Source organism: Notothenia rossii (genome assembly GCF_949606895.1).
Source record: "Notothenia rossii genome assembly, chromosome: 3".
Classification (NCBI taxonomy): domain Eukaryota; kingdom Metazoa; phylum Chordata; class Actinopteri; order Perciformes; family Nototheniidae; genus Notothenia; species Notothenia rossii.
The window spans coordinates 93,006,878-93,073,674 of record NC_136901.1 but is presented as its reverse complement, the minus strand read 5'-3'; the positions used below and the strand labels follow the sequence as shown (position 1 = coordinate 93,073,674).

General features: G+C 41.1%; 6 protein-coding genes across 10 annotated transcripts in view; 3 read left to right on the top strand and 3 right to left on the bottom strand.

Annotated features, from left to right (window-relative positions):
* Positions 1-163, top strand: part of LOC307032043 (uncharacterized protein) — a 2,304-nt gene extending 2,141 nt beyond the window's left edge. Inside the window, exon 3 of the mRNA XM_079669740.1 lies at positions 1-163. This exon is cut by the window's left edge and continues 268 nt beyond it. The gene's annotated coding sequence lies outside the window, so the exon portion shown is untranslated.
* Positions 164-187: 24 nt separating this feature from the next.
* On the bottom strand, positions 188-5,182 carry LOC307032042 (G2/M phase-specific E3 ubiquitin-protein ligase-like). Of its 3 annotated transcripts, none has more exons than XM_079669738.1 (13): positions 4,669-5,182; positions 4,317-4,432; positions 3,932-4,238; positions 3,752-3,831; positions 3,478-3,536; positions 3,189-3,228; positions 3,041-3,108; positions 2,862-2,951; positions 2,413-2,726; positions 2,054-2,232; positions 1,461-1,633; positions 957-1,171; positions 188-880 (listed from the first exon to the last, which is right to left on the bottom strand). In XM_079669738.1, exons 1-13 carry the CDS (start codon positions 4,841-4,843, stop codon positions 645-647), a joined length of 2,052 nt encoding a protein of 683 aa, XP_079525864.1. In that variant the 5' UTR covers positions 4,844-5,182; the 3' UTR covers positions 188-644. The 3 variants fall into 3 exon arrangements, with proteins under 3 accessions (XP_079525864.1, XP_079525863.1, XP_079525865.1); XM_079669737.1 differs by having other exon boundaries at positions 4,317-4,435; positions 4,669-5,181; XM_079669739.1 differs by lacking the exons at positions 3,932-4,238; positions 4,317-4,432 and having other exon boundaries at positions 4,669-5,178.
* Positions 5,183-6,392: 1,210 nt separating this feature from the next.
* On the top strand, positions 6,393-21,357 carry LOC307033888 (uncharacterized protein). The gene is made up of 2 exons (XM_079672523.1): positions 6,393-7,149; positions 19,200-21,357. Exons 1-2 carry the CDS (start codon positions 6,891-6,893, stop codon positions 20,429-20,431), a joined length of 1,491 nt encoding a protein of 496 aa, XP_079528649.1. The 5' UTR covers positions 6,393-6,890; the 3' UTR covers positions 20,432-21,357.
* A 4,454-nt stretch (positions 21,358-25,811) lies between these two features.
* On the bottom strand, positions 25,812-39,936 carry LOC307033080 (uncharacterized protein; the record flags this gene model as incomplete). Its single annotated transcript, XM_079671349.1, has 3 exons — positions 25,812-27,978; positions 39,083-39,118; positions 39,759-39,936. 3 exons carry the CDS (start codon positions 39,934-39,936, stop codon positions 26,264-26,266), a joined length of 1,929 nt encoding a protein of 642 aa, XP_079527475.1. The 3' UTR covers positions 25,812-26,263.
* Positions 39,937-46,323: 6,387 nt separating this feature from the next.
* thoc3 (THO complex 3) lies at positions 46,324-52,862 on the top strand. Its single transcript, XM_079668569.1, has 6 exons — positions 46,324-46,557; positions 47,816-47,972; positions 48,852-49,056; positions 50,370-50,531; positions 51,469-51,569; positions 52,492-52,862. The coding sequence occupies exons 1-6, from the start codon at positions 46,378-46,380 to the stop codon at positions 52,653-52,655; spliced, it is 969 nt and encodes a 322-aa protein (XP_079524695.1). The 5' UTR covers positions 46,324-46,377; the 3' UTR covers positions 52,656-52,862.
* A 10,341-nt stretch (positions 52,863-63,203) lies between these two features.
* The window catches only part of LOC307034148 (uncharacterized protein), a 5,908-nt gene continuing 2,314 nt past the window's right edge, over positions 63,204-66,797 (bottom strand). For all 3 annotated transcript variants that reach the window (XM_079672909.1, XM_079672910.1, XM_079672911.1), the window contains 2 exons: positions 65,600-66,797; positions 63,204-65,494 (listed from right to left, as the gene is read on the bottom strand). The exon at positions 65,600-66,797 is cut by the window's right edge and continues 552 nt beyond it. In XM_079672909.1, coding sequence (XP_079529035.1) covers positions 63,270-65,494; positions 65,600-66,797 — 3,423 coding nt within the window. In that variant the 3' untranslated portion in view covers positions 63,204-63,269. The remainder of the gene's footprint in view (positions 65,495-65,599) is intronic.

Below are 66,797 nucleotides of genomic sequence, written 5' to 3'. Positions count from 1 at the left end.
CAGGGCTCAACAATGCTTGGTTTCATGGTTTGTCAGACTGCATTTACTCTTTCCCCTGTGACGTATCCAAATGATTATGGTACCTGTTCATCCGAAGACTGGTCCTATTTAGAAAAAAGATATTCCCATACATTTTTAAATAAAAACAGCATTTTGAAATGAACATTGTTTCCAGCCAATCACCATATTTGTTTCAATGTCATTTATACAGCACCAAATCACAGCATAAATATCTTAATCATTATAAAATATAACCGGAATAACAACAAACAACGCTCCAATTAGCAAGCACAAACAAGGTTATGTTGTGTGTGTAATTGTGTGCAGAAAGAACATTTCTGTATAAGTCTTATTTCAACCATGTGGACTCACTGGAAACCTGAGAATGAATGACTGATTTACAACAAAGAAGCTATGGGTGGCAATGTGAAATATGTATAGCAAAGTTCAGAGTATTTATAAAAATTGTATAGGTATAGAACAATACTTTGATTTTGTCCCAAACTAAATGGACAACATGAGCTGTAAGAAGAAAAAAAAACACGTTCACATCCAACAACAACTATGAACAACCTTTATAGAGTGTTTACTCTATGAAAAACCTTCATAGAGTCTGTACTCTATGGGTCATCCAGTCACATGACTTAAAAACAGCCAAATCCTGGAGAATTTTGCATTCCAAAGTCCATTTGGGACTTAAACACATTGTATGCGTCAAGGAGAGGTAGTTTTAATGTGTTGGAACATGTGTTTGCCATTGGGAATGGAGAATCATCAAGGAACTCTATTCCTGGCGATGGTTCAAATCCAGATGGGGGAAGTGAAGTCAGCCCAGTCGCAAACATCAAAACATCTTCCAAAGACACAGCAGTCTGGCTTTCTGCAAAGAAAACATGTTCAGATACATTTTGGCAATGTGTTTCCTGAAATAGTTATAAAAACAGCGATTTACAAACCTTCACAATCGAGGAGATAGTCTGCCCAGTAGCCCAAAGTTTGACTTTCCCTAAGCCTCCTGTTACTCCCTGGTGGACTGAGGTCAGGCTTGAAGAGTCGCTCAAGTTCCAGAGCAGTAAGTCGCTTTTCAGAGTGGCACAGGACCGGGGCCAGCAGAGTAGGGTGCTGCTGTAGTGCGTTTAAAAACTGAAGGGCTGAAAGACCCTCCTTGAATCTGAAGAGTGAACAAAAAAAATATTTCATCACAAAGTCACATTTAAATAACCTAATACCTAAAACAAGGGGGGGGTGGCATGAGCACTTAAAGATTGGCACAAGACAGGCAGGGAAAGGAGAGACGGACGTCCCATATCAGTTATACTACACAGGCACACATTTTGACACTGACTAATTGCTAACAGATAAACATAGAATAAACCAAAGAGGGGGACCATGAGGAATTTTAAACAAAAAATTCTTACATACATTAAAAAAAAATCATATGAATACAAATATGATCTTACCTCTCAATTACAGAGGAGTTTCGGCCAATAATGTACCACTGGAGGTAGTCTGACACAATATCATTCTTTCCTTCAACAGAAGCCACATGTCTCAGACAACCTGCTGTCTGTAACATTGTGCTGTGTCTCATGGTCATTTCTCGCAAGGCATCCACTGAGGCAGCATTCTCAATCTGAAGATTATAAAATGGATATAAACAATCCAGTCAATAACTGCATGTACTGTATATTCTTGCCATTTTTTTTCCATTGCAAGATTTATATATTACTATTACTACTATCCTTGTACAATATATACCTGGCTGCTAAATCCTCTATTACAGGATGTGTTTTTTGTAAATTGTGTTTGTGTATCTTTACTAGTTTTTTATCATTCTTCTTAGGTAACATTAAGTTGTCTTTGGCTCTATTCTGCTCCAACAATGTAAATGTCCCCTCTGTGGGACTAATAAGGGTATTCTGATTCTGATCACAAAACAAAAAATGAAGCCAATTCGGTGTATGTGATAAAGGTAAAGTAAAGATGTCTCAAAACACTGCAGGAACTACATAATAATCCACCCTACCACACTGTTGCTGTATGCAATTCTCACCTCTTGTAAAGCTTTCCCTACTTCTTCATCATTTATTAAATCAACTGTTGCTTTGAATGAAGGCTGGCCTGCAAGATAATGTACAAGATCTTCTGACAGAAAATGTGGCCCTGGACCTCCATGCACAACTGACACTGCAATCATCTTTCCTGCCAAGTAGTATTCATCCTCCCTAACAGCTGTGAATAAAGGTATTCATATTGCAAAATTAAAACTTTATTTAGTATATACTTTAATGTACTGTAATGAAACTCAACGTTTTGGAAAAAATTGTTCAAGCAACAAATCATATGTCATGTGATATATATGGTTAATGATCATTAACAATTGTATTAGTACACTTCTAACCGTATGCATACCATTTGCATTGTAGACCAAGAAGCGGCGTCCGTCTGGCCCATCAAAAATGGGCCGGTCTTTCAGATTCTTCATCAGTAGAGATAACAACTCTCTCCTGGGACCACCTGAGTCAATTCCTTCTTCGAAAACACCAACATCATCAGTGAATTTTACCAGCATGTCACAGTTTTCTGAATACGATGTACGCTTGAAACCTCTGACTGCTCCATCCCAAACATTAGCCCTTGAAATGTTGAACCGGCTGACTCTTCCATGATCAATAGGCTGTGAGAGGTTAGCAATAATGGCAGGTAATGTAATGTTCATCTCCTCCCTGTAAAGGAAAAAAAGTGACCTTATTAGTGGATATTCCAGAGAGTGCACAAACAGTTAAAAAAAAAAAATGTTGTACCAGAAATATTGTACAGAGAAAAAAAATGTAATGTCACTGTAATAGCTGTCCGTTTACATTTCAGTGTCCAATAAACTCGTCATGTTGACTGCAACCAGCTCTTCGTCCTCTTCTTCAACACATGGTGCATACAGGTCTGTGTATGTACTGTTAGGAAGTGATCATTCCCATGTTAAAACATCTTACAAACAAAAATGTCTTTCTCGTGTAAGTGAGTTACTAACATTTGTACTTACCTGTAGCAAGTAGTCTTGTCTGTATTTGTTTTGGGTGGACCCATATCCTCAGTATCAGATATTACTATCTGAAATACAAATACAAATTTCTGTAACAAAACAACACTGAACATTAGAAACATCAGGCTTCCACAATCTGCCTCAATACCTGTCCAGGCTGAGTTGTGGATGAATGTCCAAGTGCCTTCCTGAAACATGATAAAATTGATAAAATTATTAACTTCATGATACAGGGTATAGTTGAGTTTTAAGTAACATTTAGAGGTAGGAGGAACCATAAGATTTATAAATAACAGATTATTTTTGTTTGAAATTAGATTAAACATGACATGTATGGTATTTTTGTATCCATGTTCACCAGAGAAAATGCTGTGGCCTATTCTTATCATCCACTTAAAGATAAATTACTTATTTTGTAAAAATAAGTACAAACTTACCCTTCATTTTCCGGTTTGTGTTTTGGAGTACTTTTGTTTCGTGGTTCAAATTCAAATACCTGAGAGTAAAAGTGTACAATTATCAACAGCTTCCATTATTGTTCCCTTACCACATATGTCTATCAACAGTGAAACATTGTGAGTGTTTCTGATAGTAATTGTAACTGCCAAGTTGGTTCTTCTAAAATATTTACCAGAATATAGATTTCCTGCTTAAAATCAAATGTATATGAAAAATAAATAAATGAACATTAAAATAAAATCATTTACGCACCACAGTGTCAGCCTGATTGAATTCAGCTGTGCTCCTAGATGTGATGACAATATCCGAATCAGAGTCTGAGGTATCATCCCCTGTAGTAAAAGCAAAACGTTCAACACATTATTATGTATGCTGCAGTAGAGGATGTTAACATGTAAACAATTAAAATATTGAATAATAACATCCACAAACCTCCTCTAAAATGTTTCTCAAGGCAAATGAAAAGGGTGATCCTGGCATATGCCTTTCCTAAATCGTTTTTATATTCTGCCAATGTGAATGGCTTTTCTGAACCAGGCACATTGACAACCTCTGAGCAGTCTGGATACAAAAGGACGTACGGTCCTTCATCCATGTCCTTGTTAAAGGCTTTCATTTTCTGGACAGCTCGTTCCAGTATAGCAGGTGCTGCTACCTCCGGGTCTGTAAACAACGGGAGTGTTTTCCCTCTCCGAGGCTTTAAATCAACTCCTTGTGGCGACATCATTCCTATGTTTATCTAGTAAAATAGCAGAGATATAAGTAATGAAACACACAGAGACACTGAGATTTCTATGAAACGGTTAATGCAGCTTACCTGGACTCGTCTCTTTTCTTGTTTAAGTCTTCCTTTCCCACAGTTAAAAGACTGTTTCTCTTTTGACTTTGAGTTTCTGTACTCCATGAAAAGTTTATAGGATCGGCCTGGTTGTTCTGCTATGAATAGTTCCAATAAAAATATAATAATTAGCAGCTCCAACAATCAGCAAAAGCAAGTGTGCATTAAAGTTTACGGAAAACCTAAAAATAAAAACTAGCATATTAGCTCAATGCGTTGCTATTCCGTTAAGACATGGATTGGTATTTGACTGATATGAAACTGTGATTGAACTTTTATTTACTGCATGTCTTACATTAGCATCACAAAGCTAGCGCAATACTACACTTACTTTGTTTCGCATTTTCCGGCTGTTTCGATGTCCCCTGTGCGCTTGGTACACCCGTCTGGTCCGTGTCCTTTAAACACTCCAGAGATCCTCCACACGAAAGGCAAAACCGTGTCACTTGTTCCAGGTTGTTTCCACAAAACGGACAAAACATGTTTACCGAACGTAAACACACCATAGACTGTATATGAAACACACTCGCACCTTCGGTCTTTCCGCCAAAACAAATTTAAATTTGAGCCAATCACGTCACGTCCTATGGTCACGTCACGTCACGTCAAGTCACTTCCGGTTTGATTCTGGTTTGTAAATGTGTTTCGGGAAATGTTAATGTGTTTCGGGAAATGTTAAAGTGTTTCGGGAAATGCTAAAGTGTTTTGCATTTTCTTAATTTGTTTTTGTTAATGTTAAATTGTTTTATCCTTGGTAAAAGTGTTTTTGCTAATGTAATTTTGTTTTATAAAATGTAAATTTGTCTCAAGCTTTGTTAAAGTGTTTCACACTTTGTAATTGTCCATTGCACTTCCCAGCCACCGTACATACAGGTCTCAATCATACATTAAGTATAATAGGAAAGCATCCAACCGGAAAGTGTATACACTGCAGCCAGCCAGAAACTGTTGAGCATGTTTTACTGCTTTGCAGGAAATACTCAGAGAAATGTGTTTTTCCAGACACTGAAGAAAGCAACATTCCATGACTTGTCGCTATCAGGGCTGTTAGGGAAAACATCAGGCAATATTTATTGTGAGATTATTGCATTTCTAAGAGGAATTGATACATTTAAAAATAATCTAGAGTTTTGGTTCTTTATTTTATTTAATTGATTTTGTTTATTGTTTTCTGCAGTCCAGTTGGTGGCGGTAATGCACCTACAAGTTGGTTTGCCAACCGCCAATAGACATCGAAGAAGAAGAAGAAGAAGAAGAAGAAGAAGAAGAAGAAGAAGAACAAAAAGCTCCAGCACTACTGATCCATCATCTGTGTGTCTGGATAAACCTCTGAATGGACTCTGTGCTCTTTTTTCTGGAGCGTTTACCTCGGACTATAGTAAGGTGACCAGATTTTCAAAATTAAAACCGGGGACATTTTGAGTTTTGCGGTCAAAATATCATTAACATATCCAATTTTCTTCACTGTTAAAGAAAAAAGGGGGGAAATTCTGGTTCAATGTAATTCGAACATTTTAACTGTTGGATACAAACAGAAGGACGATAGCTCATATATGAGACTTCAAAGGTCTTTTATTTTGAAACTGTACATCAGATTGTCCTGATTCTCTCTGAGTGACAAGATGGGGTGTCCTGCTATCACCCTGGAGTGAAATAAGGCTTTGATAATTTGACAGTTTTTTATTTATTCTTGTGTAAAAACAGAAGGACGATAGCCCATATATGAGATTTTAAAAGTATTTTATTTTGAAACTCTACATCAGATTGTCCTTATTTTCTCTGATTGACCAGATGGGGTCTCCTGCTATAACCCTGTAGTGAAATAAGTATTTGATTGACTTCGAATGACTCTTTGATTATGGACAGTTTTCATTAAATAATAATCAAAATCTAGATGGACAATAGATCTAATTTGAGATTTTAAACAACATACATTTTAAATAGTGCTTCAGTTATTTTAGGAGTGTTGTGAGATGGTGTCAACATCAATTGAAATTATTCACCCAGTGGAAATGTCAGATCTTCATAACTGTATCCTTACATTTTACATTCACTCAGTTATAATGTGGTAGACATACGTAGTTTGTTTTAAATGATTATTGATCACATTATATAGTACATATATCTTAATTTAAGCTCCAGTATATATGAATATCTTTGGTGTGTTTTTTAGGTATATGTGTTATTGACCGAGTAAACGCTTTTATTTTGAAGGCAGTTTTTACAGGCTTCTACCGTAATTCATAGGATATTCGCGCACCGCAATACAATGTGCGGGCTGGCTTGACTGTGTTTTCCGAAGTGGGGGCTGGCATGACCGCAGTCTCTTTACCCAGTGTTTCCTGACATGAAACGTTTTATTTCACCTTGCTATGTGTTTTTAAAGTATATTAAAACAACTGGGACATTTCCGGGGACAGTTTCAACCGGGGACAGGCCAATACAACCGGGGAATGTCCCGGAAAACGGGGACGTCTGGTCACCAGACTATAGGAGCTAGCTTAGCATGCTAGCTGGAAACACGTTAATAACACTAATCAGATTGAGAGTTTGATGGAGAGAGAAACGGTGTGTTTGACGGAGTCTGCAGGAAAAGGTGATCTAGGAAACATGAGTAAAGTCCAAATGCTGCTGTCGTTGAAGAAGCAGCGACTTGCTGCTGCTGCTGAAAAGATATTTGCTCTGTTTGAACCGTTTGAACAAACAATAGCACAGCTCGAGGAGGACTTGTTTCTTTCCAAAGAGGAGAACAAGAGACTCCAGAAACTACTGGACGCTGTTTTACAGCCTCAGCTTCGGATACACAGAGCAGGTATGTTCCCTTTACTCTTCATTAACACTTTACACTCTTCAGTAACACTTTATTGTCACATTAATAACACTTTTGACCCTTTATCAGCACTTGCTGCAGGTACAGGGGCGGATCTAGACAAATATTCATTGGGTGGCAAGAGGGTGGCAGGAGAATTTGAGGGGTGGCATCCCCTGGCAGAAGTATATACTGATTTATTCGCAGTCAGATCAATCAATATTAACTTGGAAAGCCACAATATTAATATGTTGGCTCAATAACATTAGGTGACATTATTGTGGCACATCAGTAAAGCCTTAAATATAGATATATAGGGTGGCAGACATAATTTAATGAATTTTAACTGAACAATAACTGAATGAGTTTTTCTCACTCTTAGACCAGCAGGGGTACCAAATCTATGCAGACTGCTGCAATAAGTACATTAATTAACTGTCTCATCGATGTTTGTCTGAATGAATATGATACTATTAGACCCTCCAGAAAAACGCGATTCTGCGATCGCAGAATTTACCGCATAATCAGCAAAATGCCGCATATTTATCAAAAAGCCGCATAATCCCCGCATTTTTCCGCACAAAGTTGCAATTTCACCGCATAAAATCACATAAAACCCCGCATGTTTAATCGCATAATCAAGGATTTTTGCCCGCGTTTTTCTGGAGGGTCTATACTATTAACAATCATATAATTCCTATCAGTTGTCAATCAGTGTTATGATTCACTATTAATTTATTATTGAATAAATTATATATTTTGGAGGAGTTAATGATGAATGTTCCTCAAGATGCTTGCTCACCCTCCTTCAAATTTGAAAGACAAGTAATTATATCATGTATCAAAATTCAAAAGATTCAAAGGAACAGTTCAGCGCCCCACGACTTTACTGCAAACAGTCACAACCTTGACTTTACATCAGCAAGAACAAACATTAAAGAAGTGACTAACTGCATCAGTTAGTGTAGTAATGTGTTTTTATTACATGTACAGCACTTTGGCTCGATCAAAAATCGTTTTCAAATGTGCTTTATAAATAAAATTGTATTTGATTTGAGAGTTAAAAAAAAACGTGTATTCAGCTAAAACATATACATCGCTGCAGTTATGATCCAGTGGAAATTCCTTACCTACTGGCCTAGTTAAATCAAAGTGGTTACTTTTTTTTGGCTGGGCAGTGTAGTTTTACACACCGTCTTATTTGGCTTTCTCAGGACTTAAAACTGTTTTTTGGGGGGCAGACCCCCACAAAGAAATGTTTTTATTTACACACATACAAGGTCCTCATCTTAACAGTTGTTTATGCTCATCAAGTCATCCATGAGCAGAGCATCAAGTTCGGATACCTATAACAGCTGAATGCAGCTATTACCATTTTGTTCTCGCGCCGGGGGGGGGGGTTACAAGGCTCGCGTCTTGTGCTGCATTCACTTGCACTCGGACATTAGAGATTTTCTCTCATAAATGTCAGATGAGCCACAACTTTTCTTTCAAAACAAAGATGCCAACTGGGGTGGCAAGGCTATTTTTTAGGGTGGCAGTTGACACCCCATGCCACCCTGGTAGATCCGCCCCTGTGCAGGTAGTAGATCCTGAAGGAGAAGTACAAACACCACACTGTGAAAATACTCCATTAGAAGTTAAAGTACTGCATTCATATCTTTAAGTAAAAGTATGTAAGTATTATGAGACAAATGTACTTAATTATAATAATTATAATTTATTACAGAAGAGCAAACCTTCCAAAATAAATATATTTATAAAAATAAATACATTCAATAATATGCCGTTTAATGTACTAATTTAAATATTAACCATACATGTAGGCACTCGTTGATTAAATGTGACATAAATTGATCATTTAGTTTTAATGTGCTTATTTATTCACCTTTTCTTTTTAAATGTGTAAAAAGGAAATAAAAAAAATACTTTGGATTAATTCAAATTGCAGGAGAATAATTCATTAAAAAATCAATAACAAATATGTTCAATCATAAATTAAAAACATCTAAAATGTTACTTGATAAAGAATAGGGGAACTAGCACAAAGGTCATAAAGTAATTCAAACATTAATATAAATTAATGTAAAATCTCATCAATCAAGTATTGCCAACATGTATTTATAATATATTCTGTATATATATATATATATATATATATATATATATATATATATATATATATACATACACACAGAATATATATTTTAAGAGAGATATACACTAGTATTAGATGCAGTCAAAAGTTTGGACACATATTCTCATTCAAATTTTTTATTTATTTAAATTGGTTCTACATTGTAGATTAATACTGAAGCCATCAAAACTATAAAACAACACATATGGAATTATTATAGCGTTCAGTGGTTTTTGTGAGTGCACTTGAGGATACATTCAAAGTTCTTGACATTTTCCGGATCGACTGGCCTTCATTTCTTAAAGTGATGATGATGGACGGTGGTTTCTCTTCACTAAGTTGAGTGGGTCTTGCCATACTATGGCTCAACGCTAACTTTTAAAAGTGGTTGCCAGGCTGGCAACCAGGTATCAGCTTTTGGTTGCCAAAACTGAAAATACGGTTGCCATTTTTAGTCACCTTATATTTTAAATAATTAAGATATTATACAGTTATACATCAACTTAATAATGAACATGTTACACAAAAGAATGTTCAAATGCTTTACAATAAGTAATTAACACAATTATTTGAAACTAAAATGGCAGTAAACTTGTCCACCCTCAATTGCTGGTATACAAAACACCAGTAGTGTAGCTGTTGTCATCTTCTTCACAGACCCCCCAAAAAGGAATTGAGCAAGTCACTAGTTCCTTCGTCATCCATTGTCTTCCTTTCAAATCTGGGTTTTCTTGACCTTTGTGCTGACCCCCACCATAGATCCATTGGCACTTCAGCATTGAAGTCTTGGATTGTGGTTCTGTCATTGGCCAGACTAATACATTTCAAATGTTAAATAAATGAAAACCATTCACAGTTAAGAATTAGATATGAATTATTAATGCTGTAAATTACCTTTTTAATATGTATATACTATATTTAAAATGTGTTACCTTTTTATAGAAGTGATTATATTTGTATGCCAATATTTTCCTATGGTACAGTTTTGTTTTGCACTTTTATTTTGGTAGTAATAAGATCGGGACTCTTATTTTGAAGGAACTTTTACCGGAAGTGAATGGACAACAACAACAACATTCCTCTTTGCTTTTCGATTCACCTTGCGCTTTATCAGTTGAATCACTTTGAACATTCGTTTGAGATGTTGACGGGTTGGCCAAACTTGGCCTGTGCTAATTAAACAACTGCAATAAAACAACTACTTCAGACTGACTAACACCTGCAGCTAAATCCAGGCAAGCAATGCACAATAACCAACAGAACCACATCAGAAATTGCACACATAGCTACACGGGCAGTTCAGGCAACAGGTATGCCACAGAGAGAAAGGGGTGTGCATTTCACTCACCCTGTTTGAAGAGGAAGGCCATTCTCCTGTCTTTCATGGTAGCGAAGTGGTCAATAACAATGTCATAGAACTTCCCAGTGGCCTTTAGGTCCTCCACAACAACAGCGTCAATGGATATTGTGGCTAGGTTGACAAGTCTGTGCTGTCAACACGTGTTCCTCAGATACGTTTTGATCCTTTTTAATAATAATAATACATTACATTTATAAAGCGCTTTTCCTGGTGCTCAAAGCGCTTACAAGCAAGTAAAACAAAATAACAACAAAAGTAGAAAGTGCTAAGGTAGGAGGAATAAGGGCAAGGGGTTAGTGGATTAGGAGTTGAAGGCAAGAGTGAAAAGGTGAGTTTTAAGGGGTTGTTTGAATGATGTGAGAGTGTTGGCGGATCTGACGTGGCTGGGGAGGGAGCTCCAGAGTGGGGGAGGCTGCTGCGAAGGCCCTGTCACCCCAGGTCCGGAGCTTTGTCCTGATGGGCTGCAGTAGGTTAGCTTCAGCAGACCTGAGGCGACGGGTGGGGGTGTGTCGTTGGATGAGGTCACAGAGGTAGGGGGGGGCAAGGTTGTTGAGGGCTTTGAAAGTGAAAAGTAATATTTTAAAGTCAATGCGTTGTTTGATGGGGAGCCAGTGGAGGTCGTGGAGGATAGGGGTGATGTGGTCGGAGCGTCGGGTGGAGGTGAGCAAGCGGGCAGCTGAGTTTTGGACATATTGAAGTTTTTTTTGTGTGAATGCAAGTGATCAAAAAAGTATGCTGTTGCAGTAATCCAGTCGGGATGTTATAAAGGCATGGATCAGAGTTTCAGCGGCGGTCGATGAGAGGGAGGGTCTAATGCGGGCGATGTTCTTTAAATGGAAGAATGCGTTTTTTGTGACCTGGTTGACGTGAGGGAAGAAAGTGAGGGTGGGGTTGAGGATGATGTCAAGGTTACGGATGTGAGTGGAGGGGTTGACAATGGAGCCATCAATGGTAAGAGAAAAATCTTGGGTTGAGCGGGTAAGTGAGTTTGGGCCAATGATTATAAGTTCTGATTTGTCACAGTTAAGTGTGTTAAGTTAATTGTTTTGCATCCAAATTTTAATATCAGTGAGGCAGCTGCTGAGCTGGGAGTGTGTGGTTGGATAAATTGATTTTTTTGAGAAGTAGAGCTGTGTGTCATCAGCATAACAGTGGAACTGGAGTTGGTGTTAACAGAGGATTTGTCCAATTGGGAGGATGTAGATGATGAACATAAGGGGACCAAGTACAGAACCCTGAGGGACGCCATGATTGACAGGGGCTGTGGGGGATTTGGAGTTGTTAATGGAGATGAATTGATGTCTGTCAGAGAGATATGATTTAAACCAGGAGAGGGCAGTACCGGTAATGCCAATGGAAGATTGGAGGCGGTTGATGAGGATGGAATGGTTGATCGTGTCAAATACGGCTGTTAGGTGAAGGAGAATGAGAATTGAGAGGGAACCAGAGTCAGCAGAGAGGAGAATGTCATTGGTCACCTTGAGTAGGGCAGATTCTGTGCTGTGGCGAGTACGGAAACCAGATTGAAAAGGTTCATGAAGGTTATTGCAGTCCAGATGGGATTTTAGTTGCAAGGCAACAGTTCGCTCCAGAATCTTTGACAGGAATGGGAGGTTAGAGATGGGCCGGTAGTTATTGAGGGAATCAGGGTTGAGACCAGGTTTTTTGAGTATGGGAGTGACAGCAGCGAGTTTCAGATCAGGGGGTACGAGTCCAGTGGACAGAGAGGAGTTAATGACTCTGGTGATAAGATGAGTGAGTTGGTGGAGGCAGGCCTTGACAAGGGTGGAGGGCATGGGGTCCAGGATGGAAGTTGAGGTATTCATGCCGGTGACTTGGGTAACTATGTCCAGTGAAGTAATTTGCTGTAAAAGGGTGCCTGGAAGACGGAGGGTAGGCAGGTTCCGGAAAAGGATGGGTGGTGGACGAGACGGAGGAGTTGGCTATGTTGCTGTGTATTGTTTCAATTTTGCCTTGGAGGAATGAGAGGAAGGATTCACACTTTGAGGTGGTGAAGGAGTTGGAGATATTATCCATGGGGTTGAGGAGCTTGTTAATAGTTGAAAAAGGGACTTTGGGTTATTGCTGCCAGATTATATTACAGAGGAGTAGTGGAAGGAGCGTGCACTGTTGAGGGCATCTTTGTACTGCTGTTGATGCAGTCTATAAATGTCTTTGTGGATAGTGAGACCAGTTCGTTTAGCATGTCTTTCGAGCTGGCGACCTTTCGTTTTGAGGCAACGGAGATAATCGGTGTACCAGAGGGCCGAGTGAGTGAAAGAGAGATACTTGGTTTTTATTGGAGCGAGTTGGTTGAGACAGGAGGAGAGAGCATTGTTGTAGGTGTTGACCAGGTTAGTAGGGGAAACATTCTGGGTGACGGTGGAGTCAGGGATAGTGTCAGCCAGTAGGGAGGAAAGGGAGGAGGGGTGTATGGACTTGATATTCCGGAATTGTATGGTGCGCTTCTGCTTGATGAGGGGGGTTGGGGTTAGGATGTCCATGATGAGGGCCAGGTGATCGGAGATGGTGAGGTCATAGGTGGTCAGGTTGCTGATGGCGATGCCAGTGGTGCAAATCAGGTCCAGTGTGTGACCTTTTTTATGGGTGGGAAAATCAACATGTTGTGTGATATTGAAACAGTTGAGTATGTCCAGGAGTTCTGTAGCGATATTGGAGTCGTTTGAGTCGACATGAATATTGAAATCACCAAGTAATAATACAGATGGAGAGATAGAGCAAAGTTGTGTGAGGAATTCAGCAAGATCCGAGGGGAAAGCAGGGTTTGGTTTGGGGAGACGGTAAATGACTGCTGTAACCAGGGGCTTTGGACAAGACAGTTTAAATGCAAGGTGTTCAAATGAGGAGGGGCAAGGGATGCTTATTGCAATTGTTTTAATATTATTTCTTAGAATTGTGGCAATTCCACCTCCACGCCCATGGTCGCGTGGTTTTTCAATATATGTGTATCCTGGGGGTGTTGTCTGGTTGAGGGAGAAGTATTCCTGTGGTTTTTGCCAAGTTTCTGTGATACAGAGAAAGTCCAGATTATTGTCAGTGATGGATTCATTGAGAATTTTTAGACAGGAAAAGGAGCGCTCTGCTGATGTGCTGGTTGCTGGTATCGTGAGCATGAGCTGGAGTAGCTTGTAGACCTCGGAGAGTGTGCCCCGTAGGTCATCCTCAATAAGAAGCTGTATCAGCTTTCCTGGTGGCTTGTGAAACAACCTGTTGTTGTACAGCATGTGCAGCTCATTCCTTAACTTCTGCTCATCAAAGAATGGATTGGTGTTGATCAGCTGAGCCAGCTCACTCCTGGGAAATGCAGCAGGCTTGCAGAACGATGCGAATGATGTGTGTTCCAGTATCCGAAAAAAGTTCAGGTGCTCCATATCTGCAAATCTTTGGGTCATGTGCAACACTATGCCGTCAACAACCTGGAAGTAAAGACGCCGGAAAGACACAACCGTTTCCTCGTCTCCTTCTTGGCGCTGGTTAAACCCCTGCTCCAGGTCGTCCCAGCCGTGGCGACGTCGTTTACGTCGGGGCACGGGATCGCAGACTGCTTTGACCGTGTCATCGTAAATGCGACTGAATGTCTCATCTGTTCTTGTGGCTTTGAGAGCGCTGAGAGTGCTCATGATCCGATCTTGGCATTTTTTGATGTCCGCCGTCTTGCTTTGCAGAACCTGGAAGAGTGGTTCTGTGAGGCCGAAGCAGGAAGCAGGAATTCCGAGCAGGAAGGTGAAGTCAAAATCCTCAAGTTTTTGCTTCAAGGAAGCACTCTGTGCAATGGTGTCTTTGTCCCATCCCTGCTCTGTCATTATCCTGTCAAAAGCGATACAGAGCGATCCGCGTCCTTCATGGATGGCGATTACTGCGCGGCTTTTAAAGTTCCATCTCACAGCAGAACCCCCTGGTACACACACAGCTCGATCAACTTCAGACAGTAGTGCTGATCTCTTACATGAACGTGAGAAATAATTGTGGAAGGCATCGAGATTGGCAAAAAACAGTTTGGCTGCTTGAATGTTGTTTGTGCCTTGTGCTAAAACCACATTTAATTTGTGAGCATAACAGTGGATGAATAGCGCATTGGGGCAGTGTGCTTTCACTAAAGCCTGAACGCCACCGTGCTGTCCACTCATGCAGCTTGCTCCGTCATAAGTCTGACAGATCAATTTGTTTGTTGGACTGTAGTTCCCGATGGCTCTCATGACAACTGATGTTACAGCTTTTGCGTCTCTTTCCAAGCTGACATCAAAAAAGCCGAGGAAACGTTCACACACACTGCCTTTTTCATTCACATATCTGATTATGATAGTGAATTGGCACTTATTGGAGATGTCTGATGGGTCATCCACTTGTACAGCAATGAAAGGAGAAATGTGTATTTCTTTATCAGTTTCATCCTGGATACAACGAGCTATGCTCTCAATGATGTCATTTTGTATGGTGTTTGACATACCGCTGAAGACGGTTGACGATCCCAAGTGCTCCGCGAGTGCAGTGTCAAACTCTGCAAATGCACGTACCAGCTTTACGAAATTGCCCCCGTTAGAGCTGCCAGCTGCCTCATTGTGTCCCCTGAATGCTTGCTCTTGACGGGCAAGGTACAGAGCGGCAATGATGAGTTTCCTCAGAATATCCCGGTTCTTTTGTACTTGTTCGTTGTGCTTCTTTGTGCTAATGGTTCTTGCTACATCCAGAGCCTCGTCAATCCTGACGCGTCCAAAAAGCTTTAATTTCACAGCACAATCTATATGATTTTTGGATTTACCGTGCCTCTCAATTGCCCGTGACAGGTTGGCAAGGTCGATGAATCCTGAAGTTGCCCAAGGATTGTTCAGGGGGCACGAATCCTTGTCAAAAAGAAAACATGGCCAGCAAAATAGACGCTGAAGTTTAGCGCTTCCAGTTGGCCACTCCGTGTGGACATAATTGTCCGTCCGATTCGCTCCCTTATTCCTCTGTGTACACAGCTCGAGTGTGGGCGTTGGCCTGTCATCTGCTTTAATTTTTAGTTGCTGCTGTTGCGGAAGTTTAGTGAAGTTATGCTTAATTAAGTACGTCAAATCTCCTCCCTCCATAATGCTTCATTTGCTTGATAATTTCTAACGGCGGTAGGATGACAGTTACAGTACTACGTAGTAAAACTGATGTTGATGCGATTTGATTGGATTGTGAGGAAAGGGATTCCCTTGCCTCACAATCCAATCAAATCGCCAGCCTCCAAGGGAAGGCAGAGGCGGCGGGCTTCCCTTGGCATGGCCCTGACCAATCACAGGTTGGCAGGGGCATGACGTGGGCCTCATCTGATTGGTCAATCCCTTGACCTCTGTCATTGCCAACAAAGGGTATATAACAAAGTATTGAGATTAACTTTTGTTATTGAACAAATACTTATTTTCCACCATAATTTGAAAATAAATTCTTTAAAAATCAGACAGTGTGATTTTCTGGATTTTTTTTTTTCTCATTTTATCTCTCATAGTTGAGGTATACCTAGGATGAAAATTACAGGCCTCTCTCATCTTTTTAAGTGGGAGAACTTGCACAATTGGTGGCTGACTAAATACTTTTTTGCCCCACTGTATATAAAAACAAAATTATAATTTTTTATTTTTTTTAAATACTTTGAGTTTCAGGGCAGCGCAGCGCCCCTCCAAGACAATGGTAGGGGAAACACTGTACTAGCATTCTTTTACTTAAATAAGGTTTGAATTAGGGCTGTGCAATCAATCATATTTTAATCTCTATTACAATTTTGGCTTGCAACGAATATGTAAACAACGCAATCGAAAAAACCCGATTATTTTGCTGCATTCCCTTGCGTTATACATACAAACTATTTTTCTTACTTTTATTTTTTTTATTATATTTTTATTAGATCATAACTTAGTACTTTTTTAACATATGTAACATTAAGCTGTCTGTGGCTCTTTCCTGCTGTAACGATGCAAGTGTCCCCTCTGTGGGACTAATAAAGGTATTCTGATTCTGACATCCTGCCCCCCCCCCCCTCCCCCTCCCTAAAAGCCCTCAGCCAGGTTATGTTGTGACTTGCAGTCTGTTTAATAAATGCATATAAACACTTCACAAGGGAAGCTTTAGTTGCCGTGTCTTTATCCTCCGGTCTCTAGCGTACAGTCAACTTTTACTAACTATCAATATTGACCAGAAATAATCGTGATTATGATTTTTGCCATAATCGAGCAGCCCTTGTTTGAATGCAGGATTTTAATTTGTAACACAGTATTTTCATTCTATAATGTAGGCGTAGTGCATCTGTGAACAATCCCAAATACAATTCATTGTTTACATTGCGGTTAGTGCTAAACCAGAAGAAAAAACCCTTTTTCATTTTTAACTGTAAGTGGAAAGCCAACACACCAACATATGTTCCAGATGTCGAAAGTAGGGATCGACCGATATGGCTTTTCCAAGGCCGATACTGATACCGATTATTTGTAATCAAGGAGACCGACAACCGATATTTGGAACAGATATACATTTGCAGTAAAATCAGAAAATCTTGGTGTCAAAATGTAGAATAACACAAACTCCAACACAACTTGTTTGAAATGCATTTAAGCATATATTATGTTTAACTAACTTTTAAGCATCTTACAACTGGTTTCCTCTCTATATTTATTATATCAAAAACAATGCCTGTCTATCTAGCATAAAATCCCAATAAGCTGCTAGCAACTGTAAAACACTGTGTAATAGTAATGTAATGTTTTGCAAACTATTAAAAGTGAGGCTATTACAATATACCTAACGTTAGTCTAGTAGCCTCACTTCTAATATGTTGCTAAACATTTGCTAGATACGTGTTGGCTAGCTAATGAGCTTCACATATCAACCTGAAAAACTGCGAGGCTCCACTCGCAGCCCCCCCCCCCACTCCGCACCACAGTTACTCCGCTGCGAGACGCTGCACGCACCCCCAACTCTGACTGACTTCCTGCGTCCCTGTGTAACTGGGAAACTGATAGAATTGGATCATAAAATAGTGGTGTTTTTGCAACTTCAGCTGAGGGGATTGGGATGTTTATTGAACTTCAGTTTAACACATGTATGGCTCTGCCGCTCAGCGCTGCTGCTTGCTTCTGTCTGTGTCTGCGTTCTTTCGCACCTGCCTGTAATCTGAGAAGGTCCCGCCTCTCTGGCTGGCTCCCGCCCGGAAAATCTTCAGTGTTGATTGACACTTCAGTAATAGCCTATCAGATAGCGCTATGGGCGGGACATTGCTCGTGTACAGAGTTGGGCAAGTTACTTTTAAAAAGTAACTCGTAATAGTTATAGTTACTGCTCTCAAAAAAGTGACTAGTTACTTTATTAGTTACTAAATTATAAAAGTAACAAGTTACTTTACTTTACTTTAAACATAATAACAATAAAAATAAATGTTTTTGTGTTGTTCTGGCACAGTAAGAGAAAAGACAACTCCCCATAATTGTAGCAATTATCATTATGAAATGTAGTGGAACAATAAAACACAAAAGATATGTTTAGACATTTTGACAGGCACTGCCGATGGTTGAGATGGTGGCAACTAGTTTTATAGCCCCATGTACATTAGTTAGGTGCTTCAGGAGATTGGCATTGCTGTTATTCGATGTGGACAATGCTTTCTGTCCTGCACACAGTTTACATTTGACCGTAATATCTTTTGCGTCCTTTATCCCCACAAATTGAAAATAGCGGTTATATTTCCAAGTTGTAAATGCGCTGCTGCTCTCGCTGATACTTGCATCTGCCATTGCGTGTGTGTGTGTGCTGGTGGTGAGCGTTGCTGTGTAGGTGTGTGTGTTAGCAAGTGTTTGTGTGTCTGTGTATTTTCCCCATAAGGCAAGACCCGCCCAACTCTGTCTCTGATTGGCTTACCCTGAAATGTTACCCCGCGTTAACCAATCATAACTCCTCTCTGGTCACTCTCACTTTTCCATGGTACTGTGAGAGGACATCGCTGTATTCGCCTGTAAATTACATCTGCAGGGAGATTCGGTTCAGTTCCATCACATAATGTAACGCAGTAACGCACCCATTTAAATCACAGTAACTATAACGGCGTTACTTAATGGGAATAGGTAACTAGTAACGCTATTAGTTACCGCAAAAAGTAGTTGCGTTATAGTAACGAGTTACTATAACGCGTTAGTCCCAACACTGCTCGTGTACACAGAGTGGTGACTGCAGCCAGAGAAACGGCCGCATCAGAGCCAAAGTTTTATCTGCAATTTGATTAAAAAAAAGGCCGATACCGATAATCAGTCAAATGCGGAATATTGGCCCTGACCCCTAGTCGAAAGGTCATTATCTCGTGACCTCTTTACGTGTAATTCATACCCTGTCAGAATATGAACCACCTAACTAACAACACTTAACTGTATTATCCTGAGGAGGGCCTCTTTGCACTTCTGCTCACCCCTAATAACTGCGGACGGGAAGATGGGCCTCTCTTCTCTGGAAACTGTAATTCAATAACATACCTAATTATATTGACTAAGTCCAAAACTGATATCACAGCGTGTTTCCTGTTTCCTGCAGATGTCCAGCAGCTGGTGGTGGTTAAAGAAGAGCCTCTCCCTGACCAGCAGGAGTGGAGCACAAGTGTGGACCAGGAGGACCCAGAGCCCCCCCCACACATTAAGCAGGAACAGGAGGAACTCAGGATCAGTCAGGAGGGAGAGCAGCTTCAGGAGCTGGAGGAGACTGATATCACCAAGTCCACTTTCACTCCTGACCCTGTGAAGAGTGAAGATGATAAAGGGAAACCTCAGTCCTCACAGCCTCATCAAAGACAAACTGAACACATGGAAACAGAAGCTGATGGAGATGATTGTCGAGGACCAGAACCAGCCAGGAACTCAGATCCAGAGAGCAGTTTACTACCAAAGACTGAGGACCACACTGGAGACTCTTCTGAAGACACTGATGACTCTTCTGAACCTGATGCTGAACACAGTGCTGATTGGAAGGAGACCAGAGAACCTGCCTCAGGCTCAAACTCACTGAAAAATAGACAAGAATCTTTCAGTGATCCCCGACATAGTGCTGAAAAGAAACCACTCAGCTGCTCAGTCTGTAAGAAAGCTTTTAAATATGGAAGAGATCTAAATAGACACATGAGAATCCACACAGGAGAGAAACCCTTTCACTGCTCAGTTTGTGAGAAAGCTTTTTCACTGAATATAACTTTAAAGACACACATGAGAATCCACACAGGAGAGAAACCATTCAAATGCTCAATTTGTGAGAAAGCTTTTTCACGGAGTGAACTTGTAAAGACACACATGATATTCCACACAGGAGAGGAACCATTCAAATGCTCAGTTTGTGAGAAAGCTTTTAGATATAGAAAGAATCTAGATCGACACATGAGAATCCACAGAGGAGAGAAACCATTCAAATGCTCAGTTTGTGAGAAAGCTTTTTCACGGAGTGAACATTTAAAGACACACATGAGAATCCACAGAGGAGAGAAACCATTCAAATGCTCAGTTTGTGAGAAAGCTTTTTCACAGAGTGAACATTTAAAGACACACATGATATTCCACACAGGAGAGAAACCATTCAAATGCTCAGTTTGTGAGAAAGCTTTTTCACGGAGTGGAAATTTAAAGATTCACATGAGAGTCCACACAGGAGAGGAAATATACAGCTGCAATGTTTGTGACAAAATATTTCGATGGCATGGTCATTTCCAAAGGCACAAGTGTGTTGGTCGTCAGTCCTCACAGCTTAATGAAATTCAAACTGAGGATAACGGAGAGGCATAGCCTCCAATCAGCAGCTCAGCTGAACACATGGAAACAGAAGCTGATGGAGAGGACAATGAATAAGTCTTATGACTGTTCACACGTGAGAGAAATCTGTCTGACTGGATTAACATTGTTGTACAACATCCATATAAGACTTAAATGAACTCCATCTGTATCAACATAAGTGGACAATATGTTTAATGTTTTTGTCATTCTGATGTATACGTTAACCACTGACTGTTGATGAACCATTTTATTTTGGATTGAGGGCTCCAAGTTTCCGTATAGGATGATTTGATGTATTGTTCTTTATTTCTAAATGTGTTGTATCATTGCTATCCTGGTAATGAGCCCTGTTTTACATAAATGTACCTGTTATCGGAGTGTTTTTGCTTCTGTAACTGTAAGGGAATACATTTTCCTATTTTGTATCCTGATGACCTAATGCCGTTACATGTAATACGTTACTCCCTAAGCCTGTTTTCACCCATCTGCAACCGATTCGCTAATAATCACAAACGTTCATTTCTTTGACCCCTTGACTGTTAGAGCTGGGTCAAAACTTCAGGACCTACAATGGCAGAGACCAGATGGATTCAGTCTTTTAACAAAGTTTAATAAAGGAAAAAAGTAGCAACTAAAAAACAATCCACAAAATGAAGGTGAATCTAGTTCACGCTGGTGGCGGCGGCAGGACTCAGGCTGGCTCGAGCAGACACTGGAACAACAGAGGAAAAAACAAGGTTACTCTTCAACAAAAACCGCAAAAGAAAATCACACTAAGCTAGGCTACTACGATGTTCAGCTCTACCGAGTGAGACGGAATTATCTGGCACATTTTACAACTGGTAGATTGTCAATTACTTTACATGTTCTTAAAGACTGTGACTCTAAAAGGCAAGTTTGTGATTTCTAAATGCACTATTAAATAGCCCTGCTATATACTATGACCATTCTTTTGTTATTTAGAAATATGGTTCAAATGGAGTAATTGGAGTTGTCTGATGCACTTGATACAATTTGACGTGATGTGTTTATTCAAACCCATTTCAACAAACAATGTCATGACTTTTTTTCAAGATCTTTTAGACAAACTATACTATGACTTTCTTTCTTTTTTTTAAATCCTATACTGACATTGCAGAAAAACTACATAATATACTTCTTAACTACATACTATACTTGTACTTTTTTTTCAAGATACTTTTGACATACTATACTAGTACTTTTAAAATAAATGTACGGACATTCTACACTGACAGTTTTTAAATTATATATATGAAATACTATGCTAAGACTATGAACAGATTTATGCTTTTTTTCCTTCTACAAAGATACTTATAGCTAAACTTTAATGGATACAAACTTTACAACTTGGTCAAATATGAATTAATTTGTAATGAATTGAGTTTCTTAAAGATTCAAAATCTAAAAGTTTGTGATTTTAACACTGTTTCGGTGAAACAATACAGTTTTGATAACTTTAATAACCTGACTTTTTTTTAAATGTTTTTTAGATGCTTTACTGTGAATTATTTAATGTTATTCTAACATTACTTTTTTTCAACATGCTGTTTTCATATTTTCCACATACTGTGCTATTTATTTCCCTCTATGACTTCGTTCATTATATTTTGAAAAACTACACAGATTTTTTATCAACATACAACTATTACAACATACAACTCACTTTTTGTGAAGTATTTCAACATACCTGTACCTTCTTTTCTTTTTTGAAGGGTTCCAGGATATTTTGCACTTCATGCATAAAATCTTTCATCTTTCTTGAAACTGACATTTGAGGAAAAAATCCCTTACTTAATAAATACTGTTTTTGATACTCTATTATATACAAAAGTATATCATATTGATATATAATATTTAATTTATTGATAATATATAATATAATCAAATATAACAATCAAAACGAAATAAGTAGTATTAAGTATTAGGGCTAAGAAAATATTGTACATGTGAAATAGTTGTATGTATTGATTTAAATTGACATGCATCCGCTGCATCCGCTAAGAAAAATAGTCCGTTGTTACCGTTTGAGCTAACGTACCAACGGCACTGAACATATTACATATTACCTACCATATTACGTTATATACTTCTTACCTTCGATTTCTCTTATTCTTCTCCTCATTCGTCTTTGTTTTTCTTCAAGTTTGTATTGTATTTCTTCAAGTTTTATCTTGTTGGTCGAATGTACTTAAGCGTCGGCTAAATGCAATGTAATGTATTGATCAAAATCACAATGCGTGACATCATTACCTCGTCACGTCGTACGTCGTGACGTCACTGGTATGAGACGGACCCCGAACACATATGGTACCCCGAACACATATGGTACCCACACCTTTCTCATTTCTCTAACTCCCCTCCTCGACTCCCCTCCTCGACTCCTATCCTCGAGACTTAGTCCCGCCCATAGGAGATGCGAGCGGAGGAGCCGAGGAGGGGAACCGAGGAGAGAGGAGGGGAAGCAGCAGGCGGTTAGAGAAATGAGAACTCCTCTCCTCTGAGCGGTCATTTTAAAGAGACGTCCATTAATGATGACAGGAGACACAGCAGCTCTCTGTCTGATGGACAGATGTGTTCATGATGACTTATATATTTTCTTTGATTCATTCACAGTGCGGTATAATGAGACAATAACAGGCTACAGATGCGGACACACACACACACACATATATTTAAATAAATATATACAATTTCAGAATCAAACAGAGCACTCTCATAATAACGTAACACTATCAGAGACTGGATATATCCCCCCCCCCCTCTCCCCACCGGTCTGTCCGCTGCATCTACGCACACACTGTACCACGCACACCTACACACTGTACCACACACACGCACCAACAGCTAACAGCCGTTGTGTATTTTATTATGTGAAGCACTAAATGGCTTTAGAAAAATATCGACTCTTTGTTTGTAGATATCTACTAAACTAAAGCAAATAAAGAGAGTGGGCCTGTTATACGAGAAATGAGAAAGGGCCCGGACCTTTTCTCACTTCGTCAAATCCCCCTCCTCGACTCCTCGGTCCTCCAGTAATGACCCGGAAATGAATTTCAGCGCGCCATGTTGAAGGACATCTCATTTCTCTAAATGCACTTCGAGGACCGAGGATCGAGCGTCGAGGCCCCCTGACTTAAGCACTCCCCCACGGACTAAACCCAGATGATCACACCCTACAGAACCTCATGCCCCTGGTAACCCTAAAAGGGGGGTGGATTTTGCGGTGCTTTACCGTCCGCCCATCAGCATCCATATTCGGCCTTATTCACGGCACCACCACCCCTTTTGTGGAGGATATTCTCATGCTCCTGGTAACCCTTTAAATAGTCTGATACTACCAGGGCTCATCAATGCACTTTACAAGCCAGAAATAATGTTTCAATGGTCGGGAAAAGTGTTTGTAAACGTCTGGAAGAGAGTTTTAGCCTGTCATTTTGGTCAATGTTAAATGATATCGTGCAAAATTACAGGCTAAAACCTAATAAGTGTTTGAAAGGCGGGGAAAAGTTCTTTAAAATAGTCTGATACATCCAGGGTGCATCACCGCATTTAACAAGCCAGGGAAGGTGTCTGAATCTTGGGTAAACATTGTTTAAATAGTCTGGTACCTGGCACTGTATCTGCCCCTGGGAAGCCTTCAAGGTTATATTCATGTTTTATTATTTATTTAATTATCACATGATTTTTACAAAAACAGTATACACAGTATACATAATAAAAACATGATTAGCGGGGGCCCGGGGACCATATTAGCCGTCTAACTTGTACGGTGCACCGGGGAACACAGGTTGAGTCCACGGCCCCTGCCCCCTCACCAGGAGTATCAACCGGCCCTGAAGAAGAGGTATCGCTGCTCTCAGCCCCTCCTCAATGAAATCAGACACCCGTTTTTTTTCTGAGTCCTCTCAAAAACCGGGTTTCCGATTTCGTGCTGACAGTAGTCTGAAATGGATAAATGAATTTTTTTGACGGAGAGGGGGAAGCTTGGTTTCCCCTCTCCGTTGTAAGTTTCAACGGAGAAGTGGAAAAGTGTCCGGGGCTTTGGCCCGAAGCGCCAACAGGTTGAGCTTTTTCGAGCACCTTCTCTCCGCTTCTCCGTTGGCACTCTGCCGTTTTTTCTAATTGTGCTAACTCCAGGACAGAGACCGCGGCGTCAGCAGCTCGTTTGCGTAATCTTCCTTCAGAGAAAAGTACTCCGGTTTCAACGCGATTGGTACTTAGTGCCCTGGGGTAATAAGTGCCGGGGGACAAAGTGCCGGCACTAAGTACAAAGTACGCGGTGTGAACTGAGCAAGGCACCTTTGACGACACTGATACCCGGGAATTACATATGGCAGCCCACTGCTCCTATCACTAGGATAGGTGAAATGCAGAATGTACATTTCCCCTCTGTGGGACGATTCATGATATATTCTTCTCCATGTACACACTTCAAATGCTGTATTATTTACTCGAGGAACTTATACTATACCTAATTGTTAATTATATAATTGTTTTCTGCTACTTAACACCTCAACATTATATCTCAGATGAAAATATATAACTTTTTGTGGCACCATTTTTATTTTAAAGCTTATTTTACAGATTCAGATTTTTGTACAAAATAAAATCAACTAAATTATCAAATTATCAAAAAATAAATTACGCAGCAGCATAGCCAATAATGTTATTAAAAATAGCTCCAACTTTATCAGCTTAAATATTAAGGTGATTAACAAATTGATAAATAGTACTTTTAAATGTGGTATTTAGATGTTTACACTGCAAAAAGTATAATCATTTGTAATATTTGTATTCTTTCTATATCCCTGATAATCTTCAAAACCCTTTCTGGTTCTTTGACGGCTCTATCCAGACTATCTTCTGGTTATTCTCTGCATCAATCCCTATTATCTCTTACGACAACAAAAAACAACATCTTGGACATAACTGCAAGACTGTAACCTCTTCACATTCTGTTGAAATTGTGAGTCAATTACCAGCCATCTTTTACACATTGCTGTTTTGAATCATTAATATGTGGATGACAGTTGAACTGGATGATTTAACATTTATGCCATCTGCTGGAAAGAAGACGTGTCGCTCTGTTGGCGTCGTTTGGACAATAAAAACAGAGTGAAGCTCTCATACTATAAACAATCTTTGAGTCCAGACACCGTCCTGCAGAGAGCACACAACCCAACAGCACGTTTTTGGTCTAGCATCACTTTCCAAAACGTTTGCATTAAGACACTAACACTAGCTGGTCCATTGTAAAGGTCAGTCCACCTTAAATGAGCAGTGGGTGATCAGCAGGTGAAAGGCAGGACACGGGAACTTGGTCCTGAGGAGATGTAACGATTATTAAACAAGAAATAGTCGAGTCAAGGGGTCAAAGAAATGAACATTTGTCATTATTAGTGAATCGGTTGCAGATGGGTGAAAACAGGCTTAGGGAGTAACGTATTACATGTAACAGCATTAGGTCATCAGGACACAAAATAGGAAAATGTATTCCCTTACAGTTACAGAAGTAAAAACACTCCGATAACAGGTACATTTATGTAAAACAGGGCTCATTAACAGGATAGCAATGATACAAAACATTTAGAAATAAAGAACAATACATCAAATCATCCTATATGGAAACTTGGAGCCCTCAATCCAAATAAAATGGTTCATCAACAGTCAGTGGTTAACGTATACATCAGAATGACAAAAACATTAAACATATTGTCCACTTATGTTGATAAAAATGGAGCTCATTTAAGTCTTATATGGATGTTGTACAACAATGTTAATCCAGTCAGACAGATTTCTCTCACGTGTGAACAGTCATAAGACTTATTCATTGTCCTCTCCATCAGCTTCTGTTTCCATGTGTTCAGCTGAGCTGCTGATTGGAGGCTCTGCCTCTCCGTTATCCTCAGTTTGAATTTCATTAAGCTGTGAGGACTGACGACCAACACACTTGTGCCTTTGGAAACGACCACGCCATTTAAATCTTTTGTCACAAACATTGCAGCTGTATATTTCCTCTCCTGTGTGGACTCTCATGTGTGTCTTTAAATTCATATTCACGGAAAAAGATTTCTTACAGACTGAGCATTTGAATGGTTTCTCTCCTGTGTGGACTCTCATGTGTGTCTTTAAATTTCCACTCTGTGAAAAGGCTTTCTTACAGACTGAGCAGCTGTGTGCTTTCTCTCCTGTGTGGACTGTCATGTGTTCCTTTAAACTTCCACTGTGTGAAAAAGCTTTCTTACAGACTGAGCAGATGTGTGCTCTCTCTCCTGTGTGGACTGTCATGTGTTTGTTTAAACTTCCACTCAGTGAAAAAGCTTTCTTACAGACTAAGCAGCTGTGTGCTTTATCTCCTGTGTGGACTCTCATGTGTGTCTTTAAATTTCCACTCAGTGAAAAAGCTTTCATACAGACTGAGCAGCTGTGTGCTTTCTCTCCTGTGTGGACTCTCATGTGTGTCTTTAAACTTCCACTGTGTGAAAAAGCTTTCTTACAGACTGAGCAGCTGTATGGTTTCTCTCCTGTGTGGATTCTCATGTGTGCCTTTAAATTGATATTCAGTGAAAAAGCTTTCTTACAAACTGAGCATTTGAATGGTTTCTCTCCTGTGTGGACTCTCATGTGTTCCTTTAAACTTCCACTCTGTGAAAAAGCTTTCTTACAGACTGAGCAGCTGTGTGGTATCTCTCCTGTGTGGACACTCATGTGTTCCTTTAAAGTTCCACTCTGTGAAAAAGCTTTCTCACAAACTGAGCATTTGAATGGTTTCTCTCCTGTGTGGATTCTCATGTGTGTCTTTAAATGTGTATTCAGTGGAAAAGCTTTCTCGCAAATTGAGCATTTGAATGGTTTCTCTCCTGTGTGGAATATCATGTGTGTCTTTAAATGTATATTCTGTGAAAAAGCTTTCTCACAAACTGAGCAGTGAAAGGGTTTCTCTCCTGTGTGGATTCTCATGTGTCGATTTAGATCTTTTCTATATCTAAAAGCTTTCTGACAGATTGAGCAGCTGAATGGTTTCTTTTCAGCACTAGGTCGGGGATCACTGAAAGATTCTTGTCTATCTTTCAGTGAGTTTGAGCCTGAGGCAGGTTCTCTGGTCTCCTTCCAATCAGCACTGTGTTCAGCATCAGGTTCAGAAGAGTCATCAGAGTCTTCAGAAGAGTCTCCAGTGTGGTCCTCAGTCTTTGGTTGTAAACTGCTCTCTGGATCTGAGTTCCTGGCTGGTTCTGGTCCTCGGCAGTCCTCTACATCAGCTTCTGTTTCCATGTGTTCAGTTTGTCTTTGATGAGGCTGTGAGGACTGAGGTTTCCCTTTATCATCTTCACTCTTCAGAGGGTCAGGAGTGAAAGTGGACTTGGTGATATCAGCCTCCTCCAGCTCCTGAAGCTGCTCTCCCTCCTGACTGATCCTGAGTTCCTCCTGTTCCTGCTTAATGTGTGGGGGGGGCTCTGGGTCCTCCTGGTCCAGACTGGAGCTCCACTCCTGCTGGTCAGGGAGAGGCTCTTCTTTAACCACCACCAGCTGCTGGACATCTGCAGGAAACAGGAAACACACTGTTATATCAGTCTTGGACCTAGTCAATATAATAAGTTATGTTATTGAATTACAGTTTCCAGAGAAGAGAGGCCCATCGTCTCTTTCGCAATTATTAGGGGTGAGCGGAAGTGCAAAGAGGCCCTCCTCAGGATAATACAGTTAAGTCTTGTTAGTTAGGTGGTTCATATCCTGACAGGGTATGAATTACACCTAAAGAGGTCACGAGATAATGACATTTCGACATCTGGAACATATGTGGGTGTGTTGGCTAATGTAAGGGAAATGGTGTGTGCGTTCATTACAGCTGCTATATACACTGAGCAAAAATATAAACGCAACACTTTTGTTTTTGCTTCCATTTTTCATCAAATGAACTCAAAGATCTAAAACATTTTCTACATACACAAAATAACAATTTCTCTCAAATATTGTTCACAAATCTGTGATAGTGAGCACTTCTCCTTTGCCGAGATAATCCATCCCACCTCACAGGTGTGGCATATCAAGATGCTGATTAGACAGCATGATTATTGCACAGGTGTGTCTTAGGCTGGCCACAATAAAAGGCCACTCTGAAACGTGCAGTTTTGCTTTATTGGGGGGGGTCTGGGGGGGTCCGAAAACCCTAAGGTTAAACCCTAATCCTAACATGTCACCCATTGAGCATGTTTGGGATGCTCTGGATCGGCGTATACGACAGCGTGTTCCAGTTCCTGCCAATATCCAGCAACTGTACTTTTCCAACCGCAACAAGTAATAAACCGGTGTGTTTATTGTGCAACGAAAGTATATCCGTGATGAAAGAATACAACGTAAAGCGACACTACAACTCAAATAAAGGCTCGTTTTCTGCCAGTTTCCCCTTGGGCTCAAAGGAACGGAGAAGGAAAGTACAGGGACAACTAGCATCATTTGAACGGAGTCAAGTGGCTTTTAGTCCTTTTGCACGGAACAAGAGAGAGCTACGATAGCATCCCTGCGAGTAGCCTGGACACTAGCCAGACAGAAAAGGCCCTTTACCGACGCGGAGACCGTTAAAGAGTTTATGCTTGCTGTCATTGATGAAGTGGTTATTGACCAAAAAGTGAAAGACAGCATCGCTTCAGCCATTAAAAAAGTATCTCTCTCTGACACAACAACACTTCGCAGAGTGGAACTACTTGCAAAGGATGTGTCGGGGAAGGTTTTGGAAAACCTTCCAAAAGCAGAGTTTATATCAATCGCTGTGGACGAAACAACTGAATGTACTGACATCGCCCAGCTGTGCATCTATCTGAGATTTTTCGATGGAGTTCGCTTTAGGGAAGAACTTCTGGGGCTTATTCCGTTGGAGGGACACACTACAGATGAGGTTATCTTTCAAAATATAGTCTCGTTTTTTAACAAACGTCAACTGGATTTAAAAAAAGTTTGCCTGTTGGTCACTGATGGCGCTCCAGCTATGATCGGCAGAGTGCAGGGGCTGGTGGCACGTCTATCTGCCATAGCCCCACACATGCAGTATTTACACTGTATAATTCATCAATCTGTGTTGTGTGCAAAGCTCAGTGGTGATTTGAAAAACACCATGGACATTGTCAGGAACATTGTGAATTTCCTTCGCTCAACATCCAGCCTACAACACCGCCTGTTCCGTCAGCTGCTTGCTGACACGTCTGCTGAACACACGGACTTACTCGTCCATAACGATGTCCGAAGGATCAGCAAAGGAAAGGTCCTGGATTGTTTCTGTGAATTCCGCCAGGAGATTGTGTCTTTTCCTTCGCACGTGTAAGCACAAACGAGCTACAAACCTCTTGGAGCGCATCTTAGATGAACAGTTTATGGCAGAAGTTTACTGTGACATTTTTGGACCCCTCAACACTTTGAATTGCGAACTGCAGGGTCGCGAAAAGTCTATCGCTGATTTGGTTGAAAGACTTTGTGCCTTCAAGACAAAGCTAACGATCTTCAAAACAGACCTAATGACTAGGGATGTCCCGATCACCTTTTTTTGCTCCCGATCCGATTCCGATCATTTGATTTTGACAATTTGCCGATACTAATTTTTCCCGATCCGATCTTTATGCAATGCATTAAGAGAAAAAAAAGCATTCAAGTTGTCCCTTAAGGTTATTTTTTTATTTAAATGGATATTCTATCCAACATGGATATAGCTTCTTTCTTTCACAGCAGCATTGGATCAGTTCAGTTGTGCAGCATTGGATCAAAAAAATAAAAATAAAGCTTTCAGTACTCGTTAGCTTACTGCTACAATTAGACACTGCGCCCTGCCCACTCTGTTGCCAGATTTGAGAGAAATAAGCAACCAGGTCTATGAAAACAAGCCCCAAAGAAGCAACACATACATGATGTTGTGTAATTTGAAACCAAAGCTAAGGCCTCAGGATGACTTTAAGACTTGAACATGGTAATTTTTTATTTGTAACATTGAATACAACATTTAAAAAAAGTATTTATAAAAAAAAAAAAAAAAAATCCCATCCCCGATTTTTTTCTCCCGATTCCGATCTTTTGAAAATCACGTGATCGGCTCCGATCCCCGATCACGTGATCGGATCGGGACATCTCTACTAATGACAACAAAACTGATGCACTTCCCAAAACTGTGCATTTATGACCACATCACCTGGAGCAAACATAACGCAAGTCATGACAGACTTCATTACAACATTGACTGATAACTTTACTGACAGATTCCAAGGCTTCAGCATTCCAATTGAGGTATTGCAGTTTGCCCATGACCCGTTTTCCATCAAGCCTGATGCAGACTTCTGTGTAAAAGTAAAAGAGGTAATATCTTGCATTGATGAGAGCCTCTTTCAGATGGAGCTGGTTGATTTGCAGTCTTCCTTTGCTTTAAAACAGCTCCTGCAGTCTGAGGGTGTAGTGAACTTTTGGTCAAACCATGTTAGCCAGTATCAGTACAATGAGGAAGGTGGCTTTGCTTATACTGACAATGTTTGGATGCCATCAAAACAAGGGCACGTTGCTCCATGACCAATTAGAAGTTGCATGAGTGTCTCAGGATTGCTCTTACCACTTATGAGCCAAACTATGCTAAATCAAGGTAGAGTAATTTCTCTCACCGACTCAAACAGGCTAAACATGACAGAAGTCTGATGCATGGTATGTATGCAGATCAGTTTTTATGGTCATTCATTTTATGGTCATTCAAACACGCCTACTTACTGTTTTGCAAATTGTAAAAATGTTTCCAAGATATGAATGTTATTGTGAGTTTGATGGCTATTGTTTTACTATGTTCTATTTGCATTTAGTATTACATTTTATGGATTTGTGTTGTCTACAAAGCACCCTATGTATGCTTGGAAGTGTTGAGGATTATAAACACGGCTACTTACTTTTAATGTGATGAATACTGTTTTATTATATTCATCTTGTTTTGTACATTAGTGGACATGGAACTGTTGGGGGAAAAACCTCATGTCTCCTTAGTTTTAAAGATGCAACATTTTGCACTTTTGTGTCGAGCCTTGTAACCAAACCTTTACAATTTTTTTATGGACTGGTTGCTTTCTGTAATGATTTCTGTTGATAAAATTAAATTTAAAAAAAAGGGATGCACTTCACTAGTTCATTTAATGTATTAGCATCTATTAACACTACTGTAAGCAAGAGTTATTTGTAGTGATTCCTTGAAAAAGTATTGCGTGGCCCACAAACCCCCAGTGATTTTCCTATTTGGCTCACTTGCTAATGAAGTTGAATTGCCCTGCCCTAAAGGTTAATGGAGAGAAAAAAAAGTTGTACCGGTGCGCCAAGTAGGAAGTGGAGCACAGAGGAGACAACCTTTTAATTGCAGACGGTTATGTTTATGTGGAGAAATGGCAGTGCATACATTATTTGAGATATATTTCAAACTCTGACTTCATTTAGGGACATTTTGGCCAGGGGTTTAGAGCTATTTGCTTAAGCACCGGAATCCCTGCGGCACCAGTGGCCTGTACTACGAAGCAGGATTTACTATTTACTATTCATTCATGAAGTATGACGCTGCGCTGTCAGCACGCTTCTCCATGTTTGTGATTGGTCAAATCTTGCTAACCCCGTCCCTTTCACGTGAACGTGCTCTCAGCCGGACAGAGAAACCCTGGTTGATTTACTGAGTTGATAACCAGCTTCGTAGGACCGTTTAGCGAGATCGCGTTTGTTAGGGTTAGTTAAGCCGGGTAACTCAAACATATCCAGGGTCTGTTGAACTGGCTTCGTCGTACAGGGCACTGGAAGCAGTAACGTGTAACTCAGCAGAATCTGAGAAGAGCAGCACCAGCTGCAAAGAGCTGTGCCTTTTACTGTTTACTTCACTGCGTTTCCCTTCATTAGAACAGCTGAATAGAGATCAAGGCTGCTACGTCTAACCACACACACCTCTATTGAACTGCCCGATTATTCCCCTCGTTTTATGAAGGAGATGTCCGCTCACCAGGGCGCATGATGTGTGTGTGTTTGTGTTCAGCTCAGCTCTGTGTGTGTGTTTGGTGTGTATGTGTGCGTCCGACACCGGCATTTGTTTTCAAATGACCAAGAACAGTAATTTACACACATCTGGTTCTCCATAGTTATATGTGTATTCCCAAGTGAAAGAAATGTGTTTAATCTCGATGTAGTGCTATAGTCCTGCCGGAGTGCACCGGAATACACACACACACAACTAATAATATGGCGTGATAATCGGGCAGTTCGATGTGTTTTACCATAAGAAAGTATCTTGTGCGAACGAGAAAGTATATCCTGCGCACAAATTAATAAAATGTGGCCTCGTTTTATTAATTTTTCTCTCTATGAACCCTCCAGGGCTCCGTATGTATATCTCTCTCAGAATATATATTCGGTGTATATTTACGACAGGCCGTGGTATATGCTCATCACAGCTAAGGGGCGTGGTTCGGCCCGACGGTCTCTATTTGGCGGTTCGTCACTTCCGTTTCCTCCTGGAAGGCCGGGAGTTTGCGGCGTTCGTGGATTACAAGCCGCTTACTTTCTGCATGTCCAAAGTGGCCGAACCTAGGGCCCTATAAATTCCGTTTTCATTTTCACCAAATTCCGTTTTGTGTCTTTCTAAATTCCGTTTTAATTTTTTAGAATTCTGTTTTTTCCGTTTTTTTCCGTTTTAATGTTTTGGAATTCTGTTTTTTTCCGTTTTTTTCCGTTTTAATGTTTTGGAATTCTGTTTTTTTAACCTATTTACTCGTATTTTACCACAAAAAAGGGTGTGTTTTAATGTTTTCAAATAAAATGTACACTAAATAGAAATGACCTCCCATTTATTGAGGCGACACAATATTGCACATTCCCTCAATACTTTATTTACTTGAAAAACTTGCAACAAAACATTGCACTTCAAGTTCCAACAAAAGTTTTCTTTTGAGCTGTAAACTTTCTAGTGAAAACAAATGGCATTTCAAAAAATAAAGTGCTCAACAAAAGTTAGCTTATGAGCTGTCAACTTTCCAGTGAAAACAAATGACATTTAAAAAAAAAAATAAAGCGCTCAATTAGCCTTTTTTTTCTTCAAGTGAAAAATGACAGCTTTAAACAAAACACTCAATTTCAGAGTCATTCAAAACATAAATCAAATTTAAAATATATTTTCCACAGTGCATAAAGTGCATCAAAAACAAGGCAAAAAAGTAGCAGGAAGTTTCTGAGTTATGAAACAACTTTCAAACTATATAAAGTGACTCTGAACAAATATCCAACTTGTAGGACTACTTAGTCCTTGCGAGCAAGTATCTTGTCTCTTCTAAGTTTCCCACCTAGCAGAGACATCGCCATTGAAATACATGATTGCCAGCCTCTTTGTGTTGAGCTCAGTGAGTGTCTCTCGCTTGTCTGTGAGGAGAGTTTTGTATTTGCTGAAGCTCCTCTCACAGTCAACTGAGCTGACTGGGAAGTAGATGTAGGGCACGGCCACTTCTGCAACTCTTGGAAATCGTGCACTCATGCCTCTCCAGTAGTTTGCAAGCTCCATATCAGTGGGCAGGGGTTCCCTGGACAAACAGTGCTGATAGGCCATCCACTGTTCACTTAGCTCTGCTGATGGGTTAGCCATGGGCTTCAGTGTTGTGTAGGCTTCAATCCGCTTTTCCATTGCTGGAGCCTGCCTGGGATCAAACACCCGGGCCAGCCGGTAAACATCTCTGGCTGGATGCGTGTCCCAGTGCTTCGAGAACTTTGTGAAAGCCAAATGGAAGGCATCATGGAGATTGTCGAGCACCTCCCTCTTCTCTCGAACCCCCATTTGTCTCAGCAACTCATCTGTCTCGGGCCCATATCCACATGTTTTCGCTGTTCCATTAACCAGGTAAGAGCCAAGCTCCTCCATGACATTGTATGCAGACACTGCTGTGGGTCTGTGGGTTCCTTCCAGGATGGTCAGGGATGTTATCAGTTTGCAGCAGCCCTCGGCGATGAAGGTTAGCTTGAGAGTGAGGGTCTGCACCATCTCCTCTGTTTCCACCTGGCTGAGGACGTTCTGTACTGCCATGGCTGTGGATTTCTCGGCCAACAGGAACTCTCTGTACAAGTGAACATACTTTGCATGATACTTGACAGCCTCAAACCAGCTATTCCATCTGGAACACAGCTTCAGGAGGAATCTTTGGCTGCACAATCTCCTTGTTGATCAGGTAGTTCACCCATCTTCGCTTTCTGGCAGGCTTCTTGAAGAAGACAGATCTTATCCATGTCACAAGTGAGGAAGCATCAGAGAAATATTTGAAATGCTGCCAGGTCTCACCCACCAGATTTATGACATGGCAGAGGCAGGTGACATGCACAGTGTTAGGCATCGCTCCTTTCAGGACCTCCCTGTATGCCTTCAGACAGTAGGCAGCATTGTCGGTGACTACTGCCCAGGCATCATTCAGATCCAGTCTGTTGCTGTTGAGTGAGGTTATAATGGCTTGGGAAACTGTTGAGAAGTTGCATTTATCCATGAAGACCACATCCACCAGAAAATATTGATTTTCAACACCTGTGATGAAAGAAGAAAACAAGCATATTACTAATTATCTCTTACACTGTTTTAAATGTCTATCTAGCTTATTGTTTTAGGTGTATTAATATATATATATTATAAATAAAAGGGGCATTTAGAATAAACAATATCAGTACAGCCACTGTCTGCCTCATTTTATTTATATATATATATATATATATTATATATATATTTTATTTTATTTATATTTATATATATATATATATTATATATATTTTATTTTATTTATATATATATATATATTATATATATATTATTTTATTTATATATATATATATATATACATAAAATGAGGCAGACAGTGGCTGTACTGACATTGTTTATTCTAAATCTGTTTATTCTAAATTTAAAATCGTTTTTTATCCTAGTATTGTAGGTGCATGTCACCAGTTTCCCCTGTGGGATCAGATGTTTTCTGATCCATCCATATTTATTTATTTTTTAATAAAATGTGTTATCCCATTATAATGATATATTGCAATAAAAGGTATTAGTGTTGACAAGAGACATCAGCTATGTTTCCCCCTCTGGAAGACAATGCTGCATCACGATTTGCACACAACATATTGTAAAGGAGTGTTCACTACGTTGTATTTTAGGATATTACATTAAGTATTAACTTACCAATGACGATGTTTAGCACGCTGCAATCTCTGGCATCAGTGGTCTCATCCACAACAATGGAAAACTTTTTCCCACGGATCTTCTGTAGCACCGAGGAGATGTGTTGCTCAAACACTCGGGGGAGGTGAAGTTGGCGGAGGCAGCTAACGTTTTCAGGTAGCGCTCCTCCCTGTCTGCAGTGCTTCATCAGAAACGGACGCAGTTTTACCATCTTCTCCAAGGGGATGTCGGCCTCAGCACACATAGCCACAAAATCCTCGACAAACGCTTTTCTTAATTCCCCTGACTTGAACGAAGCAGTAACGCTAGTCTGTAGGGACGTGGAGGGCTTGCTAGCATTAGCTTGACATTTTTCCCTGTTCCTAACGTGACTTTTGGATAACAGGTGGTCATCGCACGTATTTTTGCGCTTCCAGTCAACAGAGTGTTGACAAAATTTACAATACATCACGTCACCCGACACGTAGAAGTCAGCGGGGAACTGCTCTGCTCGTGATTGAGCGGATAGCCCCGTATTCCGTATCTTTTTAGCTGACGGAGGGACAGCCATGCTTGCATTTCACTTGTGTTTGTTGGGGGTGGCGGGACGGGACCGCATGAGACAGTGACGCAGGGGTGTGTTACGCTGATTAGCGTCCCCCGGGAAAGTTTTCCCAGGTTTTTTGTTTCACTTCCTCACGAAAACAGCATTTCAGTCTAATTATGTCAAATTCCGTGATTATCTGCTTTTTTCGGGAATTTCCGCGATTCCGTCCGCGATTCCGCGATCGCGGAAAATATAGGGCCCTACGAACCGTGGTCCGCCCGACAGCAACGCCAGCATTCGTACATCTTCGAGTACACCACGGACATACGACACATCACTGGCAAGGCTAACGTGGTCGCAAACTGCCTCTCCAGAGCAGTCATCGGAGCTGTGCAGCTGGGCCTCAATTACCTCCGCATGGGTGCTGACCAGGCCTCTGACCACGGGGTCCAGACCCTCAAGGTCTCGGTCACGGGATTACGCCTGGAGGAGGTCACGGTTGGTGACTCGGGCGCGAAGCTGTGGTGTGACATCTCCGCGGGCCAGCCTCGACCGCTAGTCCCTGCGGACTGGCGCCGACCAGTTTTTGAGGTGGTTCACAATTTTTCCCACCCTGGTAGGAAACTGTCCGTGAAGTTGGTGTCGCTGAAGTTGGTGTGGCAGGGGCTTAAGAAGGACGTGAGGTCCTGGGTCGACTCATGCATGGCTTGTCAACAGGCTAAGGTCCACCGCCATAATAGGGCACCTTTTGAGCTATTTGCGGTTCCTGAGAGGAGGTTTGACAATGTCAATGTCGACATCGTAGGCCCGCTTCCCCCCTCTCATGGTTTCACTTACCTGTTTACGATGGTGGACAGGAGGTCGGCTTCCGACGTCGCCCGCGCTTTCATCGGCAACTGGGTGGATAAGCTCCCGTGGGTTATGCTCGGCCTCAGGTGTGCCCCCAAAGAAGACCTGCAGTCCTCGTCGGCAGAGCTCGTCAATGGCCAGACGCTGCGGGTCCCCGGGGAATTCATCCCCGCCGCAACTGTGCCCTGGTCTGCGGCTGGACAGCGCTCCTCCCTGCTGGAGACCGCCGGGACATTCACGCCCGTCCCCACGTCGCAGCACAAGATGCCTGGTGGTGGACGTTGGTGGCAGGCCTGAGACTGTGTCCGTTGATTGGCTTAAGTCTGCTCACGTGGACGTTTCCAGGCTGTTGGAGTCAGTGTTAATTTCGTTAACGAAAACTATGACGAAAAATGTTCGGCAACAACCTTTTTTACATGACTAAGACGTGGCGATGGCGAGCTAAAAATAGTTTCTTGATAACGAAAACTTTGACGAAATGTATATTTAGTTTTCGTTGACGAGACGAGACCGGACTAAGGTGTTAATGGTGGACTATTGGACATTCAAAATGAAGGGTATTTCCCCCCAATTCCTCCTGTCCGTCTTGTCTGTCAAAATGCATCTTACATTTCTAACTTGCAATATCATTATTTCTGCTCTCTTCATTCCAGAAGAGCGATCTCCCTGTGTCTCTCTGTGTGCAGGGGGCGGGGCCTAACAGACACGCTGCAGCAGCACACAGAGATCTGCCGGGGACGGAGCGTTCAAAAGTATAGAGATACTCTACAAGGCTCGATGTGGACAAAGCTCGTATGCCATTAGTGTTATCGCGTTAGGTTGTTGACACGAGTAGAGTAGTCTGTCCAAACACCCGGCCAAAAGGCATCATATTCAATCGGAGAAATGCACAATTTTTGACATACTTAACTCGTTTTCTCCATTTCAGAATAATATATATGATATGTTTTATAATGATTGATCATTAAAGTGTTCTCAAAGCTGGTAAAGGTGCAGCTAGTTTGAATGACTTTGTATACTGCAGGGTAGCTGGTGGATTTACTCCAGGTGGAACTAAAGTCTGATTTAACACTTGATTAGATTTCACATCATTCATCCACATCTGTGAAGTAACTAAAGGTATTAAAGACATGTAGTGGAGTCAAAGTACACAGTAGCATAAAATGGCAATACTCAAGTAAAGTACAAGTACCTCAACATTTTACTCAAGTACAGTACAATATAATAACATAATTATATATATTTCATTTATTTCACATTTAAATAAAGCAATTAATTCGGTTAACAATTTGTTAGTTTTCCCTTTAAAAATAACAAAAAGTACCTACAAGAATACCGTTAAAGTACCGGATCGATAAGCAGTATCGATAAGACTAGTAGTACTGTAAAAAACCTTAACGATACCCATCCCTAGATATTACAAAGTAAAGTGTTAAGAGAGTGAAATGTTGCTTTATGAATTTGAACACACTGTCACATTGATTCCGATTTCAGAAACCTGTATTTGCCAAACTGAATTGATTTAAAGAGAGAAAACATTTTGACTATAAGTTGACTAAAATGTAATTTTTCATCGACTAAAACTAGACTAAAACGTTTTGAGTTTTCGTCGACTAAAACTAGACTAAAACTATGAAGGATAGAAATGACTAAAATGTGACTAAATCTAATAACCATTTTCGTCTAAAGACTAAGACTAAATCAAAAACAGCTGCCAAAATAAACACTGGTTGAAGTTGGCTCTGCCCCCACGTCGGGGCCCCCTCCCATGTCCGGCCCCCCGCCCCCTGTGGGGATGCCCTCGCCCTCGTTGGCGCCCCTGCCCTCGCCTGTGGACCCGCCCTCCTCGGCCCCTGTGGTCCGTACGCGCCGGGGTCGGGTGGTACTTCCTCCCAGGCGCGAGGGTTTTGACTATGGGTGAATTCTGGGGGGGGCTTGTGTGGTGATTGGCATTATTCACCCACGAAACTATGGGTTATTGTTCCGCACGGACATTTGAGTTAGCCGGACTTCCTGTTTACCCCGGTCTTGAAGTGTTTACATTTGTGTTAATGCTAAATAAAAGTCTAGCTTGTACCTCTGATACCCCGCCTCCGACTCCCGTCTCTCGGCACTACAATATACAGAATATATTATAAATACATGTTGGCAATAATTGATTGATGAGATTTTACATTCATTTATATTAATGTTTGAATTACTTTATGACCTTTGTACTAGTTCCCCTATTCTTTATCAAGTAACATTTTAGATGTGTTTACTTTATTATTGAACATATTTGTTATTGATTTTTTAAGGAATTATTCTCCCGCAATTTGAATTAATCCAAAGTTTTTTTTATTTGCTTTTTACACATTTAAAAAGAAAAGGTGAATAAATGAGCACATTAAAACTAAATGATCAATTTATGTCACATGTAATCAACTAGTGTGCCTGTATGGTTAATATTTAAATCAGTACATTAAATGGCATATTATTCAATGTATTTTTCAAAATATATTTATTTTGGTAGGTTTGCTCTTCCGTGACAAACTATAATTATTATAATTAAGTACATTTTGTCTTTACATACTTAAAGATATGAATGCAGTACTTTAACTGGTAATGGAGTATTTTCAGTGTGGTGTTTGTACTTTTACTTCAGGATCTACTACCTGCAGCAAGTGCTGATAAAGGGTCTAAAGGGTTATTAATGTGATAATAAAGTGTTACTGAAGAGTTTAAAGTGTTAATTAAGAGTAAAGGGAACAGACCTGCTCTGTGTATCCGAAGCTGAGGCTGTAAAACAGCGTCTAGTAGTTTCTGGAGCCTCTCGTTTTCCTCTTTGGAAAGAAACAGCTCCTCCTCGAGCTCTGCTATTGTTTGTTCTAACAGAGCAAATATCTCTTCAGAAGCAGCAGTGAGTCGCTGCTTCTTCACCGACAGCAGCATTTGGACTTTACTCATGTTTCCTAGATCACCTTTTCCTGCAGACTCCGTTAAACACACCGTTTCTCTCTCCATCAAACTCTCAATCTGACTAGTGTTGCTAACGTGTTTCCAGCTAGCATGCTAAGCTAGCTCCTATAGTCCGAGGTAAACGCTCCAGAAAAAAGAGCACAGAGTCCATTCAGAGGTTTATCCAGACACACAGTTGATGGATCAGTAGTGCTGGAGCTCACACACACTTTCTCAGGAACACAAGAGAGAACCGAAGCGACGAGACCTCACGTGCAGGGCTCGAGTTATGTCTGAGCCAATGGGAGCTGAGCTCCCACAAGGAGGTATGATGTCACTGCATCCGTGGGAGCTCAGACCTTGGGCTCAGACGCCTCGCTAATACATTACCAACAACCATTATTATTATTATTTATTTATTTGTATCGGGTCAGGCACAATGAGTTTACATTTATACAGTCAATATGTGTCCCTTCCCCCCCCCTCCCGGTCCTAGCTAGTAAAGTAAATAAATAGATACATATATAGGTAAAAATAAAGTAATGTAACAGATAATATTAAAAGTAAAAATAAAATTAATAGATATGGAAATAAAGAATAATAACAATAATACATGTACCCATATACTCACATATGTATACTGTTGGAGATTATTTCTGTCTTTACTTTAGATATTTAACCTTTCTGCCTGTTGACGTTTACGACCAACCCTGAGTCTGTTATCTCCCGTAAGGAATGTGCTAATGCAGTCATGTGATATTATTCTTAGTTTTACTATCGGTCATAGAGGGTTTTATGACTGTGAGAACGCCCCACAGACAGGTGATTGAGTGTTTCCAGATGTCGGGGATATCTCCAGTGTTCCCAGTGTTTACGCACCATCCCCCAATATGTGGATTAACTCTCTGTAAACTAGTTAAAAGGTCTATCAAGAGATAGGCTGGGCAGATTTGACGTGGCAAACCACCCGTGCAGTCAGAATCTCTGGCTGCTGTGACTTGTGATGTGAATTTCTCCGGCCGATACTTGTATTAAAGGTCCCATGTCATGCTTTTCTTGTTATTACCCGTCCCCTTGTGTGTTATGAAGGTTTTTATGCATGTAAACGGTCTGCAGAGTCAAAACCCTCAAAGTGCACCCTGTAGCGAGTAAAACTCTAACACAGAAAATACCTCCCCAAAACGCCTCCTTGGAGATACGTCACTGTCCATTGATTCTTCCGGGTACCGCATGATGTCATGCGTTTCCCGGGACCAAATGGACCAATTCGTGGAGCCGTTACGTTACGTCCGCGGAGCCGTTACATTAAGCCACCGCTGATTGGTCCAAATTGACCAATCCACGGACTTCCTCACACACACACTCAGTGCAAGCAGCTCTGCTGATCTCTACTCCCTGGCTGCAGGCTGATAACAGACAGTTGGGATCGCGGCGAAATTCTCTCTGCAGACCCATTCTCTCTGCAGACCCATTCTCACAGCGTTTATCAACCTTTTTCTTACTCAATATCAAGCCACACTTATTGTTTTTACTTCGGCTGTGACTTTGTGTGTGCTCAGCATACTTGTCAACCCTCCCGATTTTCGCGGGAGACTCCCGATTTCATTGCCCTCTCCCGGTTTCCTCCCGGGGTCATATTTCTCCCGCATTTCTCCCGATTTCTGACAAAATCAGATTTACACACGACTGTTTCCACTCGGACTTTAATACAGCTACACCATTGTTTGGTTTCCATTGTAACACGTCTCTTTAGTAGCGCGCGCAACTCAAAGTTTGAGAGGGTGAGGCAGATATTCACAGAAAACAGAACAAGAATCAACAACTACTCACTGCTCACTCCTTTCCTGTAAAATACAGGTCCAGCCCACACACATATGCTCCATCAAGGACGGTGCTACAGGCCGCAAGTGCGCTCCAGCGATCCACTAGCACCCCCCCCCCATTTTGCATTTTGAAATGCTCCCGATTTCTGAGGTCTAAAGGTTGGCAAGTATGGTGCTCAGGGTGAGTTTGGCTGTGTGTCGCTGTCGCTAAACAAGGAAACCACACCTCCACGGAGCTCAGCGCGATTCACAACGTCCCGTCCAATCAGAGCACACTGTGCTCACAGGGAGTTTGGGGGCTGGAGCTATTGGAGCTACAACGAGCCGTTAAAGGCAGAGAGTGAAATTCAGTGAATACACGTAGTTTACAGAGATGCTGAATGAGAAACCAATGTGAGTTTGGAAAATTGCACAATATAAATCTATTCTAGTAGATCTCAACAATGGAATTATGATCAGTGGAAATGGCCATGACATGGGACCTTTAAACATCAGTGTTTGACATCAAAGATCCTGCTCGTCCTGTGTTTCCTTCATGAGTCGGTGACTCCCTCTGCATTGCTACACAGAAGTTTCCTCCACATATACACATACACATATATTTAAGCAATAGCTCACGACAGGCCGTGATATAATGAGCATATATCACGGCCTGAAGTGAGCTATTGCTTTTATAAAACGGTTACCAAGTGTGGCAATATGAAAGAAAAATACACACTCTAATTTAAATAGTTTTTATTAGTAAATAATGGTGTTCAAAATAAAATAGTCCCTCCGTTGCCTTCTGCACAAAACTTAGTGCGAGGTGGTTGCTATGCAACAACACTAACAGTTAGCGAACATCTTAGACATACATACATACACATACGTACGTGTATGTATGCATGTGTATATGTATATGTGTGTAGATACGTACATACATACATACATACATACATACATACATACATACATACATACATACATATATAAAGACAGAAACAAAAACAAAAAACAAACAAAAAAGCACATACATTCATAGTCCCCCCCTTTCTTCTTAATTTAGTGTCTTAAATTCAGCTGTGTAGGCTATCATAGAGCCGAATAGTTTTGAAGAGCCCCTCAGATTATATTTAATCTTCTCCAAGTTCAGGTACATCATTAGATCTTTAAGCCTTAGAGATGCTTTAGCACCATTCTAGGAGTATTCTTCTACGTGCTAAAATAGATGCAAAGGCTATACTGTCTTTAGTTTCCCCCGTTATCATTCGGTGGCCAGGTAGTACTCCAAAAATGGCAGTTTCTGCACATGGTGTCAATACCACGTCCAAGGCCTCAGCAAGGTGTTTGAAAATGCTTGTCCAGTATCCTTGTAGGCGAGGAAAAGACCAAAACATATGAGTCATGTTTGCTGGTGACGTGTGGCATCTGTTACAGGTATCCGTGACATTTGGGTATATTTTGGAGAGTTGGTGTAATAGATACGGTGGAAAACTTTTAGTTGTATAAGATTGAGCCTGGCACAGGACGTACTATTGTTCACTCTCACTAATGCGCCATCCCAGTACTCATCATCTATAGAGAACCGCAGTGACGCGTCGTAAAACCCGTAAGTAAGTTAGCATTTTTAGGACTTCCGGTTCCTTCCTCAAAAAGCAATGCATTTTTTCCATAGGGTTTTGGAAAATAGCTCGAAATAAGGTCTGTGGTTGACACAAATTTAAGAGATAAATCACATTTTGTTCTACGACATTAAATACATCAGCAGTGACCCCACTGGGGATTTCTGAAGAGTTTACGTGTCTGAAAAGCGATGGTTGTTACCGAGTGGCTGAATAGGACTACAGAAATTGTAGAGGCCGTTGTACGTCATTACGCCGAACACGTAAACACTCTTGCTAAGTTTGTTTTCCCCTGTGTTCTGCTTGAAAGCAAGTAACTGCCTATCTTTAGTATCTGTATCTATATCTGACCGTTAGAATCTGTATTTTTGAAATTGTCATTTTTAACACCGTAGTTTTACAAATTATAGAATAATTAATTACCAGTGTTTTCCAATTTTACTCGGCAGTTCGTTTCGTTAGCTAACGTTAGCTAAAGCTAGCGCTACTAGTTAGCTACGCAATGGTTTGTTGCTTTGCTCCGGGTTGCAGCCACAGGTCTTCGCATGAAACGTGCTTGTTCTATCGTTTCCCGGCCAATGTTTTCCAAAGGAGAGTCTGGATTCGTGCCATGAGGTAAGCTGACGTTACATTTTTGTCCATGTCACGGTGAAATGTAAATGATGGGTAGTGACTGTATCCAGTGCTTGAATTGGGCCGGTACTCACCGGTACGCAGTACCGGCACTTCTGATTTTTACCCATGTGGTACCGGCACTTCTTACTGAGTAGGCCTACCGGCAAGGTGCCGGTACTCAGTAAAATGCCGGTACTCAGCCGCCGGCAATATACGTATATATTGTAAACGCAACGCAGCGCAAATGTGTGTCTGACTCTGCCTCACAGAGGGTGACTGGCTGTCTACATGACGTGGCCTGCCGACATTGCCACTTTCATACAGATCATACTAATGCCCTCCATTGGTCTCTGTGTGTCATTCAAGCTCGGGAGGGTGTGTGTTGGTGTATGTGTGGCGCGAGCGAGCGAGAAAGCGCGCGCACCGGTTACGTGTATTGTTGTTAGCATCTGGTGCTAGCTAGCTGCGCTAACGGATATAAGGAGCTGTTTCAACAACAAGGTGGAGGGAGGGTCCTTTGCTGTCAGACTGAGAGGCTGATAACTACAGCTCTGGTGAGGTAAATTACTCTCTGAGTCTTTAGATAGTTAACTTAGTTTAAGTTATCTCAGTGGGTCTCAAACGGTTCGGTCACCATTTATGTAAACACATATTTCCATTTGAGGGGGTAGTGATTAGTAAAATATGCATGAATAATACAAACAAAATGTTAACTAGGTGAAAAAAGGTAAGATAAACTTGTTGAGAGCTAAAACTAGTCTTTGCTGTTGCCTCAAAGAGGAGCAGGGGGGAGAGGAGGGAGACAGGAGAGGCCGATTCAGGAGCCCAGACACACTCACAACTATAAATGAACCAAAAACAAATAAATAAACAAGTTTCAATGTTTTTTCATATTGGATATTGTATGTTATTGGTTATGGCCATGTACTTATAATTGTATGATTATTTAAATGTATACATTTTTGTTTCATATGGGTGTAGTCTCTTTATTTCCCCCTCAAAATGCACCAGATTGATGCATTTAAGTCCAACATTTAAAAAAAAATCTAGGGCTATCACTTTGTGCAGCAACGCTATTGACAAATAAATCCAGCAAAATGGCACAAAAAACTGGTAGTGGCCTCAGGGACGAGGAGTCATTTAACCAGCCAGTAGGAGTCAAGCTTTACTTTCTTTTATATCCATAAAGAAAAAGTAAATCTGTTTACAGTTGTTTCATTATGGATGTTGAGAGGTATCCATATATCTCTTCATTTTGCTCTCAAAGTGCACCAGATTGATGCATCTAACTTCAATATTTTAAAAAAAAAGTTCCCGGGGGAGCATGCCCCCGGAGCCCCCTAGACTAGAGGGTGTCAGGTCCACTCCCCACTTATAAAAATAGCACTTTACCACTGCACCCCCTCTAATCTCAGATGCACCCTGAGTCATTTTGTTTAAGTACAGTGAGCCTTTCTAAAATATACAGTAAAGAGACAAACCCACCAGCATTATAGGATGTACTATGACTTTGTGCCAAATACTTGTTGCTGATTTAGAGTACTGGCACCTTTTTTATTCCAATTCAAGCACTGCTGTTGTCCACGTTCATAAAGCAAAGCAACAGCATCAGAGCACGGTGCAGAGTCTCTCGATGAGTTTAAAGTAGTCCGTCGTTCTTATTATACATCCATGTAGTCCGCTAGAAAACTGTAGTTTCCTCACAGCAGACGCACATTTATGACGTCCGCTGGCGCATCATAAATACGTTGGATATTGTAAGTGCAGTCGGATTCTCAAAGCACAGCAGTCTTTTCTCCTAGGTCCTTTTAAATGATCCTATCCACAATTCCTTAACCCCATGACGTTTCACACAGAGGTCAAGGAATAGACGATAGGAGCGGATTTTTTGACTATCCGACCGCAACCTCGGATTCTCAAAGCACAGCAGTCTTTTCTCCTTTTCAATTCTCCTATCCACTATTCCTTAACCCTGTGACGTTTCACACAGAGGTCAAGGAATAGACGATAGGAGCTGATTTTCGGACTATTCGACTGCAGCCACACTATTTACAAACAGTTCCTGCAAACATCCAGTGATAAAATGCCATCTTAACAACCTCATGGTAACCTCATTTTTTTTTAAAACTTAGATCATACAGTGTTTAGTCTAGAAAAAGGTAAATGTGTGCATTTTATTATAAAGTTGTGTATATGTACAGACTGTTGCAAAAACTAAGGAGCTTATAAACATCAGGTTTAAAACTAAAAGGGAATTGGGCCATACTTCCACAAGTAGTGATAGGATGACATGGTGATGCATATTCTTGTACAGTAGGTGGCGGTATGCGCCTTAAAGTTATTTTGCAATCCGGCAATAACCGAGAGAAGAAGAAGGAGAACCATTCCGTTTCAACATGGCGTCCAAGTACTACCAGGAGATGCAGGAGAGCTTCAGGAACAACAACAAGAGCCGAGAGTTCCCGGCTCACACCGCTAAAGTCCACTCTGTGGCCTGGAGCTGCGACGGGAGGAGACTCGCTTCCGGATCCTTCGATAAAACTGCCAGCGTTTTCATCCTGGAGAAGGACCGGCTGGTGAGTCGAGGAGCTAACATGCTAACGTGCTAACATGCTAACGTTAGCATCTGTCTGTGCGTGTTTCAACTTTCATCGCTTTTATTGTCATGTGTGCATGGCTACAGTGTAGTTATGACAATGAACATCTTAGGTCACACAATAAAACAAATAAAATCGTGCAGGTAAATACAATAAAATATAATATAATAGATACAGTGCAGAATAGTCTATCGACAGTAATTGGAATATTGATATGAGTTGCAAACAGGTGAATGTTATGGATGTCCTTTCCAAAGTGCAGGTGAGAATCACAATTAGGTTTAAACTTATAATTTAGGGTAGTAAATCCAAACACAGTAGGCTACCTTGTTTACTACCGGATATAATATGTCACAGCCTTGTTGATTCTTCCCTGTGTATTGGAGCAAATACATTTTATACGCTACCCAAATATGGCCAGGATCAGATGCATTTTTGGGATATTGGGTTGCAGATTATAATTTTCCAAAGGGGGGTTCGTTTAACACTTGCAATAACTAAAGGACAAAGTAAAAAAGAAAGTGAGGTCAAAGAAAACTATTTCCGCTATAAAGTTAGCAATGATTGAGAGTCAGAGCTAAACCTTTCAGATGTGTGTATCTCACACTGCACTGTCACTTTAATTAATTTACCTTTGTTATTCATGTTTTATTATCTTTGCTTTTAAATGAGTGTTTTTAAATGCCATTTCATAACATGTTTCTTAATATCTTACATTTTTGTAACGCACTTTGAATGGCCTTGTTTTGAAAAGTGCTGTATCTGGGGTGTCCAAACTACATTTTGAATCGGCCCTCAGCAAATTAAAAAAGTATAATGGAATATGGCCCTCAAGATAAAACCTGTGCTTGTCTTGTATTGTACTTCTTAAATATATCCGTAAACATATATTTCGCAGTAGTATTCATGTGTTAATAAGACCAATTTCAGTCAATTAAAGTTTAAAATATGTTCTAACATATCTAAGTTGATAAGAAAAAAGCCCAATGACTTACATAGCAAGCTTGAAATACACCCTTCCTATTTCTGTTTGAAGGGATGAGCTGCAAACACTCACAAGCATAATTTACCTGCATTTGATTGATTTTGTTAACTTATAACTGAACTTATGAGGCGATACACTCTAGTGAGGGGCCCAGCCCTTCTTTATGTGGCCCTCGGGGAAAAAAGTTTGGACACCCCTGGCGTACAGAAATGTATGAATTTGTGTTGAGTTAGAGTGTGTCTCTGTCCTCAGGTGAAGGAGAATAACTACCGAGGCCATGGGGACAGCGTGGATCAGCTCTGCTGGCATCCAACCAACCCCGACCTGTTCGTCACCGCCTCCGGAGACAAGACCATCCGCATCTGGGACGTCCGCACCACCAAATGCATCGCCACCGTCAACACTAAAGGTGGGACCAGAGATCCTTTAAAAGTCTCCTATCATGCAAAATCCACTTTTTCATGTCTTTTCTCCATTAACAAGAGATTCTGACTTTATTTGGGGGGCACCCCCCGCCAGAAAAGAGCACCGGATCATTTGTAAAAAGGCGCATTTGTGCACCAACATTGAGAGAGAGAAGAGAGAGAGAGAGAGAGTGAGTGATATTTGTGAGTTGCATAAGAACTGGTAAGATAGCAGGGTTTCCCACACATAGACTTTACTTGGGCGGGTATATTAACGGCCGCCTAAGTAGCCTATAATTCGCGAGCCATTTAGGTTTAATTTGTTTAATCCGTCGGCGAGCACGACGGCATCTGCGATCCCCCGCTCTACCCCTCGCTATCGCGTGAAGGGTCTGCTTTATGCGCTCCGCACTGTAACCCTGCTGCTTGCTCACTAGCGCACCCCCCCCCCCCCCCCGTTCATAAAGTCAAGTACCCCTCAAAAGGTCCGGTTTATTTCATGTTAAGGATGCGCACAAAGCAACATCTCCAGGTGCACCTTTTGAGAACCAGGGAAAACAAGTTACGTGCACCCCTGGTCATAACGATGTTTTGTCTCGTGTAACCATTAGCCAATCAGCAACCAAGGTAACCCCCCCCCCCCCCCAAACCAAATCTCTCTCAGAGGGGCGTGGGGAGGGGCTTCTTATTTCCATCTAAAGTAACAGACTTTGGAAACAGGGCTGAAACAGAGGGGATTATGGGTAATGCTGCAATGATCTGTTTGGTGTTCCAGCCAATCAGAGACAGGCTCTGGATATATCTGAGACCTATAATGTACTGATGACAAACGGTATAATAGGGAATCTTTTAAAATTCTCATATTGTTTTTGTTTGCTCTTCAGGAGAGAACATCAACATCTGCTGGAGCCCCGACGGTCAGACGATCGCTGTGGGGAACAAAGACGACGTGGTGACGTTCATCGACGCCAAGACGCACCGCTCCAGAGCCGAGGAGCAGTTCAAGTTCGAGGTGAACGAAATCTCCTGGAGCAATGACAACGACATGTTCTTCCTCACCAACGGCAACGGCTGCATCAACGTCCTCAGGTAGGAGAAGTGTATTTAGGATTCTCCACAAACAACCTCTGTGTAGAGTGGTGCAAATCCTAAAACCTTCCCTCGTCTCAGAGTCAACGGTTATTTGAACTAGTTTTTGGAGAATAGCTGGAAATAGGGTCTGTGGTTGAGACAAATGTAAGAGACGGATCACGTTTTGTTCCACGACATTAAACACTGTGTCTGAAAAACGATGGTTGTGTTAACAAGTGGCTGAATAGGACTACAGAAGTTGTCGAGGACGTTGTATGTAAGAAATGTTGTCATTGTGTAAATCGCCATAGCAACGACATGTTCTTCCTCACCAACGGCTGCATCATTTTTTATATATTTATATATTTATATTTTGCCCCATCTCTTCAAAACAGTGGGAAAACCCGGCCAGGTAAATGGAGCCTTTTCTTTCAGGGTTGATGGGAAATCCACAATTTATCTTATTAACCTGTAACCTTTTAAAAGGCACATTTAGGTACCTTTGTTTGAGTTGAAACAAACTCCAAACTCACCTTCTGTCACTGCTCCTGGTACTAGGATGGGTAAGAAGCAGAGAACATGTGACCATTAAAGAGGGTTTCATCCTCCAATTATATTCTCTTCTATCTATCTGTCCAGATTGTTTAGATACTTGTACCTTGTGTGCGTAGTGTGTGGTTTTCTGTTCTGAATAAAAGTGACGATTGAAATTAGAGATGTCCCGACCCGATCACGTGATTTTCAAAAGATCGGAATCGGGAGAAAAAAAATCGGGGATAGGGATTTTTTTTTATTTTTTTATTTTTTTTATAAATACTTTTTTTTAAATTTTGTATTCAATGTTACAAAACAAAAATGACCATGTTCAAGTCTTAAATTCATCCTGAGGCCTTAGTTTTGGTTTCAAATTACACAACATCATGTATGTGTTGCTTCTTTGGGGCTTGTTTTCAGAGACCTGCTTATTTCTCTCAAATCTGGCAACAGAGTGGGAGCAGTGTCTAATTGTAGCAGTAAGCTAACGAGTATTGATAAGCTTTATTTAGTTTTGATCCAATGCTGCACAACTGAACTGATCCAATGCTGCTGTGAAAGAAAGAAGCTATATCCATGTTGGATAGAATATCCAATTTAAATAAAAAAATAACCTTAAGGGACAACTTGAATGCTTTTTTTTCTCTTAATGCATTGCATAAAGATCGGATCGGGAAAAATCGGTATCAGCAAATTGTCAAAATCAAATGATCGGAATCGGATCGGGAGCAAAAAAAGGTGATCGGGACATCCCTACTTGAAATGCTTCAGAGCTTAATTTGTATGTTTGTGTGCAGTTATCCGGAGCTGAAGCCCATCCAGTCCATCAACGCTCACCCGTCAAACTGCATCTGCATCAAGTTCGACCCCACGGGGAAATACTTCGCCACGGGAAGTGCCGACGCGCTCGTCAGCTTGTGGAACGTGGAGGAGCTCGTGTGCGTGCGCTGCTTCTCAAGGTGAGTGAAATATCAGGGTTGAGGAGGAAATTCCACACAAACAAAAGCAACCTGTTTGGCAAGAAGTGAAGAAGTAATGGAAGTTTAAAGCAGTTTGTTTTTACCTATGGCCTTTTGTCTGTTCTAAGGAAGTATTATAATTCAAAACAGGGGAAAATAGAGACCTGAGAATTAAGTTACAGGAATACTTTTGGTTAAACTAAACTTAATGATTCATTTCTACAACAGGGCTTATGATACATAATATTATAATTACATTTGAAGCACCAGTTTGATGCTTTAGGGTTAGTTTGATCAGTTCTGGATGATTATTTATAAAAGGTGTATACTATGGTTAATAACTCCAGGAAGGTAAAATAAGCAAAAGAATACATTGTTAAAATAATCAGAAAAGCAACGCACTTAGTAAAAGTAAGTACGGAAGAGGATTAGGCCACACGTAAAAAGTCTGTTATTTTTTCAAAACAAAAAAAAAAAATAATAATAGAAAAAGTAAATGGATAAATTGGAAAAGCAATAGATTTAGAAATAATAATAGTAAATTAATAAAACAATACTAATAATAACTAATATGACATAAAATAGTAAATAAATATAAAAATAAAAAGCATTAGAATTTAAAAATAAAGATAGTAAAAAAAGAGCAATACAATAAAAAAAAATGTATATATTAAATTATTAAAACAAGACGGAAGACGGTTTTTATTATGTATTTATTTCAACAAGGACCATGCATACAAATACATTCATCTCAGGAAAGAGAAGAGATTAAGGCCAGATTTGAGCTAATAGCTAATTTCCATCTGTTGTCCTTTTCAGATGGAAATTGATAATCCATTGAATTCATTATAATATGACTCTGAGTACTTTCTTTAATTTGCACGTATCTTTCTGAATATATCCTTATTTTTGACTGATGGATGTGTTTTCGTTGCAGGCTGGACTGGCCGGTGAGGACTCTGAGTTTCAGCCACGATGGGAAGATGTTGGCGTCGGCCTCCGAGGATCACTTCATCGACATCTGTGAGGTGGAAACAGGTCAGAGCGACACACAGAAACACACTCTGCATCTGAGACTTTAAGGGTCACCTCTTAACATCCACTTCCTCATGTCATCAACATGTGTCCCCTCTTCTTCATGTCTCTTCTACATCAACATGTGTCCCCTCTTCTCCATGTCTCCTCTACATCAACATGTGTCCCCTCTTCTCCACGTCTCTTCTACATCAACATGTGTCCTCTCTTCTTCATGTCTCTTCTACATCAACATGTGTCCCCTCTTCTTCATGTCTCTTCTACATCAACATGTGTCCCCTCTGCTTCATGTCTCTTCTACATCAACATGTGTCCCCTCTTCTTCATGTCTCTTCTACATCAACATGTGTCCCCTCTTCTTCATGTCTCTTCTACATCAACATGTGTCCCCTCTTCTTCATGTCTCTTCTACATCAACATGTGTCCCCTCTTCTTCGTGTCTCTTCTACATCAACATGTGTCCCCTCTTCTTCATGTCTCTTCTACATCAACATGTGTCCCCTCTTCTTCATGTCTCTTCTACATCAACACGTGTCCCCTCTTCTTCGTGTCTCTTCTACATCAACATGTGTCCCCTCTTCTTCATGTCTCTTCTACATCAACATGTGTCCCCTCTTCTTCATGTCTCTTCTACATCAACATGTGTCCCCTCTTCTCCATGTCTCTTCTACATCAACATGTGTCCCCTCTTCTTCATGTCAGCACTTTGGAAACAGGGCTGAAACAGAGGGGATTATGGGTAATGCTGCAATGATCTGTTTGGTGTTTCAGCCAATCAGAGACAGGCTCTGGATATATCTGAGACCTGTGATATATGGATGAACAACAGTATCATAGAGGGGGATCTTTAAAGTAGTATGTGCAAACTGGTCCCCACAATTACATTTCCTCCTATGATGCTCATCCTCTGAAATTCTGTGTGCAGGAGAGAAGCTGTGGGAGGTGCAGTGTGACTCCCCCACCTTCACCGTGGCGTGGCACCCCAAGAGGCCGCTGCTCGCCTACGCCTGCGACGACAAGGAGGGAAAATACGACAGCAACCGAGAGGCCGGCACCGTCAAACTGTTCGGCCTCCCCAACGACTCCTGAGACCACAGCTCACACTCTACTGGTTACACTGGTTTCTGAAATTATTTCAGAAACAGTTACGCTCGGCCACCAGCAGATGGCGCCGCTGTCACTACTTTCACTGTTTTTATAAACGGATAAAACCACAACTCCCAGCTCTGTAATATATTGTTTTTTTATGTGAAATATGCATTTTTTTAAATAATAAAATGGTCTGTTTGTAAATAATGTTTGTCCTGTTTCCACTGGTGGTGTTAGTTCAAATGAATGTCTTGATTGAAATCTGTTTCAATCTGAATTATACAATTAAATAACATTATTTATGTTCATTGCCAAATAATCTCCAAAATACTACAAATGCAATAAATACAAAATATAACAATACAAACGACACACTTCATCTAAAAAGTAAGCAGAGAAAAGAGAGAAACAGAAATGAGCTGATACCTAATGTATTTATTAGGATCTGCATTCAGATGATTTTATTTACATTTCAACACAATTCAATTCAAAGGGCTTCACAAAGAGCATTAAAATGCAACAGAAACACATTATAAAGATACATTTAACAACATTTATTTAAAGAGAATACAATTAAAATAAACACTCCTTGACTTAAATTAGCATTTGATCATATTTAAAAACAAATGTTATTTAATATAGGCCAAAAGGGAAGAAAGCTACAAAATATAATGAATCAACAGATTCAACAATAAAACTAATATTAACAATACCGTAACAACAACTTTATCCAAATCCAACCGACACTATGTCCAAATAGTAAGATACATTTGAAACTTCCTTACAGAGCCCCTCTTCCAACACACACGAACGCGCACATGACCAATGAGGGCACGAGATAAGTTCGTGCACAGATGGAAGGCTGACAGGCAGGTAGGCCATCCAGTTATTTTAGCCGGGCCGGCTCAGATGATTGGTCGTGCTTTTTACAGCGCCACGGCTTCCACAGATGAATTTTTTGTATGGATTTGTTGTCAAAGCACTTCAGATATTCATTGCTATCGGGATGTTAAGAGCATTCCATGGAATATAACAACATAAAAAACTAAAGTCCACCAGCAGAGGGAGCAGCTGTTCAACTTTCCTTTAAATCAGCTGACTTCATCCTTAGTTCCTTTACACGGATATTAAACAACTTCAAGTTCTATAATATATAGTTTTTTCTTGTAAAATATGCCGTTTTTGTTATATTTAAATGTTCAGTTTGTAAATATTTGTCTGATTGCTGAATTTCGTTGATACCTGAGGATCCCCAATAGCCACTTCCTTAGATCCAAGTAATCATTCAATTATCGTGTGAATATATATATAAAACAATGAAACGTTTATAAGCTTCTATATCCAAATAGTAAGATCAATTTGAACCAGCTAAACATTTTTGGTTCAAAGAGTTTATAGTGACGGAAATAAAAAAATAAAACAAGAAAGTTCCTCGATAATGAGTGAAATGTTGGATAATCAATCACACACACACAAAAGTTGAAGTATGAATGCTTGTTGTTTGTATGTTGTCTTCTCCTGAATGTTTTACGCCTCTTGTTTGTTTTTCTGTATTCTTGATGGCACCTTAAAAACGGAGTTGCTCAACTCATCTCATTGTACCTGTATAATGACAATAAAGGATTATATTCTATTCTATTCACATATTACAGTTTATTGCTCTAAAATCAATGAGAGTAGTCCAGCACTAGCCAGGTTTGTACATTCATATTTATTCTTCCTAACATATTGCCTTCAGGCAGAGCTGTAGGCGACAGAGTCTGAAGAGGAAACATTTAATTACTCTGGACCTTGAACCATTGCTGCCAGCGTTGGCGTGTGTATCGGATATGAAAAAGGAAGTAAACACACACACTTACCCAAAATGCATGCACACATCGCTCCCACACGTTAGCCCCCAGAAACTCTGCCTCTGCACACGAGCCAAAAAACAGATAGATGTCATAGAAACAGGGAGAAAACTATTTTTAGTCCATTTTCTGTTTGTTTATTTGCTTCAGAGGGCTTCTGTATGATATGATGACTTATTTGGTATTTTACTCGGCATGCTGCCAAAGAGTTGTTCAGGAATTAGTCCCTTTTGTTTAGAAGCCTGAAAATAAGCCTGAAGATAGCCGCCTTTAGCTTAGCGGTGGTGACGTGAAGTCATGTGAACGTGCTGTAGTTCCTTTATAGCCCAACATTAGCCACCTTTAGCTTAGCGGTGGTGGCGTGAAGTCATGTGACCGTGCTGTAGTTCCTTTATAGCCCAACATTAGCCGCCTTTAGCTTAGCGGTGGTGACGTGAAGTCATGTGACCGTGCTGTAGTTCCTTTATAGCCCAACATTAGCCGCCTTTAGCTTAGCGGTGGTGCGTGAAGTCATGTGACCGTGCTGTAGTTCCTTTATAGCCCAACATTAGCCGCCTTTAGCTTAGCGGTGGTGACGTGAAGTCATGTGAACGTGCTGTAGTTCCTTTATAGCCCAACATTAGCCGCCTTTAGCTTAGCGGTGGTGACGTGAAGTCATGTGACCGTGCTGTAGTTCCTTTATAGCCCAACATTAGCCACCTTTAGCTTAGCGGTGGTGACGTGAAGTCATGTGAACGTGCTGTAGTTCCTTTATAGCCCAACATTAGCCGCCTTTAGCTTAGCGGTGGTGACGTGAAGTCATGTGACCGTGCTGTAGTTCCTTTATAGCCCAACATTAGCCGCCTTTAGCTTAGCGGTGGTGCGTGAAGTCATGTGACCGTGCTGTAGTTCCTTTATAGCCCAACATTAGCCGCCTTTAGCTTAGCGGTGGTGACGTGAAGTCATGTGACCGTGCTGTAGTTCCTTTATAGCCCAACATTAGCCACCTTTAGCTTAGCGGTGGTGACGTGAAGTCATGTGACCGTGCTGTAATTCCTTAATAGCCCAACATTAGCCACCTTTAGCTTAGCGGTGGTGACGTGAAGTCATGTGACCGTGCTGTAGTTGCTTTATAGCCCAACATTAGCCGCCTTTAGCTTAGCGGTGGTGACGTGAAGTCATGTGACCGTGCTGTAGTTGCTTTATAGCCCAACATTAGCCGCCTTTAGCTTAGCGGTGGTGACGTGAAGTCATGTGACCGTGCTGTAGTTGCTTTATAGCCCAACATTAGCCGCCTTTAGCTTAGCGGTGGTGACGTGAAGTCATGTGACCGTGCTGTAGTTGCTTTATAGCCCAACATTAGCCGCCTTTAGCTTAGCGATGGTGACATGAAGTCATGTGACCGTGCTGTAGTTGCTTTATAGCCCAACATTAGCCGCCTTTAGCTTAGCGGTGGTAACGTGAAGTCATGTGACCGTACTGTAGTTCCTTTATAGCCCAACATTAGCCACCTTTAGATTAGCGGTGGTAACGTGAAGTCATGTGACCGTACTGTAGTTCCTTTATAGCCCAACATTAGCCACCTTTAGATTAGCGGTGGTAACGTGAAGTCATGTGACCGTACTGTAGTTCCTTTATAGCCCAACATTAGCCACCTTTAGATTAGCGGTGGTGACGTGAAGTCATGTGACCGTGCCGTTAGATTTTTACTTCAAAGATCATAAAGTGGTGTTAATTTGTGGAGATTATCTTGCTGAACACAACGTGTAGGTGTCTAAGTATCATACATTTAATCATTTTCTGCAATAGCCCTATACCGAAATCCAATGGAACATTTTAATCGTCTCTTTATGAGGAGCCCTTGTGATGCTCACTTATAGGAAGGCCTACAAAAACACTTAATCTGCCAAACTGGACTGGACACTGCAAACACAAAATACGTGTGTGTGTGTGTGTTTCTGTGTGTTTGTTTTGGAATAATTTCGGAGCCATCATGCAAATCTTTGGAGTCGAGCACCTGGCATTGGGTTTAGCTTTGTGTCCCGGTGAAGCTTGATGGCCCTCGAGCATTTCATCTGATCCCATCTGTTATTTATTGTGGCTGAGACATTGTGAAGAGGTCGGTCAATATCCACGGATGTGATTGCCAGCGAGCATCTTGGGATAATAAATCAAATGTAGCTGCCTGCAGGGTCTCCTTCATCTGCCAGAGCAGGAAGCTCTGTCTGATTTGACTTGTAATGGTCTGATCTACATGGAGAAACCTCACCACTGCACTTAGCCCTCGACGATAAATCACCAATGCTTTGGCAATTTCATGTGGCTCTACAGAGGACAACATCACATACAAATGGTGGGTCAAGTAAGTCAAATTACAAACTTTAATCTTCTGTAATATTGAGCTTTTTACTCCTACAATGATCTGACATGGCTACTTTTTAATGCTGAGTTTATTAATAAGGAGAGGAGAGCAGACTGTTGCTAAGGAATATGATTAAGAGACTACAGTCTGTGAAGTCGTATCACAACGCAGAAAGAAGTCTAGTCAATTTAACTTTGAATGTTTACTTCCTGTCTGTCTTCTTCTGTTGTTACCTTTAGTGTTTATTATCTGTCTCCTTCTGCTCTTCCCTTTATTGTTTACTTCATGTCTGTCTTCTTCTGCTGATCCCTTTAGTGTTTACTTCCTGTCTGTCTTCTTCTGTTGTTACCTTTAGTGTTTATTGTTTGTCTCCTTCTGTTGTTTCCTTTAGTGTTTACTTCCTGTCTGTCTTCTTCTGCTAGTCCCTTTAGTGTTTACTTCCTGTTTGTCTTCTTCTGCTGTTCCCGTTAGTGTTTACTTCCTGTCTTTTTTCTCCAGCTGTTCCCTTTAGTGTTTACTTCCTGTCTGTCTTCTTCTACTGTTCCCTGTAATGGTTTATTCCTGTATGTCTTCTTCTACTGTTCCCTGTAGTGGTTACTTCCTGTCTGTCTTCTTCTACTGTTCCCTTTAGTGTTTACTTCCTGTCTCTCTTCTTCTGCTGTTCTCGTTAGTGTTTACTTCCTGTCTGTCTTCTTCTGCTGTTCCCGTTAGTGTTTACTTCCTGTTTGTCTTCTTCTACTGTTCCCTGTAGTGGTTACTTCCTGTCTGTCTTCTTCTGCTGTTCCCTTTGGTGTTTACATCCTGTCTTTTTTCTTCAGCTGTTCCCTTTAGTGTTTACTTCCTGTCTGTCTTCTTCTGCTGTTCCCTTTAGTGTTTACTTCCTGTCTGTCTTCTTCTGCTGTTCCCTTTAGTGTTTACTTCCTGTCTGTCTTCTTCGGCTGTTCCATTTAGTGTTTACTTCCTGTCCCTTTAGTGTTTACTTCCTGTCTGTCATCTTCTGCTGTTCCCTTTAGTGTTTACTTCCTGTCTGTCTTCTGCTGTTCCCTTTAGTGTTTACTTCCTGTCTGTCTTGTGCTGTTCCCTTTTGTGTTTATTTCCTGTTTGTCTTCTTCGGCTGTTCCATTTAGTGCTTACTTCCTGTCCCTTTAATGTTTACTTCCTGTCTGTCTTCTTCTGCTGTTCCCTTTAGTGTTTACTTCCTGTCTGTCTTCTGCTGTTCCCTTTAGTGTTTACTTTCTCTCTCTCTTCTTCTGCTGTGAAATTGACCTATCAGCATAGAGTATTTAACTTTTAAGCCATGTTGTAAAGCACTTTAAATGTCCTTTGTGTCTGAAATGCGCTCTATAGAAAGGTTACCTTAACCTTACGTAAAATACTTCCTCCCCCATTGGTCTTTTGTTGCGGTCTGAAGAGAAAATCCTCCCGTCTCGTTAAACATATGTAAAGTGAAACAGTGTCGGTTATAAACCTCTTTCACTCTGATCAATATTCTGATCCATTGAACGGCAGCTTTTCCCGAGGTGATCCTCCTCTTCCATCTCACACACACACGCGCGTGCGCGCACAAACACACACCTGAGATGTGCTCCGGCATGCTGATCAATCCATTCACACACTAATGCTGTTCGACAAGGTGTGTGTGTTTGCCCATTTGCATGAGTGTATTAGTGATTATGTGTGTGTGTGTGTGTGTGTGTGTGTGTGTGTGTGTGTGTGTGTGTGTGTGTGTGTGTGTGTGTGTGTGTGTGTGTGTGTGTGTGTGTGTGTGTGTGTGTGTGTGTGTGTGTGTAGCTGCGTGCTCAGGGATAATCAGACCCACCCGTCCATTTGCTTCAGTCAAAACAAATTAGTCTCTGGATTTGTTAAAGGGCACTTCGGCCATTCAGGATAATTGCCGAGCTGCATTGAGCGGACGCTTCCTCATTGATTTCAGGAGTTTTGGTGAAATGAGAATGTTTGATGCTCGGTCACTCTCTCTGCTTTCTGTTCGGGGTTTAAAAGACAACCAAAATGCTGGTCCAAACTAAAGAAACAGAAATCCATTATTTGTCCCGCAGCGGGGAAATGTCCAGCGTTACAGGAAAAGTGAGAATGTACATAAAAGGCAAAACATTGTCATAATAAATAAATATAAACCAAACCATAACCTTCAATTTTATGGAAACATATTTTAAGTCTGACCAGGACAATATCAACTGAATCAAAGAGTACAAGCCTACAGCTTCCCAAAAAACTTAAAATTACAAATACATCTTGTAGACTTTGAGTCCAGCTGGAAATAAGGAAACTAAACTGCAAACATTTTTTTACTACATTTATGCTTAACCTTGCACTGAAAATTACAATTAAAAATGTTAATGCAGGATTTGATATGTTTTACAAGACATAAGGGCAGGAATTCAGAGGAAAAGGAGCCGTTTTGAGCTCTGCTACTAAAAACTGATTTTTTTAACGTCATACGTCAAACGTGTCATATTACGTCACATGGGGGAGTTAACTTTCTCGGACTCGTTCTCTGCCCAATCCGCGGTAGTAGTTTGTAGTTGGTTTGAGCGGTTGTGATTTAGTGAGCTGGTATTTTTTCGGTAATTTTACATTGCATTTCACCATTTGTAATCATAGTGAGCTTGTGTTTGTGCAGGTTGCAGCGACATATCAACGGAAGCTCCACAACCTTTCTCCGCCAGATCGTCATGTATCAGCCGTATCTCGCGTCTCCCCTCCGGTCAGCACCGTAGTGTGGAGTTGCATTAGGTAACGCGAGATACGGCTGATACTTGCGCATTAGTTTCTGTTATGGATCAGTATCAACAGTCCTGCCAGTAACGTTACTATATTATCAATACTACTTTAATTATAGCCTGATATATGATTGCTAACTTTACAATGTTGTGTTGTGACTGACTTTAGCTAACATGCTAACGCCGGTCACTCACCAAGACAGCTGCTCTGTTCTCCACTGGTTCTCCTCACACCAAAGCTCCATTTCTCTCCGATGGCCGTTATTTTTTCTAATCCTTGGCTGCTCCTGGTCTCTTGGACGCCTAGCGGGCTCATAATTATAATCATATGCATTCGAATATATATTTTCAACCTCTTCTGTGTCAAAACTAGCATTCTGATCCAGGTTTATTCATACGTTAGACCGGCCGCTCCCCCCCTTGTTTCCCCCGTGTTACGTCACACGCGGGAGGTCACGTGCCGAGGCTTTTTTATGCGGAAGTGAACATTTCTTACAAAAACGACGCCAGATGTCACTGTAGTGTATATTTCTATATATTTTTGGGAAAATCTAGTGTATTCATAATTTTCTTACACATTTATTCACTGGTGTCTCTAACCTGCAAGCTGCTCTTTAAGTTCAGCTGGAAATAACAAAAACTAACTTGCAATTTGTATTCAATGTTTGATAATGTTATCCATGTTTCCAGATCTCAGCAATAGAGCTGGAAAGTGTGCAGCATTACTTCAAAACTGGTTGTTAAATGATGAAATTGATTGTTGATTACCTCATTCATGATTACGGTACACAACAAATGAAGCAGACCAGAACACGCCTGATGCAATTATTGGTCGAAGGTTTAATTGTCTTCTCCAGATTAATGTTATTGATTTTTATAAAATGGCATCTGTGGGAAACCAAAGCAAAGACGATCCTCAATATTTTTTAGTTGGTGGACACCTTATTCTCTAACGCAGGGGTGGGGAACCTTTTTCCTCTCAAGGGCCATTTCAATTTTTTCAACAGGGCCGTACAAATTATTGACCTCCGCTTAAAAATACAAAAATCACAGCCCATTCATTTGGCCTTTCTTTCATGCTGTGCAAAGAAAAAGCAACCTCTTAATCCAGATATCTCACCATGACTCGCGCATGCATTCACGTGCACGGTGTGGCATGAACACCAAAACAGAAAGATACGGACACTAGATGTGTGCAAATGTATTTAGTTTCCTATCCATGTGAACATGATTTAAGTGTGTGGGCTTTTTTTTTTTAAATGTTTGAGTTAAAAACATCAATCTGGTGCACTTTGAGAGCAACATTAACAGATCTATGGATACATCTCTCAACACCCATATGACACAGAACTGTAAGCCTATTTATTTTTCTTTATGGATATTTTACAAATCACTCCCCTTTCTAACTGTATTCTTGTTTATTAATAACAACTTTTTTTTTACTGTCATATAGTATTTTATATAGTTTACTTTATTCTCTTCTGTTATAACTATAATGATCATATAAAGATGTGCCTTTACCTCACTGGTTGGAGAAAAAGCTTCTTATATTCGTTAGCATAGCTAGCTAACCAGATGCTAATAACAACAAAGTTATTGACTGTATGCTCATACATGCCAACCTTTCCAAATCCAAAAGAGGTAGGTTTGCGCGCGGCAAATGTGCACGCCCAAATGTGCACGCCCAAATGTGGACGCCCAAATTAGGTAATCAGAAGAAATGGAACCCCAGTAATTACATGTATAAAACATGTATTTAACATATATTGCATCATTTTATGCATTTTCCAGGAAAAGTGGTAGTTTGGTAAACAGTGACATCAACGACATGTCTGGTCTGTAAAATGCCCGAAAAGTAAAAGAATGGGAGATAAATATCCCAGATATATCAGAAAAGACTGCATTAAAAAAGTCATTTCCTGCATTTGTCTACTGATAAAGTGTGATATAAATAATGTATAGGCTTTCAGATTGCTGTAGTTCACTAAACAGAGACATTAACGACATGTTTGGTGTTGAAAATGTCAGAAAAAGTAAAAGAATGGGAGATAAATATCCCAAAGTCTCCACATTTTATTATATTTTGAATGTGTTTCCTCTTTCAGTTGAGACAGATGAAGGATGTGTCAGGATGTAGAACTCTTGTGTGAACTTTGGATAAAGCCAGGTTCATATTCTTGTTTCATGTTGATGACATATTAGAGTCAAAGGTTTGCACAGAGCGAAATATCTTTGTGTTGCGCCATATCAGAAAAGACTGCATTAAAAAAGCCATTTCCTGCATTTTTCTACTGATAAAGTGTGATATAAATAATGTACAGGCTTTCAGATTGCTGTCGTTCACTAAACAGAGACATTAACGACATGTTTGGTGTTGAAAATGTCAGAAAAAGTGAAAGAATGGGAGATAAATATCCCCAAATCTCAAAATTGCATTATATTTTGTGTGTGTTTGTGGTCCTCTTTCAGTTGAGACACTGTAGGATGCTTCCGGAAAAGACCAAACACTGGATGTCTTTCAGTCGCCAACATGTGTTTTCGAGACACTGATATTAACGGGGAAATCCTGCAGGACTCAAATGCCTCGTCGGTCCGCACGTTGTTTCTCTTTCAGAAACACAGAGGACTGTTTGTATGATGCGATCACAGACACGCTGCAAACGGTGTCCACCAAAAGTCGAGTCCAGTGTCTATGGAGTGTCATTTTTATTTGTTATAGTTTGGGAAGATTGAAAATCGAAAGGGAAAGCCAGCTAAGTCGGTAGGCGGTAGAAACATGTCAAAAGCGGTAGACTACCGCCCAAATCGGTAGGGTTGGCAGGTACTGTATGATCAGTATGGCAGATGAACAGATCGACACTGGGCTTTCAACTAAAGACACAGCCACGCAGAAACTGCAGCATGTGTACGGCTCCTTATGGGTACTGCAATTTGTGAAGTGGCTTAGCGGCGTTCTGGTGCTCTCCATCAGAACTGCACCCCTGTCAGACGAGACATATACCACGGGTGTTTCTCAATGTCGAGTACACTTGCACATGTCTTCCGAGTCACTTGCTTCAGAAGCGAGGCAAGAATACTTCCTGGCATTCGGAAAACGAAGAGTGGAACAGGCGAGCAAGTGTGCAGGTGTACGTCATATGAGAGGCCCCACCTTACATTTGGGGAAATTGGTCCGTGCACAAAGCATTGTGGGGATTTTAAGACCGCAGAGTTTACACATGTGCAGCCTCAAAATTTCTCGCTACGAAGTACGCCAGGCTCGGTAGAATTCCAAGTATGCTGGACATTGGAACAGTCTTCCGGCAGCACTCGTTGACTAGTTAGGGAAAGTTAGGTATTTTTTTAGCCATATCGTGAAATAATTTATTACCAATAGCTTTTTTTACCATATGTTCCTATAGGTGTCTAGTAACACCTCCCGATTTATCCACAGCCAAATCCTCTGGGAATTGCCTTGAGAGCCAATCAAAGTTAGGGTGCCCATAGGGCGTGGGTAAAAATAGTGAAAAAAATGTTTCTACCAAAAGTGACTTTTGAGATGTCTAACTAGGGTTTTTTAGGGGTGCTGAATCTGTCCCAGTCATTGGTTTTGAGTAAAAATGACTCCAACTCCATAAACAATCCATAAAAAGTGGTTTTATTGAACAATTGCAAATCAAAACTAGCGTTATTAGTTGACATTTTAACAAACCTCATCAAACTCCCCTGCATCTCCCTCACTATTATTATCATCTGGCTGGTTGATGTTCTGGCAAGAGTTACCATGACAGTTCCCACAAGCAGAAATACATTTGACTCCTTGCTTTTTACAGCAGCACCTGAGAGTGCCACAGTCACCTGCGCAGTTGCAGCAGACTAACTTCAGAAGGTAATCTGGTGCCATGGGATCTGTTGTAGGGACTGGTTCATAACCATGTTTTCCTTGTTTCCATCCATACTCAAGGACATCCAAAGATGGACTTTGTAGCATTAGCCAATCTCTGGTCTGGAGATATGCCCGCAGTGAGTGCTGTGCTGCAGCTCCTGTAGTTGGAGGCAGTTTCTCAGGCTTGATGCTCCCAGCTGCCGCCCGCTTGCTGAAGATATCAAATCTTAAATCTTCCAAATCTCCAGATGGATTACCACGGAATATGTTCTTGAACAGTTCGCAGCCAGCTTCGATGATGTCACTTTTCTTGGCTCTGATGTCACAGAACACATCCATGGCCCGCTCTGATTTGTCAGTCTGGCAGAGCTTGCTGAGCAACGTTGGTTTGCTAAACCCAGAAATTGCTGATACAGTATCACAGCCAGAGAAGCTATGTAGGAATATAAGGTATTTACGGTACCTCTCCGGGAGTGCCTCTCGAATCTTTCTGACATCATAAGATGTATCTTTAGCTGTCGTGAGGAAGACCGGGTGGTTTGCCCTATGATGGACCAGCATAACCAGGACGTCTGTGTCCTCAGCCCTCACCTCAACAGAAGACTCTATTGCCTCATTTAGTGCTGCAGACACGATGGAGGTGTCAGCATCATCAGAGCATAGTTGAACACTGATCCTAGCTCTTTGGAAGGTCTCAGCAAGGAGCAGAATGAGCTGAGCCTTGTTGTTCTTGTTGTCAAGAAACCTTTCCCGCGGAATGATGTTTTTTAAGTCTGGACGAATCTGAATGTCACAGCATGCATTCTTGGTTCGTCTCAGGTGGTCATGGTCCTTGGTGGAGCTACCATATCCATCAAAGACCACAGTGATCCGGACGTGCTGGCTACCCATGGACATCACAAACCGGAGGTAGCTCTCAGTGATGTCCTTCCACGTGAGGTTAGCCTCCCATTTGACGCTGTGCAGGAGCCAACCGCCATCAACCACCAGGCTTGTGCAGGTTAGTTTTTCAACAGGCTCCACAAAAGCCTTCAGGAACTTTGCTAGGGCAGCCTTGTCTGGCTTTCGCAACTTCTGATTCTTGTCAAATAGAGACATTGGTGTTGGCGTCAACTCAAAGCGCAAAGCTTCTTTGGTCTTGACTTCACGCTCACTAATGATGATGAGGCGGTTGAAGAGCTTGAGTGAGTCAGTGATTAGCTTCTCTCCATTGATTTTAGGAGCAGATCTGAGGCTTGCCAATGACTTGACCTTGTGCTTGGTTTCCATTGCATCCAGAACAGTTTTCCCATCCATCTTGGCCTGTATGGCTCTGCCAACCTCCTCTGCCTGATCAGCATTGACTGAGTCCCCAGGAGTGCTGCTGAACCCCGTCGAGAAAGATACCAGGGTCTTACTGTCCCGTATGGAATCAAAGGGGTTGACTTCCTCCAACCATCCAACTATGGCATTAACAGAGTCATTGTCTTTCTCCATCTGGGCTTTTGTGATGTCTGTGTGGATAGGTACCCTACGTTTGTTCATTACTCCTTCAAGCTCCTGGTGAATGAATGAGAAGTGGTTGAGAGTCTGAACCCAACACTTGTGAGCAGATTTGTTCCGGAACCGCCCTCTGCTTAAACCACCTGAGGATTTGGCCTCACGCATGAGTGTTGTTTCTATTGTGATGTCAGTCCATGTGCCTGACCACTCATGGTCTGAGAACCGGACTACATGGTTGCCATACACAGTAAACTTGGACAGAGTTTCCTGGAACATGGGACAGTCCTGTCGCTGCTGCATTAGTTGTACATAGAGCCTTGCTCCCTTTGCGTACTGATGGTGCCCTGCTGCTGCAAAGGTGTTCAGCATTCCAATGATGCAGCTGAGGTGACCTGTGTGGTCTGGGACACGCTCACTCCTGATAAATACCTTGATTAGATCGATTCTGCCATAGTACCAGACCCAGAGTGCAGGTGTTCTTCCAGCCTTAGACAAAGTCTTCAACCTCTCCTCCATCCTCTCCTTGAACACAGTGACTATCCTTGGTGTGTCCATGGAACCTGTTAGAGATAGACAGTTTTAATTGTATTACTACATAATGAGAAAATATAATTCGGCATACTCCGAGATAGTTTGAGACACAGATTAGGGAAAGGTCAAATTACCTCTTTTCATTTCTTTTGCAGTCCTGATGAAGTTCTCCATGTCTTCATAGTCCTGCTCGCTGAACGCAACATCTTTCAGCAAAAACTTGGTAATTGCCGCTGATGCAAGAAGGTGGAACCGGATGGCCTTAGCATAAGCCCTGCCTGAGAGAATGTGTTCTGCAGTGTTGCTGCCTGGGTAAACTAGCTGTATCAGCTCTTGCAGCCCTGAGTCTGCCATAATAACCCCAATAGAGCCCAGGAAGCTTTTCAGGAGATGAAACCCTCCTAGTCTAGTGATGATGGGCAAGTCAGACTGGAGAACTATCTGAGTTGCTTTCAGCCATATTGGCATGTCAAATGTGATGACAGCAGGAGACTGACCGCTGCGTAGGCACTCCATTAGAGTAGTGTAGATGGTTCTGTACTCGTTTGGGTCACCCTCAATGATTGGAAGAAACTCAATGAGGGACTTTTTCCTGCATTCAGTTTGATGTATGGATTTCATGAAGCCATTCCAGTTCGGATGTTCAAATGTGGCGTTGTAATTCTTGATAGCCCATCCTGCCATCCAACCAATGTCCCCTGACTTCAAAACCGGAGGGTCTTGGTGGAGATCAGCTATGGGAACCAAACGGATGTCTGCCAATCCTGCTTTGTTTTTTGGTACAAAGGACAGTATTTTCACCTCTGTTGCTTTGAGAGTTGCTACCTTTTCCTCAACTGCCATGTTCCTCCTTGGTATGGTTGTGTGAAGCTCATGTTGTCTTGTTGCTGGAGCAGGAGAAGTTACTCTGATCATGCCCATTGCATGGAATGCTGTGTTTCCTTGTAGTGAGGCAATGTTGAGATCTATATTATCACCAACACATTGATGAACAGTGCTATCGGCAGGAACAAAGAGGGCAAATGTTTGCTGATTCTCTTCATGCATTCCAGAACCACTCTCCTCTTGCTCCTCTGGCTGTTCTGCAGATAGGACTGCATCGACCTCTGCTTCCTCATGCTCCACAACATCTATACCATCTTCATCTGTGATTATGGTATCCTGGTCCATGCTACCACATCCATTTTTCACGTTCAAGTAACAATACTTGTAGTGATGGAGCTCAACATATGATTCAGAGTATCCTGAGTGATGAATACGGTCAATCAACCACTTTGATCCAAACATGTGGTCAAGCTGAATTGTAAGTCCAAGTTGGGAGGGCATAACTCC

Coding starts and splice junctions, on each gene's coding strand:
- LOC307032042 (XM_079669737.1), bottom strand. CDS start 4,843: ATGGTGTGTTTACGTTCGGTAAACATGTTTTGTCCGTTTTGTGGAAAC. Junction 3,109..3,188: donor CCACAACTCAGCCTGGACAG/GTATTGAGGCAG, acceptor TTTGTATTTCAG/ATAGTAATATCTGATACTGA. Junction 881..956: donor CTATCTCCTCGATTGTGAAG/GTTTGTAAATCG, acceptor TTTTCTTTGCAG/AAAGCCAGACTGCTGTGTCT.
- LOC307033888 (XM_079672523.1), top strand. CDS start 6,891: ATGGAGAGAGAAACGGTGTGTTTGACGGAGTCTGCAGGAAAAGGTGAT. Junction 7,150..19,199: donor GCTTCGGATACACAGAGCAG/GTATGTTCCCTT, acceptor TGTTTCCTGCAG/ATGTCCAGCAGCTGGTGGTG.
- thoc3 (XM_079668569.1), top strand. CDS start 46,378: ATGGCGTCCAAGTACTACCAGGAGATGCAGGAGAGCTTCAGGAACAAC. Junction 49,057..50,369: donor GGCTGCATCAACGTCCTCAG/GTAGGAGAAGTG, acceptor GTTTGTGTGCAG/TTATCCGGAGCTGAAGCCCA. Junction 51,570..52,491: donor CATCTGTGAGGTGGAAACAG/GTCAGAGCGACA, acceptor TTCTGTGTGCAG/GAGAGAAGCTGTGGGAGGTG.